The sequence below is a fragment of the Thunnus maccoyii genome, chromosome 3 (assembly GCF_910596095.1).
Source record: "Thunnus maccoyii chromosome 3, fThuMac1.1, whole genome shotgun sequence".
Lineage (NCBI taxonomy): Eukaryota > Metazoa > Chordata > Actinopteri > Scombriformes > Scombridae > Thunnus > Thunnus maccoyii.
In genome coordinates, this window is record NC_056535.1 from 29250116 (window position 1) to 29305797 (window position 55682).

The 55682-nt window shown below is 40.0% G+C and overlaps 1 protein-coding gene across 3 annotated transcripts; it reads right to left on the minus strand.

Moving 5' to 3' along the window:
• Positions 1 to 21685: 21685 nt before the first annotated feature.
• ccdc71 (coiled-coil domain containing 71) lies at positions 21686 to 48265 on the minus strand. 3 transcript variants are annotated; one of them, XM_042406410.1, is made up of 3 exons: positions 47947 to 48265; positions 37167 to 37262; positions 21686 to 25583 (listed from the first exon to the last, which is right to left on the minus strand). In XM_042406410.1, the coding sequence occupies exons 2-3, from the start codon at positions 37232 to 37234 to the stop codon at positions 24497 to 24499; spliced, it is 1155 nt and encodes a 384-aa protein (XP_042262344.1). In that variant the 5' UTR covers positions 37235 to 37262; positions 47947 to 48265; the 3' UTR covers positions 21686 to 24496. The 3 variants fall into 3 exon arrangements, with proteins under 3 accessions (XP_042262344.1, XP_042262345.1, XP_042262346.1); XM_042406411.1 differs by lacking the exon at positions 37167 to 37262 and having other exon boundaries at positions 47947 to 48262; XM_042406412.1 differs by lacking the exons at positions 37167 to 37262; positions 47947 to 48265 and adding an exon at positions 30987 to 31161.
• Between the last annotated feature and the right edge of the window lie 7417 nt (positions 48266 to 55682).

The following is a 55682-nucleotide window of genomic DNA, read 5'->3' on the forward strand; positions in this document are numbered from 1 at the left end:
TCACGTGAAAACAAAGGATCCACAATGAACCAACGTCAGTTTACAGTAACTCACCTCAAGATGTATGCACAATCATGCAAACATACATACAGAGATGCATGTGTGCATTTGTGTGTGGTAGAAAAAAAAAGCCCCTAAACAAGTTTTGACCTGCAAATCTACAATTCTGATAATAATTGATAATCAGTTCAGACTGATATTACAGAACAATCACAGTTCAGCATATCAGAAATTTAAATTCTGGATTAATTGAGTAAAAAGGACAGTGAAAAGTTCTACTCTTGTGTTCCTGTGTTAAAGGAATAGTTTGATATTTTGAGAAATATACTCATTCACTTTCTGGCAGAGAGTTAGATGAGAAGATTAATACCACACTCCAGTCTCTCCACTAATTACAGCCAGCAGCTGGTCAGCTTAGTTTAGCACACAGACTGGAAACAGGGAGAAACAGCTAGCCTGGCTCTTTTCAAGAGTAACAAAGCCATCTACCAGCATATATATGTATTAAGCTCACTAATTAACATGTTACTTATTTATTCAATCCATACAAAATCTGAAGTGGAAAACTGGCAATTTGCCATTTTAGAGGGTTTTGTGCTGAACTGTTTCTTGGTACAGTATAACGGCATGCCAGCAAAAGACCGACCAGGTACTGTCAAAGACTGAGCAGTCTAATGAACTTAATGATGATGCAAGAGCAAAAGTCAGGAAATCATCAAAGTCATCAGGCTTCATCCACTGAAGACCATGAATGCCTGTGGTGAATTTCATGGCAATCTATTCAGTAGTTGTTGAGATATTCTCTATTGTGGACCCATTGACATAAGTATCCCTAGATGCATGCTGCCAATGTGGCTAATAATCAACAGATTAGTGGATACTATAGGTAATTATTAGTTTCATTGTAAGGACTTGCGGTGGTGTTGAAGTTCATCACACTCCTGTGCAGGACAGAATGAGCTGAAAGCGTTTTCCAGGCTCAGTGTTTTTCTTAATGAAACTGAAACATCATGATCAGTTTAGTGACTGTTACATCTATTAAAGCTGAAGACTTATCAGATCTAGCTGCTGCTTCAATTAAAAAAAATCAAAGTGATTGTCCTTTGTTGGCTTTTCCTTCCTTCCTTTGCTGCAATTTATTTTCTTCGATGGTTTGTTTAAAACCAAAGAAATCTGCTTCATTCTTCACTCTGGTTTCATTTGATGTGTCTGTCTCTTATTGGCCTCTACATCTGTTTCTTTTCCCACTTCTGTTTCTCCTCATAGCTGTCTAAACAGAAGAAATGTGTTTTGTTTACACAGCCAGCAGGTTTTTTTGCACTCAGGTTTTCTGTGTGAAAGCAGCCATGTTGTTTATGGTGGAAGGAGCCGGTTTGTTTCTTCTCCTTCTTCTCTTTGGCTCCTCTGTTCACATTTTCAGGCAGAAGAGGAGATCGTTGTTATTCTGCTGCGTCTACCGCTGGCTTGCACTGAAAAACCCCAAATGCTTCCTCTCTCTGTAGACCTTCACTTTAAATAGCTTTCCTTCTCTGCTGCTGACATTCAAGACGCAAAAAAACCAAGCCTGACCTCCTCCCTCTGCTGTCTGTGTGGCTGTCAGACAGTTTATAGGTTTGACAGTTCACCAGAAAGCAGTGCACACAAGGTACATAAAGCATTGTAATTATACACTCAAGTCATATATTGAGATTAGAATATCTGTGACGAGGTAACCTTTCCAAAATGGAGAGCATGCAGTTGTGGAGGTTACTGTTCCGGCTGTTTCTCTGCCTGCTGAGCTCCCTTCCCCCCACACAAAGAGCTGAGCTGCAGCGCTGGCTGCAGAGCAGAGCAGCTTGGAAATGGTTTTGCCTGAGAAGCAACGCTGTGGGGGGAAAAGAGGAGGGGGAGTGAAGACCGGAGACCCTGACCTCCATTGCTGCAAGCTGGCTGGCTGGCTGTTCGCCGCCACTGCAGACCTCATTTAAAACCGGTGTTGTTTGTTCACATCCGACCTGCTGTCTGATGAAACACATCCTGATCAGACCTGATGTTCAGCCGAGACAACGGTTTGTCCATGTTAAACAGCTGAAAGTGACAGCTGGTTTCTGCTGAGAGGAAACCGAGGAGCCCATTTCTAACTGAGCGTTAACACATGCAGATACAAAGAGTCAGTCTCTCTCGTCTCTGATGAGCCTGAAGCTTGCATTCATTCGTTTGCATTGATGTAATTTACATACTCATCTCTGATTGGGCATTTTTTTTCTCTTGTTGCCACCACAATGGCATATAACAAAGTAGCTTATTGTAGTGCTGGGGAATTCAAGTGTTATGTTGCTTTGGTATTTAGGGTCTGGACCTCTAAATACTTTTTGAATATTTTGAGTCTCCAAGTAGTAGGTGCTATGCATCTTTCAGGCCACTAGAGTACAAGACACATTAACAGGACATGCTAGCCTCATTATCCTCCCAAAATATTAGGCTGTTGGCTACAAAAAGCTGGGAACTTGTGAAATCAACAAGTCTTTTACTTTACATATTGTGAATTGTGTAGACGCTAAGTGTGTATTATTTTTTACAGTAAATAAACAAAAATCTACCAAATTGTATCTTGTATCATGGCAGTAGCACAAATAAGTATTTAAATCAAAACTACTAGCTACAGCTATGGAACCAGTACAATAATTTACCAACTATTGACACGGAACGGGATTTTGTGCCAGTAGTCCACAAGCTGTTGGTCCAGACTGGTTTTCTGTGCTGATAGTAGTTTGTTCTATTGGTATGGACTGGGTTTCTGGAATTTACTGCTGGACCTCTTGTAGACCACTAACCGGATATTTTTTACTGTCATGTTGGGTATTTTAGTGCCGTTAAACTGGACATTTGACTGTTTCAACCCAAACCATGATCTTTCCCTGACCCTGACCAAGTGGTTTTTGTACCTAAACGTAACCGTTTTAACCCAAACCATGGGAAGGATTGGCGTATCACCTGCAAGCAAAAACGTTCCTCCATTTTGAAACAATTTGAATTTGGTCATATGATCTTGCACAATCATCATCTTTTGAAGAGGGGCTGAAGAGGACTGAATGTTGACCACTCATTTTTTTTAAAAAAGGCATCCTAACTTATGGGTAAGTTTTATAATTTTTCAGGCTCCAGCAGAGTGCACAAAGCCTCAACTCCCTGGAGGCAAATTATAGGTGAGCCTCCGCCTTGGTGGAGCAGTATCAGATTTCCATAAACTCCCCGCTCTGAGAGAACAGATGCTCTGATGAACTGACTTCCACAGTTTGGAGAACTGTGACCATTCTGTCTGTAGATGTAGAGAGTTATCACTGTGCAACGAGACATGGTTTACTGGGGCTTAACACCCTGTTCCCAAGGAAACAAAGAACCTTTTGAGGAACTTTATTTGCCTTTCACCTGGTGGAACCAGGGACTAAATTTAATTCCTCTGCCATAGTTCCTAATGCAAAAACAGTTCCTATTTGGGGGAGAAGTACTTTGAGATGGTTCAGGAACTATTGGGCAGCATTTTCATGGCTGAATTGCTCTGATTGGTAAAACACAGACACTATGAGTGCTTTTACTTGCATATATTTACAGAGTAAACAAACACTGGGTGATAGAGTCAATATTATGATAAGAGGTAGGTTTGTGCCAATTGGCAGTCAGATTGTATATTGACAATTGAAGGGATGCTCAACGATTGTTTTTTCCTGCGCCGATATTAAGGCAATTTTAACTAACTTACTACAGTCTTATACTAGTATCATAGCTCCTTTAAGGAACAGCTCAGTGTGTAGGTTGTGTGCGTAGTGAGCATGCGGTCGAGAAAGAGAGTGTGTGTCATGGTGAGACTGGCTACTGGGGCAGAGAGTATGAAATTAGCTTTATAGTTGTGAACATAGCAGTGCAGTGTGTGTACAGTTTAGGCTATTTGTCAATGAATAAATGCTACAACTCCACAAGACCAAAGCCAAGTTCCTGTGTCTTGCTTACCACCTGCTGATTAAAGTGAAGGTGATTAGCCCTGAAGTTAGCAACAATGGGTTAGACGAACCTGACCAGGCTTAATTAATGTGGATTGACCTTTGAGGTGGACCAGCTATTCTCATTTTAGTAACAATCTCAGCTTCTCCTAAACAATGAATGGAGACAAGTCTAGCTGCCGAGTCTTTTCCGAGTTTTGCCCTAACCCACCCGGGTGATAACATCGGGTATTGCCAATCTCACAGGGTGACGATAGAACGATCTGACTATGGAGAACATCGCCCAACCCTAATAAGAGGTGGGAAATCTTGATTGAGTTTAAAACAATTATATGTAGCTAGTTTTCCTACAAGTCTTACTGGAATGACATAAGAGTGTGAATGTGGTAAGAGCAAGAGCAATCAAGAGGGTAGGATCAGCGATCAAGTGAAAAAAACAAATCCTGATTAACAGAAATGAGAAAACATGTAGTAAATACAAAGAACACAACAACAAACAGGAATGCACAAAAGGGGACTTCCCTTTTCCTGAGTTTAGTACCTGTGGCTTCAGAGTTCCTGCAAATATTTGGTCGAAAAGGGCTAGTATCTTTCCTGTGCTTTCCTGTTTGTCTTTTCACTGTCATGGCACAGGTAGCACCTGAGAAATTATTAGTTGTTACGTCTTTGCCACAGCATATACTGAGTGACATGGGTTGCCGATGCCTAAGAAAGAATGTGGGCCTTACTTGTATCCTACTCCGGTTACTTTGACTCGTCTCCTGAAGTGTTGCTTTCGTCGACTGGATGGTCGGCAGGGTCATTGTCGATAATGTCCACATATATAGTGACAATCTGATGTGTGTTTGTCTGAGTGTTTTAAAGTTAATTTTATGCTTTAGCACATTACCTCATTTAATCAATAAGCAAATAATGTTACATTTTGTTTCAACATTCTCTCAAGATCTTTATTTAACTCTTTTCTAGACCAGCTGGGAAGTTAATACCAACAAAAACCAGAGTTGTTTAAGGTACGTATGAATTAATATTATACAGGAGTTATAGCAGCCATGAGGTTTGTATTTGTCCAATCAGCAACACTCACTACATCCAAATCTGTCCCGATAGTTCTTTTGCCTTCAGAAAGTACTAACCCCAGAGCAAACCAGGAACTGAATTTAGACTTCTCCATTTCCTCCTGTCAAAACACATAAAGTTCTTGAGTTCCTTAAAAAGGTTACTAGGCTTCCTGGAAAAGTTCTTTTGTAGAAAAGAGTCAATATCCTCAAAGAAACTGCCAGAGAGCAAGGAGGACTGCTTTCAGCTCCATATGCCCAGTTGTCCAGTAACCTATTCAGCACAGGCCACATTTGCAGCAGGGCACAGGGGACCAAAGATCTGCTGACCTTCTAAGGTCAGCGTAAGTCCACAGTCCTGAAGTACAGAACAGTACCAACGAAGATCCTTCTAACTTGATGACTCAAGCTTTGTCTTCTGTTTGTTCAGGTGCATATGAACCACAACACAGTTCTTCTTAGCAGGCGTAGACACACAAACTATCCAGATAGTTCAGGATCCTGAGCCAGTGTCAGCTCATGCTAGCCAATACTGCATCCTTGAACAGGCACATCATAGAAACAGTTACTACAAACAAGACTGAAGACAGCCTGTTCTCCTGTGTGCACACGTTGGCTAACAAACATAGCAGGATCTTGCCTGAAGATTGAGCTGGAGGTTGTGCACAATTTGTAAATCTGAACCAAAACAAACATTTATTGTGAATAAAATATTTACTTGAAGGTCATTATTTTATATCTGTCAGACTGTACAATTTGTACAATTGTACAATTTCTAACTATGGCGACCCCTATTGGTAGTATCAAAAGAGGTAAATTCTGGCAGCATATGCAGGAAATTTTCTAGATGGGGGTGGAATTTGATTCATTTTATCAAATTCAAATCCAGTATCAAATTCAGATCTTTTCGTATCCTTTAGTAGGTAGATCTTTCAACGTTTGCAAGTAACAAAAGGCTAAAATAACAACTCAAAGATCTCTGATCAGCTTTTGTTGATTGAGAAGGCAGAAACAGTTTTCAGCGGCAGCCTAATTAATGTTTACAACCTGAAAATGATTTGAGCAGCATAATATGTGAATGTTAATTAAATGTATCTGACACATTCAACTAACAACTGTAGCCTACTGTGTTTCACAAGCTATACTGTATATCAGACTTTTTATTTAAGCCGTTACGGAATTAATAGTAATTAACTACAGCTTATTATTTCTGTTATTTTAAATACAGCGTTGGTCGGCTTTCAGTGAGAAGCCTGTTACCTTTGTTTTCTATTGCACTTTGCTAATAAAAAATATAATAATAATAATAATAATAATAATAATAAAGATAGAAGTTTGAGCTTAACCAATGCAGTTCTTTTGCTAACTGGGAACTAGACCCAAAATGGAACTGGCTAGTAGATACCATCCCTAGCTCTAGAAAGTCCTATAATTGGCTCCACCATATTATTATAGTTTTCCAGAATGTTCCGAGGAACAAACACAAGTTTGTGACTGCAGCTGGTCTGTGGTGAGAAAATCTGAACCGAGGTTGTCCAACAAACACTCCTGATAGCTCAAGACAAGTAAACACCACATGAGTCATTGAGGCCACAAGCTGAGGGAGTGACTCAAGACCCACGTGTCTGAAGCTGTTGCCAACTCTGTGAGGATCATCTATGGAGGTTCTGTGACCGGTGCCACCTGTAAGGAGCTCGGCTCCCAGACTGATGGTGATGGTTTCCTTGTTGGTGGAGCCTCCCTGAAGCCAGAGTTCATTGACATCATCAACGCCAAGGCAAAAAAAAAACCCCAGATAAACTGCGACAAGGCCATGTCCAGATCCGAGACCAACATTCAGCACTTTGTCCTCTTCCCCCTTTTTATTCAAAGTATTTGTGTGGTTGTGGTGTCATTACCTCCTTTTCCTTTATTATTTTGACATATTTCGTCATGAAATAAAGGGACAGGTTGACACATGCACTGTACTACACTGAAAAGCCCACTGAGATAGTCTGTGTGCATACTAACTTCCACACCAGGTGCGTAAGCAGTAAAGACTCATAATTACACCTTGAGGTGGATGACATGAGTCATTCAGGTCAGTAAACTCAGCGTCACACTCTAAATCGTCTGCAGGTGAATAATTACTGCATGTTTGTGTCGGGCAGTGAGCAGCAGCGGATGTTAAGAGTTTGGCTTGAATTTCTGCCATTTCAGTCCTGAGCCCAGTTCTTCAAATCTGGTTTAAGTAATTCAGGCTAACATGCTGTTATCAGGCTATAATAACACTGTGAATTCTCATCCAGCTAATTTGACTGACTTGTTATCCTGGATAATATCTTGAATAACAAAGGCAAAATGAGTAGAGAGTTGAAACCAATGACCAGCATTCATGATTGGCTGAGTGTTGATCATGTGATTGCTGTTAAACTAGGTAGAGCGGCTGAGTTGCTGATAACTCATGTAGGTTCATGACTGTGCACACTACTTTGTTATTATGAAAAATATTGATTATAGCCACTTTAAACCTTTCCACCTCTTTGGAAAACATTTGCAAAGAACAGTGTGTTGAAACTTGTTGAAATATAGTTCTCCAATTGTGGGATTTGAAACTGGACTATAGGACTTCCTGCTAGCATTACAGATTAGCTGTTTGCCTCCAAGCTGTAAACAAACACCGTCTGTTTTGGCAGTCAGCTAATAGCTGCTTGCTATTGTAGCTACAGTGCAACCAGCTGTTAACCCAGGCCCCCTTTAGCCTGCTGGTTTCAATAAATCTCTAAATACACCACTTCAGCGCTTTGAGGAGGCAATAGACTTCTGCATGGTCCTAAAACTGAGACCAGAACCTGGCCCATACCTGCGTCTTTAAGACCCAACTGGTTCTACCAAATCTGAGACCTTAACCTGAAGCTATAACTTTGCTTCATTTCATCCATTACTGACCATTAGCTTGCCAGGCTAATGCAAAACACTGGCTGCACTCTCCTCTCTCTTTTATTCTTTCCACTGGACATTTTGAATCTACTTGCAGCAGACGATACATGTGGACACAGACAATTGGCTCAGTCAGAGAAAGAGAAGTTTCTCAATACATTATATTTGAAAATAACGGCACCCAGAGTCAGGTAGCAGAACTCAGGGGCGAGGGTGTATTTAGCTCTGTTGTGTCTGAGAAGTTTCTACGGATGTTCTGACATATTTCCACTGTAACTGCCGTGAATCACAGATCAAAAACCAGCCAGCTGAGCATCTTGCTTTGCTCAACAAGTCGCCGCCCACTGAAATGTCCACCCCCACCCCCACCCCCCCTTTGGCTCTGAGGTCTCGTTCTCCACCTGCTCCACCTCCCACAGCAGACAGATGCTGTCAGCACACATGTCACTGAGCACTGAGGTAGAGCTCAGAGCTCGGGCACAACCTGTCCGGCTATGCCCCCCTGAATCACTACATTTTTCCGCCCTGACATGACACTCCAGCTCAAGGGTCAACAAAATACATTGACACAACGGGCATTGAGGTTGCATTGCTCATTTGTTTCCGTGGTAATGAGATTTCACATCAGCAGGATTTGTTATGAAACAGGGACTATGTTTACATGCACAAAACATTCAGTTTTTTGACCTTATAACAAAAATGACAATTTTCCTACTGAGCTGTTTACACGGCTAATGAAAATGAATATTCCACTAATATTCCTGTTTACATGCAGAGGGTTTTCAGAGTTTCCCTCTGCTCCAGTAGGAACGGGAATCACAAGATTTCCGCAGGCAGTGAAGTAAACCAGTGTGGTGAAAAACATTAGTGAGCTGCTGCCTGATATTTATAAGTGATACTGATATGACTGATATTATAAATTTATAGTTACAGGCACATCCAGTACCTAGGTTGTTTCATGATTACTACACTGCTGAGTCAAGTTGTCAGTCCATGGCTGCATGTCAGGATAATAACCAATCCCCTCCATCGCCGTCATGGAGATGGCGAGCTCTGTTTTTCTATCCCGCCCTGAACTCTCCTCTCATTCCTCTCCTCTGTCTGCCTTCCTGCTCCAGCATACGTCATTTTGCCTGTGCGGGGGTGCGTTACACAACCAGCCTGTCATGCATCTCTATCCCAGCCTTACAGACTGTTGGCTAGTTGGTGTGTTTGTAATACATAGAGTCGACCGTAAATAGGCAAGAGGCTGTGTGTCGCAAACTGCGGTAAAAACCCCAATTGAGACGCATATTCTGAATGTGCTGTATACATGTCCAAAGAATACTCCTAAAACCTGAATAATATCGGCATATCCCACGTCTTAATCGGAAAATGCTACATTCGGAATAAGGCCTAGTTCAAAATCCAAACAGTAAGTGCTGACCCGTATCAAATTCGGAATATTGTCATATTCGGAATAATTATTTTGAGTGAATGTAAATGTAGTCAAGTTGTTTGTATGACATTTAGACTGGTCACAGGAAGAAAAAGACAGACGAGTTACTCTGAAACAAACTTGTTAATGAATCAATGAATATCTCATGCATGGGTAGATACTCCTAGCGCTAAATGAGAAAATATCATTACTATTATTTTAAAATTTGGATCAGCCTTTTAATAACATTACACAAACAAGTTGCGCCATTTCAATAATCATATTTGTTACTTACAGACTTGATGGCTTAACAAGCATGAACTGGAAAACAAGAGTTGGAAGTTGTGAAAAAACTGCAATGAAAAAGTAGGCAGGAATATACGGTAGATTAATTTTACTAGGCACAAACGAACTGTCAGTATTTGGATTTCTTCATAGAGTGGCTGAAGTGGTGTTCATAGGGCTTTAGTTCAGTGTTGCCAGATTAATAATTATTATAATATTATTATACTATTATTAATAATTATCATATTTGTACAATAATTTTGCCCTCTGTACAATGTACAATCAATAATGCCAAAAGTCCCATAATGTATGATAATTTGATCATTTTGTGATACTTAGTATTAGTAATTGTAGTCATTTTAATTCATTTGCCAACACGATCAGGATAGTAAAATATGGATCCTAGATGTGTTTACGCATGTCTTTTCACGTGACGTCTTTCCAGCCAATCAGAATACCCCCTTCCATGCATCATACTACATCAGCAATTTTTTAACATTTTTTAAACAATGTGGCTAGATTTGTAGGCGGTGTCGAAGAGTTGTTCGTCTCAATAAACACGTGTTTTCTGAAAGTTACACATTTACGCCTATTTGCTCTCTTGGTTATGACTTACTTGTACAATAATTTTCCTCAAAATATGATAATTTCAAGCCTCTGGTAAGATACTTTAACATTTCCCATCTGGCAACACTGCTTTAGTTAGAGAGATACTCAGTATACAAAGAGTTTGGAGGGTGGTGTCTCTTTCAGCCCTTTCAAAACCATGCCTGATAGCTTTACCCTCAGTCTTTTAGCACATTATAATTTATGTATCCATTGCATATTTAAACCCCTTTTACATGATTCTCATTTTAAAACAGGTCAGCCAGGGAGTTCACCAACTCGCAGAGATAAATTAATTAGCTAAACTAGCTAGCTGGCTACAGAAGAACAATCATAACATTAGTAAACCAGAGGAGGACCATTAGGAATCAGATTTACACACATGTAACAGGTGACATTCACACTGAAAAGAATCAGTGCATGTATGTACATGATTTACAGCCCTCTCGTGTACTGTATAGTCTACAGACATATTAGCAGTTCTGTGAAACTGTACGTCACAGTGGTGCTTTGAGCTAAATGCTAACATCAGCATGCTAACAGGCTGATATTTAGCAGGTATACTGTTTACCATGGCTACTATCTTAGTTTACCATGCTAGAATTTGCAAATTAGCACTAAAGACAAAGTAAAGCTATGTTTTTGCAGGTATTTGTTCATAAAACAAACTATTGGATGAATTAAACTTTGACCTTATGGCCGTTCTGCATGAAAAGTTACAATTTATCCTGAGAGGCATATGGATCTCTAATCTCATGGTAATCCTTCCAACAGTTGTTGGGATATTTCATTCAAAACCAAAAATGTCAACCTCATGGTGGCTCTACAGGAAAAGTCAGGGGATCATCATAGTCAGCAGCACTCATCCTCTGGACACCATGAATGTACATTTTATGGCAATCCATCCAAGATATTTCAGTCTGGAGCAAAGTGGTGGACTGGCTGACCGACATGATGACGACGCTAGATGGAAATCAGGGGATCATCCAAGTAATTACAATTCAGCCTGAGGGGATGTTACATAAATGTTGTACGTAGTTGAGACATTTCATTCTGGATCAAAGTGGTGGACTAACTGATTGAATACAACACTATACAATACAAGACATAGTGAAATTTCAGGCTACACAGGACTGACCAGCAACGCAAAAAAGGCAGGTGTCAAAAGTTTAACATTTTTACTTTTGGCAGTAACTTCCCGAAAAACAGACAACAGAAAATAAATGCAGTGGTGGATTAGTAAGTTTGGTTTTTACCAGTGTTTTTACCACCATGTCTGTGGAGTAGAAGATCATTTCTAGGATTTCTCTTCCTTGCCTCCAAGATTGCAGATACACACAAAAACGAAGTTCAGTTTGGCACAAAGTCACAAATTGTTGGTGCGTTTCTTATTTACACAGTGTTTGCTGATGAGTGTCTTACTCACTAGCTCAAAGCAACAAACAAGAGGAAGCAGAGGTGATGTTGCGCAATTTGTTCACTTCCAGTGGGTCTTTACCAAGCCCCCAAGAACAACGCTGGGCTGTGAGGCAACATTCTAGGCCTTGCTCAATACAAAGTATGTCAAGTTCAAACTTGCACACCTGGATCAAGAATAGGCTTTTTAAGAAGAGGATTTATTACAGCTGCTTTAAAGGACTGTGGTACATAGCCTGTTAATAAAGACAGATTGATCATATTTAGTAAAGAAGTACTAACTAAGGGTAAAACTTCCTTCAGCAGCTTAGTTGGGATAGAGCCTTGTTGTTCTATCCAGTAAAAACATGAAGCTTCACTTAACATTCAGACGACCTAATGTGGCAGTTACAATTATTAGATTTCATCTGTGAGACCAAAATTTATCATCCAAAGGGACTTATATCATATACCAAAATGCTACGGAAACATTAGAACCAGTGGTGAATTACAAAGGGATTGCAGAGATCAGTTCAGATCATTTCCGATCATCAATCAATTTCAATCCATCAATTTTTATTTGTATAGCGCCAAATCACAACAAAAGTCATCTTAGGGCACTTTTCACATAGAGCATGTCAAGATCGTACTCTTTAATTTACAGAGACCCAACAATTCCTCCATGAGCAAGCACTTGGCAACAGCGGTAAGGAAAAACTCCCCTTTAATGGGCAGAAACCTCAAGCAGAACCCGGCTCTTGGTGGGCGGCCATCTGCTTTGACCGGTTGGGTTAAGAGAGAGAAAGAAAGAGGGAAAGGGGGAGGAGGGGGCGGGGACAACAATCATAACAATAACAATAAGTATAGGTAGCAATAGCCAGGGAAGGATGCCAACAGGACTGCAAAGGACCGCGAAGGCTTGGCCTGCATCCCAGGATTTCCTGCGAGATGAGTAAGAACAAAAAACCCCGGGGAAGAAGCAAAGTTAGTGACATGCATTGATGTTACATGAATGGATACAGATGGAGAGGAGGGGGAGGAGAGAGGAGCTCAGTGTATCATGGGAAGTTCCCCAGCAGTCTAGGCCTATAGCAGCATAACTAAGGGCTGATCCAAGGTGAGCCTGGTCGGCCCTAACTATAAGCTTTATCAAAAAGGAAAGTTTTAAGCCTACTCTTAAACATAGAGAGGGTGTCTGCACCCTGGACCGAATCTCAGGAGTCGGGCTGCCAGCGGCAGAGATGACTGGCTGGTCTCACCCAGCCAGCGGCTCCCCATATCTCCAAAAACATCAGTGCAAATTTCCAAATAGGCACTATTTGGATGAACTGACCACATATTGGGAATCTAAATGGTTATTTTCTCGCCTGAAAAAATATTAAAACTTAATAAAGTGACATATTAACAGATCCTAGACTGAAAATTTCAACAGCTTTTAGCCTGGATCGAAATCTCTGCCATCACTGCCAGTTGGTGTGAAATGCATTTTGTGATACTTGGCTAACCCAAGTCCACACAGTCAGCTCCTGATGTATCCTCGATAAAATGGGCGTAGCAAGAACACCATTTGACTGTACTTGGCTAGCTGTGGATTTTGAGCTTAATGAATTCAAAACGCTTCATCGCTGAAGTTGCAAACATTAGCCATAGTTGCTGAATTTACTCAGGTTACCCAGAAATTAAAAGCAAACTGATTCACTGTGTTGATGTCTGTAAGATCAGTTTACTCAACATTGTAATCTTTAGCTTCTGCTTGCCTTTAGCAGTACATGTTACCTAATTTTAAGCTTGGTGATTGGTTGTTTGCTGCTGAAATGCACCTTTGGAGTCGTAGTTAACTTCTACCCCAAATTTTTATGTACACATTCTTGTACTTTTGATTTTTCACTAAAGAACCAGATATTTCCTGATATGGTTGTTCATCTTTTGTACTGATGATCTAACCGGGAGAGTTTCATATTGATCCAAGCTGTAGAAGTGTTCAAACTGTGTCATGTAACGTTATCTGTGGGAAAAATGAATAGGATCTTTACTTCCAGAACCAGGGCGTCTGAATTAACTCCTGAATTAGCACTTTGCAACTCTATTGCAGGATCACATGATCCACACTGGCCAAAAAAGACCTCTTCCAACACACAATCATTATCTCTGCCAGGCATAAGCCTGGAGGGGATCACGTGTTTGGTCGTGTGTTTGTGTCTGTGTGTATCTGTCCACAGCTAATCTCACGTACTACTGGACCCATCAGCCCAACATTTTTTGTACACATTTATGCCTGTATGCTCAAGGACCTCTCGTTGTTGCGGTGACTCACAATTTTTGAAAACCTATTTTATAACGCCATTGACTACTCTGTTTTATACCACCATTGACTGCTGACTCCTCTTAACTGGCCGGTAGGGGCCACAAGTGACAACAGTCAACAACTGCTTCAGTTTGGAATTTTGTTTCCTCTAGGGACAACCAATCATGCCTTTTTGCCAAGTTAGATCAATCGGTGCCAAATTTCGGTACCGTGAGAGCCGGTTTCAGCAGTCCTCGCATTTTTACAATATAGCCATTGCTAGACTAAAAACAAGGCTCACCTAATCTGTTGCAGGTCACATTTTGGCCTTTGTCGTGGCTCAAAAACTGACATCCATAGAAAAGTTTGGTCTCATCTTGAACTGGAGCATCTACAGATTAATTCCAAACCCAATATGTTATGATTCACTAAAGTTAGGAACAATATAAGAAGAATATATCACTGTTTTTGTCACCTACGCTGCCATTTTGACTGTATTCACCTGGCGTTGATCTGCACTCTACTGAATGCTCTCTTCTAGTTACAAATGGAGCAGCTGTGAAATGGAGAATACATTTTTCTGAGTGGCAGCCCAAGCTGACTTTGTCTTATCAGAATTTGATCCATTAGTGCTAGTGCTTATGCTCTGTGGGCCCTAAAAGCCTTAAACAAATTCAGCTTATGCATCCAGTGAACACTTACCTTGGATTAAATGGGGCACCATTTTGGAATGCAGTATCCAGTTTTTTAAATAGTTATATTTTAATATGTTCATGAATGTTAATTGTAACATTTTGGTGGCCTAAAAAAAGCCTTGTTCAGCATTTGGTTGTACAAAAACACCCTCTAAGGAGTCAGATGTTCAGTTTTATTGGTAAGTACATTTTGTTTTAGTGGTTTTAAGTTTGTTTCTTGCTAGCAAAAATTAGCATTAGCATTATCACAGTTAACCATCGACTGTAAATGTACCGTGCTAACCAAGCTAACAGCTAGTGGCTAGCATTAGGGTCTGCTCCACCCTCTCGTCCAAATATGGTCATTTCTGGCTCCAAAATCCAAGATGACAACGGTCAAAATGGCAAACTTGAGGTTCAACAGTTATATCGAATACAGCTTGGCCTAGAGTCAAAATTCTTTCATCATTTTAATCTCCAAATAGTTCTAATTAGTGGTGTAACGGATCGTAGTTGATCCATGATCATATGGATCGCCCCCCACGATTCGGCACACATGTGAACAGCAGATTAATTGCAAAATTTAATGTCTCATTTAAGAAAAAGTAAACAAACTGCTGTGAGTACAAGTCACAGCATGTCGCTCACAGGGATTTTGAAGAGCAACGATCAAACCAGCATCTAACGGGTCCGAAGTGACATTTGCAGGTACGTTTACCTGCTGTTTAATGTGCTGCAGCTGAGCAGCTAATTAGCTACGTAGCTGCTAACTGATGTTAGCGGTGCACTTTTCCTCAGTGAATGTTAGTTTTGTGGCTCATTCAACAAGCTGCAGGACAAGACGTGTGTTCATGTTTCTAAGTTATCATCAAGTTTTGATGATGTGAACACAGGCTGTTTCATTCACTATTGTGTTTAAAAGAGGAAGATATCATGTTTCATATAAGACTATGAGCAAAAGTTCCTTGCTGTAAGTGTGTTACAGAATAAATGGAAAACAAAGTTTCATTTGCCCCCCCCCCCCTTTTTTTTTTTTGCTGATCCTAAAAATGATCCGATCCGTGACTCAAATCCGTGGTACGATCCGCACCGTGAGTTTTGTGATCCGTTGCACCCCTAGCTCTAATGGTTTTTTGTTCTAAAAATGTCAAATTGTGAAACTTTTTCTCAATTTTCTCAAAATCCTATTTTTAAGAACCCATCAGAAAATGTTGGGGCTATCATCTCGAAACTTTGGCAGGATCATCTATGGACTTCGCTGATCTAAAGTTATCAAGGAAATTTCGATATGTCAATCCATTTTGAAATTATACATTTTTAGACCTGTGACTTTAAGTTCAATTTTACATAAATGCTCATAAATTAAAATTGGCTTAAGCAATTGTAACCAAACTTGGTGCATGTGGTTGGATGCTAGGTCCAAGGTTTGCTACACAGTATATATAGTATATAGTATTAGGATATTCTGCCACAACGGGGCGGCACAACTGCGAAAAGTTTATATCTCGTAATCGGCCACATGGATTTGTACAAAATTCGGTTCACATGATCTAGGATCATGACGAAGTCGATGCATAAAATTTGGTAATGATTGATTAAAGTGGGGGTGGCTTATTACAACAAATCTAAATTTCTAGACATTTCACACTCAAAATTTAAAAAATCAAAATAAATCACTCATAATCACTGAATTTTTTCAGCATTCCACTGAATTGTGATATCCTCACTGCAACCTATGGTCAGTTCAGAAGCCCGTCACCCTATATTTTTCAAAATATGCAAAATCAATTAACATCTACATCTCCACAAGTCTTCACCCAATTGCTACTAAAACTCTTTTGGACATTCTTTGGATACTAGATGTCACATATTTCAAATGGTGTTCAGATCGGTCAAACGGTCAGTCCATAGTGATACAAAGTGTCATACTGTAATTTGAACTGAAAGCACAACATTTTCTATCTCTCTATACAAAGCAAGGAATCTCATCTCTGTTTGTCTGTATGTATGTATGTAAGTTTGTCCTTCGCATATCTCGACAACTGTTCATCAGATCTACTTCATACCTGGCAGGTGGATTGCTGAGGAAACGAGGAAGTGCAATGTGGATGTGTGAAGTTGTTTGGATGCGAAAAATATAAAAATACCTCATAAATAACGTTGATTTGCTTCTTCTGCCCATAAAGTCACAGAACGTCAATATGGACAACGCCACTGTGCTGTTGCAACCCACACTGTGGTCGGAGGTGGAATTACACTCGTAGTGAAGAACTACCATAGAAAATGAATTGAAAAAGTTTAGAGAGTTAAGCTCTATTCCTGTTCCTCAAACGCGGGAACTTCAAGACATAGTGCAGGATGTCTCAAGCACGTTTTGAACAGGCACTACAGTTCATCTTATCAACTTCCACTCATCTCAAAATTGTAGTCTCCAGATATTCTGCGTGTGAGGCATTTAGGGAGCATCGGTAAATTGTAGCGTCTATTAATAGCCTGCATGTGAGGCATTTATGGAACATGGGTATATTATAGCATCTACTGATAGCCTGCGTGTGAGGCATTTAGGGAACATCGGTAAATTGTAGTGTCTAACGATAGTCTGCATAAGAGGCGTTTAGGGGACTGAGAAATCATTCCATTCTTAACAGGCACATTTTGAACACATTTCACCAAAATATCTGACAATACACCGAGAGAAGCAGGTTGACGCGTGATTTTTTTTCAGAATTGTATCCCCAACAGTTACACTATTGTTGTTTTGTGAGGTCCCTCTCTCTGCCTTTTGCTTGTTAGGTTGGTTTGGTTTCCTGGCTCAGGAACTGGTGGGTGGGAGAGAGCGTTGGGAAACTACCTACACCTGGGTACTTGTGGCTTCCTTGTTAACTTCTTTCTCTTGTCTTCCTCCCAGGCCTCTACCAGCCAGATGGGTTAGGGTTTTGTGTTTTGTTTGCATGCATCACACACACTTCATTCATCCAAGTTATTCACTCTCATTGACTTCAATGCAGTACTTCATTGTATGAAGAACTAAGTTAATGTTTAGTGTCAACTGCTGTCAGAGACAACTGTGCTGTCCTGATGGTATAGTGATCTAAACACATGCCCTGTAACTGTAAGGTCACTGTGTTGAATCCAGTCTGGCAAAAAGCAAACTTCATTAAACATCAGAAAAGTTTTCTTTGTTGATAACAGTCATGTGATTAGTCTTTCAGCTATTTATCTGTAAATCTGTAATTTTGGTGAATATTTGAACTTCAGCTGCCTGAAAGTCCCATCAACTTCCATTGTACCACACTTTGAGGTTGTGAAAAGAAAAGATGGCAGATTCACCAGCAAAGCCGATGGTCCAGGGGTTAAGCTACTGATTATGATTCAAAGGTTCAGGGTTCAAGTCACTGGGTATGCAAGTGTTACTTAACAACAATATAGCAAGTCATGCATGTGATGTACAACCCTCATTTACACCAATGCTGAGATTACACATGGAAAAACAAAACAAACAACAACAACAAAGAAACATACATAGTCAGCAAAATCTGTTAAAACAGTTACAGACAGGCAGTGAATTATTAATTATATTCCTAGAGGTATGAGAGTATTCAGTTTTAGGTCACATTACAAGAGATTCCATGAGTTTGCTGCATCAACACTAAAAGCTTCTTTCCAAGTTCAGTCCTGGCACGAGGTACCTGAAGAGCCTGACAGTCACTGGAGCGGGTTAGAAGTGGGCCGGAGTTCCAGTGCAACAGAGATGTGATGTATGATGGCAACTTTCCAGGCAGGGCTTTATATAGATATACAGATAAGAGTGATTATTGCATCTCTCAGTCAGAGAGGGCCAGCCGACCTTATCATAAAAGATACAGTGGTGAGTATTGTAACCATCACCAGTAATAAATCTCAGGACTGAGTGGTAAACTGAGTCTAAAGGCCTGTGTGGAGGCTGCAGCATTTCTGTAAATTACATCCCCATAATCTAAGACTCATAAAATAGTTCTCTACCTACAGATATGGGGGAAGTTGGATTTATTCCTGTACAGTATTGTCAACAAGGTTCTTGATATGGTGATTGAATGTGAATTTGTCGTTGAGCCAGATGCCATGGTATTTATATTCTGTAACCCTTTCGATGTTTGAACCATTGATAGAGACATACAGATTGCTGTAGTCTGAGTTTTTGGATCTTGAAAAAAACATACATTTTGTTTTATTTTCAGTAAGTATCAGTGTGAGATTAATGAAGGAATGTTGCAGTTTCTCGATGGCTAATAATGACACTCATTGACCTCAAGGTGATACTGTAATAATCAAGTATATGTTTTCGCAATTATCTTAAAAATGGCTTGGCATTTCATCATTTTAGTCTCTGAAGTCATCTGCATCTGGTCTTCTGCTCTAAAAATGTCTAAATAAATTTTGCAATCTGCTTGGATCTCGATTATTGACGCTTGCGGCTATATTTCTAGATCGGTTTTCTGTCCGTTGATTGGCTAATGAATTAATTTAATGGTTGTTTGCCCATAAAGCTATATTTGGTAATTATACAGCATATGGCAAATACGACAAAAGGATAAGAACATTCTAGGATATAGGACTTTCTGCACAGACTTCATTATAAAATACCAGAAATACAAGACATAAAATACCAGTCAACAGGTGACTTGCCTGGCAGAACTGAGGGAATAAAGAGCTTTGGTGGTCTCTGTCTGTTTGTGGACAGCGGCAACAACACAACAACCCCACTGTGCGTGCAAACAGGAAATGTACATTTGATACAGATAACCTCCATGAAAGTTACAACTGCACCTCACGTAGCGTTAAATATACACTGTCACGGCAGCTGTTAATCCAGGAGCAAGCAATAAGAGGACACAGACTACTCACAGTGTGAAGATGAAGGTCATTTTCTTCTTTCTTCGTGGAGACAAAGTGATCAACACGCAGGTGATTAATGTCCTACTGCACGTTATATTTCATTTTTAACTCCTCATCTCGTCCCTTCATTGCTACTAGCTTGTTGCGAGCTAAGTGATCTTTAGCTCAGGGTTGTTTGATTTTAATGTCATTTAATATTAACTGTTTAAAATGTGTTTGGTGTGACCGCACTTGCTTCACATTTTTAATCAACTTCACCTGGCTGACCTTCAGCTTTGACATGAAGTATGGACTCGTTTAACTGACATTTAACACATATTGCAAACCAAAGGGGCTGTTGAAGTTGCTTCGGTGGTATTTTCAGACTACAAAATTCTGTTTCAGAGTTGCCTTTTAAGGATCTTCGACATAGATTTAGTCTAATGGACATTAGTTTTACTTATTTTATCTTTATTTCTGAGAAATTACATTCTCTCTTGTCAGTTTGGAATGGATGGCTCTAAATCAATAACTACAATACCCGTGATTCTCTGCCGCTGTTGCTATGGAGATGCTAGTCAGAGGCGCGAATTTTAAGAACTTCAGAGCGCTTTGTGGTTGCAGGTATTAACAAAACATGGCGGGACAGTTACTATGCTCATCCAAATCCGAGAGTGAACTGATTTAAACTGCTGAATGTTTCATCAGGTTTCTACTACACGTCATCTTTAGTTTCAGCTATTTGAAGCAGAATTTGAAGCTCTGTGACTGGACGTGTCTTACCGAAATGCACCTTGGGAGTGGTAGTTGATTATAAATTTAATTAGAGTTTTTCATTTACTGTACTGATGTTCCTGTTCAACTAGGAGTTTCATGTTCAGCCAAGCAGTCACCAAACCACTGGTGGACGAAGTGCTGAGATCTTTTAAAAGTAGCGATACTGCTTTATAAAAGTAAAAGTCCTGCATTCAAAATCTTGTAAAAGTAGAGAAGTATTACTTGCAAAATTTCCTTAAATTATCTAAAGGAAAAGTATTCATTATGCAAACTGTCCACAGTGTTATTTTTTATTAAATATAAACAGATATACAGTGACTGTAAAAAGTATTCACCCCTTTTGGAATTTTTCATGTTTTATTGTTTTACAACACTGAATCAAAGAAGATTTAATGTGACTTTTCTGACAATGATTTACAGAAAAAGAGCAAATAATGTTAATCCCAATATAAAATATAATATATATAAAAAAAATATAAAATCAAGCCTCTGGTTTACATTTCAAATTTTGATCTGAAAAGTAACTATAACTGTGCTGGAGTAAAGAGTACAATATTTCCCTCTGAAATGTAGTGGAGTTTAAGTGTAAAGTAGTATAAAATGAAAGTACTCAAGTACCTCAAAATTGTACTGAAATACAGTATTTAAGATGTACTGTGTTACCTTCCACCACTGCACCTAAAACTGTCAATGAGAAAATAAACCAGACGGTTGCTACAGGAGCCCAGATTGATTGAAAGTTCATCAGTTTGGAAATACACCTGCTTGTTTTCTTTCAGAGAGTGAGATGAGACAATTGCTTTTAATCTCATGCCTAAATTTTAAGTATGAAGCCAGAGTTAAAAGTGGTTAACCTAGCTTAGTATAAGGACTTGATGCAGGGAGAAACAGCTGACCTGGCTCTGTCCAAAGTTCAGAAATACACCTACAGACATCTCTAAAGCTCCCTAATAAGCATGTTGTATATTGTTTAATCAGTGCACAAACAGTGCAAAGTGTAAAAACAACACTTATTATATTTAATCTAGTAACACAAGAGAACAAGACAAGCAGCAAATCCTCAAAACTGAGAAGCTGGAGTCAATTAACATTTGGCATTTTTGTGAGAAAAAAAAGAAAAGAAAAAAGACTATCAAAAAAGTAGATTCATTGAAGCTCTTCCACCAAAAATCTTCTCATCTCACTCTTGGGAAAGAAAGGGATTAAGTGTATTTATCCAAAACGTTAAACTATTCATTCAAAATACAGCTGACGGTCGACTACAGATGCTCAACCACAGATCAACGACCCTCAGCTTTTGGCTCGGTTAAATCAAGAATCTAAGAATATACAGTCTGATCCAAAGGCAACTTTCTCCACATTAGAGATCATCGATACTGCATCTGCTGAAGTGAATCAACATGTTCTGGAAAATGTCAGTCAAGGAAAAAAACTATACAGGCTTAATTTTCAGATCAGTTTTATTGAACAAAAAAAAGTTTTCAAAGTTTTCATGTAGGAAATACAATATTATTATACAAGTGTTGCACAAACAAGACTAACAGAAGATCTAGAAAAGGGAATTGTCGGTGGGCATGAACATGACTGCGTACGGACAAATAGGAAAAGGGTGCAAGGAAACTGAGAGACTCTTCCTGAATGTAAAATTCACTACAACAGACGTGGAAATCTGTAGATCTGACCACTAAACACTGATGTGGTCTCCGTTTGAACAGGAAAACACATGACTCATTTGAAAATAGTGCATGGATTTCAAAATCGACAGTGACAGACTCCACAGCATTTAAACATGAAATGGATGTTTAGAAATCTCGTTTTATTTCTTTTATTTTAATTATGGTTTTTGATACTTCATTCAGAAACAAAAGATCATCCTCGTTTTCTGACCTGGTGATGTTTTAGCTCTGTTATACCTGCATCTTAAGATCTGGCAGTTTGTAAGTCAGTGGTTCTGATATTTGGGTTATTTTGGGAGACGGGGACTCTATAAAAAAGAGTAGAAATTATGTTTCCTTAAATTAAGATCTGCTCACTGGCTTTTTCCAGAGCTTTCATTGTTTCTTGATGCTGTAAAAGCTCTGGAAAAAGCTAGTAAGTAGCCTATGAGTTAAGATTCTTTTGTCAAAGAACTGTTTTGGAGTTCAAGAATAAACTTTCTTGCTCAATAACAATGTAGTTATCTCATGGAATGTGCTTTTGTCCAAATGTCTCAACCATTTTTTTTTATTGGGTGGGGTACACAGGAGTGTCTCACAGATGAAAACATGAAAATGGATTCAGGTGGTTCCTCCACCACAGTATTAACCTTTGGAAAGCACACGAGGCGGTTTGGCATGCTCAACCCAACCTGCAGGGGCAGCAGCACTTTCAGTCCCTAAGAATAACTCACAGGAAGTCACTGCTCTTAAATACTCAAAATATCCAATCTGAAATAGAAGAAAAAACGTGACCACATTCTTGTGCCAGTCGTTTAATTCAGCACCAACATTGCAAAGTTAGCACCTGTAGCAAAAACCAGTGTGGGTTCAAAGAGATTCAAACCAAATTTTAGAGATTATTTAAAATATGTTCTACAAGAAATAATATTAATGACTTTCATGTTCAGGAACAGTCAGCAACGAAGCACTGTCACACCCTCAAAGTGCATTTTGTTTTAGTTTTAAGCTGAGCCACAAGTTTGATCACAGCTGAAGAATTCAAGAAACTATTAAGTAGATTTTTTTTGGGCGACTCTCACCATCAAATCAACAGAGCAGACCACAAATGAGTTCTGATGCCACACAAAACTTTTTCTGATGCCACTGTTTTCAAATGTAATGCGGCAGGATACAGAAAAGCTTGCAGCTCAAGTTAACACATGTCACCACAAACATTTTTAAATAAGCCAAACAAATGTCTTACATCAGGACTCCAGCAGCTGGTGGTCATTTCACACCTGGAGTGCACATCTGGTGTTTCATATCTGGTAAAAAAAAACAAAAAAAAAAACATTTCCAACTTATGGAGGTGGACGAGGGCCACATCACAGAATGGAAGAATATTTTGTAAAAGAGAATAAACTCAAAAATAACAGTAAGAAATTTGTAAAAACAGAACTGAGATAGTTTAAGAAAACCTTCGAGATTGATCTCAGAGTTCTCAATGTTTCCCATAATTAAAATTTAAATATTAATCTCAGAGGTCAAACTTGTTTAAACAAGGCCAGATTTGTCTTCTGTATTAGCTGTTTTCTGGTTCACTCAATGTAAGACATCAAATATTTCCAACAGTCAAAAATACTCTATGATCAGTCTGTTGTCTCCATGTGTGGATAAACTAAACCAAAGGAACACTTTGTGAAGGACTGTAGTTCAAACATCATCAGCCAGGTATCAATCTGTGTGTGTGTGTGTGTGTGTGTGTGTGTGTGTGTGGGCCGCGGGTTCGATTTCCCTGCTGTACTCGCTCCCAGAGCCTTGCTGATTTCCAGTGGAAACAACAAAAATACAAAAAAGGAAGACAAACTAAACTTTTTTTTTTCTATTTTTCCTCAGTTTGTTTAGTTTATTTGTTTTGCTGGAAACAACCAACCACCATTTCTGCTCATCTGAAGACTTTGAAAACCCACACTGCTCATTCTCCAGTTCATCTGGGCATCCAATGAGATCATGTTGTCCCACCGCTAACTTCATTTTCTTTTTCTTTCCAGTGGGCCTCGGAGGTAACAGTGCTGATTTTAAGCGCTTCAAGTAAAAAATACTTAAAATTTTTAACAAGATGGCGCTACACTTCAAATGAGTTTTGACTGAGTTTGAATGAGTTTCTCTTCCCAGCACCTCCCAAAGACAGCAGAGTAGAGCTGCTTGCTACAATATGGTGGAACTTTGACACTGTTGTTGAGGGGCAGAAAATTTAACTTTAACAGTGGAAACTTTGCTCCAAAATTCATCAGCAACACCAGCTAGCAGCCAGTCAACTCAAAGCAGAATGATGGTTGGTTGACGTGTTTTGTGGTGTAAACTAATGCTGACAGGCTGACGGTCATTTCCCAGCCTGCTAGGAAAAGCATCACCTAACTTCAAATGCCTTTCAATTCAGAGTGGCCCCCGTCAGGAACCAGAACTTTCACGGGCCGACTACCTGCTCTACCCCCAACAACCAGCAGGGAACACAAAAACCCATGTAAAAAGTCTTCTATGAACACTGGTAGCCAGGTAGAGTAAAACACTAACATCTGCTCAAGGAAAGGATGTGTCTGTGTTGTGGGAGAACTGTCACTTATTCTGGTATCTGAAGTCTCTCAGCACGTGATTGAGAGGTTGGATCTGGATCACTGGGGACAGGTTGACCTGTAGGATCTTCTGCGCTTTCCTGCAGGCCTCATCCACTGAGCGAGAGTCATCCACCTTTACCACTTTCCATCTAAAACTGTTCTTGTCCTTCCAGCCGTTTCTCTGCCAGGTTGGATTGTTCAGTTCCTTGGGGCTCGGACCATCCCGATGGAGGCCGTTGCTCCTCCAGCCGTTGCTGGTCAGCTCTGTGTGAGTCTGAGGGAACGCCCGGCCATTAGCGTAGAAAACCGGTGCAGAATCTCCGATGAGGGCGCCGTCCAATCGGACGGGGCATGACAGGCTCTTCTGGCTGAACAAGGCCACAGCTTTGGTGGGCGCCCCGCCACCATTCTGGGAAGGCTGCAAAGGTATTCCTGAAAGTGTTGGAGGGTGCTGTTTCTGTGAAAAGACAGCAGAGGGCGCCTCACAAGACAAGTCCCAGGTAGTGTGTATCTGGAGTCTTGCCGTGTGGCAGCCAGACAGGCCTTCGATATTGGTCAGTCTGAGGCACGGCTGCACCTGCAGCTCTTGCGGCATCTCTACATTCCTGCTGGGTGTCCTGCTGCAGACGATTGCGTGATGGTCCACCAGCAGCTCTGGAGGGCGAACGCCTTGAATCCTGGGGTTGCTCCTTTCAGAGGTGTTCCAGGACGGGTGAACTTCTCTCTTCTTGGGCACGGGCCTCCTTCCCCTCCTCTTGGCGGTGGGTCTGATGTTCCTGCTGGGTGGCTTCAGCATGTCCTCAGTCAGGGGTTGGTTTGTGGAGGAGCGGTAGCGGTACACGTCCTTGCTGCGTAGCACGGTGGGCTGGTGGCCCTCCTCACTCAGCTCCTGCAGGAAGGTGACCAGCTCCTCAGTGCTCGACAGGTCGCGGGACATTGGGCTGAGGATCTTCACAGCATCCAGGAGGACGTTGTGCCCCGCTGAGGAGATCCTCGACCAAGAGTGAACCGCCCTCTGCTCCTCATTGGCAAATACCAATGGCCGGCCGACCATGGGACCTCGCACCGTGTCAGCCATGTTTCTAGTCCTGCCGGGAAAAAAAGAAAGGTTTTGGTTAAACAGAATCACAGAAAGAACTAATACCAATAAAAGAGGGATCATTACTGCCTCATAAATACACTGTTTTAAATCCTTTTACATCAAAATTTGCAACCTTACATTGTTACAACAACTATTTTTAGTCCCCGTTTGCTTTTTTTATAGTCATTCTGTGACAAAGTGTGGTAGGATGAGAGTATTGATGGTAGTATTTGCAAGTCGGATCTCACTGTGGTGTATTTTCCTGAGAATCAGACAACAAGAACATTAGTATCTCCAAAAAAAAAAAGATACTAACTGTTGTACCTACATTCTTAAATTAAATTCAATAAACACACAATTAGCAGCTTATTTAAAATTAAAAGTAAAAGCTTAATTTATCTTACGACTGAGCAGCAAAGCTGATCCAGAAATAATGATATCTAAAAAGAATCATGTTGAATTATTGCCAGCAATCTTCGCCTATGAGGTCATTAGTGGCAGATTGCCAAATTTAGGGAAAAACTGTAACTAAAGGTTAATTAAAAAAATTTTGAAAATGAGGAGGTGTCGTAATAAATCTCTGGACCTCAGTTTGAAGAAGTTTCTGTATATGTCCCAAATCAGCTCAAGACAAACTTCTTTAGTGTTCAAAAAATCATCAAGAGTCAAAGCTCAGAGCAGCAAAATGTTCTTTAATGCCGGCGATAAAGGAGAACAGTTGGAAGTGCACACAAGGTTCACCAAAAACACTCTGAGTCGTAAGGGCCAGTTTGGCTTGCATAGGTGCCTCTTGTCCGACCCCTCCGTACTGGCCGATTACACAATTAGAAAATTCTTTAAATCAGCTGTTGAAGGCCTGAAATCCCAAGATAGGTTTTTAGGTAGGCCTGGACATGTCTGGGCATGTTTTGTTTATCCAGACATGTCCAGATACGTCTCCTTTTATTTTTTAAAGGCTGTTTAGGTTTATTTTACACTATTATTTCCATATCCTTCCTTTTGGCTTTAATTTATTTAAAGTTTATTTATTTAAAGTTATTCTTGCCTTTTTTCACCCCTATTTCTTAATTCTCTCTTGACGTTATTTTTAAAAAATAGTGACAAACACACTTAGAATTTCATCAAGTGCACTGAGTGTGATTATCTTCAGCATATTACGTGCCCTTACATTAATCACAAGATTTTGTGAGGTGTTATAATGACTGGTGTAATGCTTCATAATAATAACAATTCAACATACTTATGCTTAAAGCTTATCATATTAATAATCATCATTTTGCATTGCATTTTGTTTCCTTCAGCACATCACAAGTCTTTAAAATTAAACCACAGAGGAACCCTAGAAAATAGATAAAATAGGCTCCACAAAAGGAGTTCAACAGGGTATATAACATGGAGCTTTCAGATTTGATTTGCTGTATCTTACTAAATGTGCAGTAAGTCTATTATTATATTGAACTCTACCTGTTTCTGTGTATTTCTTGGCTGTTTGAGTTAATTTTCTGATTTTTTGGGTATTTTAACTGTTTTTCAGAAATAATATGTTGTGGAGGATCTGAAGACTCATTGGCCCATCTGAAGGATTTTTTCCACGACGGAGGGTTGCAACGAACAATTATTGCTATTATCAATTAATCTTTGGATTATTTTCTCGGTTAATAGATTCATAATTTTGTCTATAAAGTCTCAGAGAATAGTGAAAAATCCCTGTTATTTCATTCTTAAGAGCCCATGGTGACATCTTCAAAGGTTTTGTTTAATGATCATTTTTATGATCATTTCAGTTGATTCTGGGTGCTGTGACCTTCTGACCCCTGACCTCCTTAACTACTTGTTAAATGTATCAACGATCCAGAAACTGAAGCATGATCTGCCGTTCACTGCGAGATGATGTTATTGATCAAGAGTCAGACGCCTAATTGTAAAATGTTAACGTGTACTGCTGCGGCTGTAAACGCACAGGCTGGAGATTTTTAATAGGTAGATCAATGCTCAGGGGAGAAACTGGTTTACTGTCAGAAGCAGTGTAACCAGACACCTCAGCCAGTACCACAGCAAATATAAAGAGGCAGTAAGGCTCCACATCTGCTGAGAATGACCCCAGCTGGCTCGTTATGCTGAGCTGACGAGCAGAAGCCAACGTGACCTTCTCTCAGTTCAGCACGGGCTCCACACCTTCATACAATTCATCTAAAATGAGCCTTGTTAGCTGCCATGGCAACCAGGACCAGTGGGACAGGACAGACTACGCCCTGGGATCCCCTTCCATATTAAAAAAAAGAAAAAAAAGGAGGAGAACTTTATCGTTTTTATCCACAGCACCAAAAACAAATATACATAACAATTTATCAGAACAAACATGAAAGGAAATATTTTAAAGATTAGATTTATTTTTAGATGATCCATAGTTCTCCTCCAAATAACGTTTTAATCTAGTTTTCGTCTCACTTTTACCATTTAAGTGCTCCTAATATGTTGCCCCAGTCATGCATATTAAATGGATGGTTAAAATAACAGGAACATGTTTCAATATAAAACGCTCCAGTGCACCAACACCACCCTCTACGACCTCAATAATAAAAATAAAGTAGAATTATCACCTTTCTGACAATGTCAACATAAACTGAAAATGTATAAGCTTCATAAAAGTAGAATTTATGACAGAGCTGTTGTACTAGATTAGATTGCACAGGTGTTCCTAGTAAAGTGCTCGGTGAGTGTATGTCTGACTTCTCAGACAACAACACTGTTTTCATTATCCAATCCCTCTGCGGTCCTACTGAAAGGACAGTTTGACTTCAACTGTTTGGACTGTTGCATGTTTAACAAACAAGCATTGGATTTATAAAGGCTTCATGTTTTGGTGAGCCAGAGACAATTTTTCACCCTGGTGGACAATAAAGATATATTCTATTCTATTTATTTTATATCTGGAATATCTTACAAATTGTTTTGTTGATGATACTTTTTTTTTATACCAGTTTTATAAAATCCATTTTCACAAAAGAAAATTATATTACAGTACAAATTTTCATTTATTTATTCATCAATTTTTCAGCTCATTGGCATTTTTACACACTCAAAGCAGTTTCATAACATAAAAAACCCATTTACTACAATCCCTTTCATACTGTTCACGCCATCAAGCTAACGTTAGCACGACAAACAGTTCAACCCATGATGTCGGCTAATAGAGGCTGGATGCAGCACCCAGCAAACATGTGACTGTAATGACATTCAAACTCACCAAGCAGTTGCTAGTTTTAACGTTGGTTAGTTTTAAAGAGAAAGTGTGTTGAGTGTCTCTGTACAGCTAGTTAACATTAGCATAAATGGTTTTATCACTTTGCTTTATGACACTTGTTTTGTGTAGTATATTTTCTTTTGCTAGTCGGCAGCTCAAAACATAGCAAGTGGAGGCAGCAACAGCGTCTACAGAGGCTTCATCAGTAACAGAGGGTTGGACCAAAACATGTAAACTGTGGGTAAGACAAGACAAAGCTTTATTAGAATATCGAAGATAATGATACTGCCTATCGTTTGACATCAAGAAATGGTGGTTCGGTGACTGGCCAATGGCCACTAACGTAGCGAAGCAGTCTCTGTGTGACCATAACAACACAGGAGTCCACAGCTAACGTTAGCTAACATCAGCCAAGCCTCACAAGACACTGTTGTCAGCTGTTCGCCGGCCGCCGAACTTCCACTATTTCGATGTCAAACGACAGACAATATCATCATCTTCAATATTTTAATACAACTTTGTCTTGTCTTACCTGCAGGTTATGTATTTTGGTCCAAGCTCCTGTTAATGATGAAATCGCTGTAGATGCTGCTGCTGCCTCCATTTGGTACCAAATGACATGAATTGTTTTGGTACTTGATAGTATCTAAGCAATTCGGTTGATGCCATAAAAGTATTGAAGTTCGGTACCCAGCCCTAAATGTATGTATCATTTCTAATATAAGAATCCAAAGCTTCTATTGCTATTGTAGTCAGCAGTGGGGAGAGAGGACAGCCTGTCTTGTTCCTCTAAAGAGAGAGAAAAAGTCTGATGCTGAATCATTAGTTATGACTGCAGCTTTTGGGGTTCTGTATATGGCTCTATTCCAGCCAAGACAGTCATAGCCAAGACTGAATTTATTTAACACTGGGAGAAGATAATTCCAGCAAACTGTCAAATCATTCTTCCTTTAAAATATGAAAACTTCCCATCAAGATTTTCTTAAGTCTAAGGGGACGCCTTCAAAATCCTTGTTTTGTCCGTACAGTCCAAAACCCGAAGAACATTCAAAATTCCACTGACTATCCAATAAGACAAAGAAATACAGCAAATCCTCACATTTGAGAAGCTGGAACCAGAGAATCTTTGGCATCCTGGTTTGAAAAATAAAATAATTGCGGGGAATTATGCTTCTCAGGAGATACACAAACGTCTGGGAACCTACGTCAAGAAGGCTGTATTATGGGCGACTGAAGGTCGCAGAGGCACCGACTCGCACACCTTCATGTCAACAACATGTCGTGTGAGCCTGTGCATCAATCAAGTTGATTGGTTGATTCAGTTCCCCTCTGCAACACACATCAATGAGTCACACAGTGTACCGGGTGACATGTTCCTTCATTACCATGAACACACACACACACACAAACACTGTAGTTTATTTTGACTCACACCCACATGCACCAAGCTATTTTTCATGGCTGTAGCTAGGTGGCTAATCCTGCCAACAAAGCTCTGATTGGATGACTGTTTCTCCAACCAGGGAAACATCCGTCAATAAGCATAACAGCAGCCCAATCTGAGACGCTGAACAAGTGAACGAAAAAATGAAGCTAGATTTGACAAGAGCCCCAATGATTAGTCAATTAATTGCCAACTAATCAGTCAATAGTCAGAAAATGAATTGCAGACTTTTTGATAGTGGTTTCATTTTTCAAGCTAAGATGCCAAGAAAATCACTGTTTTCAGTTTCTTAAATGCAAGTAATTTCTGTTTTTACTCAACATTTCTAACAGTCAGTTGGATATCTTAAGGTTCTGGACTGTTAATCTAACAAAACAGGCAAATTGAAGACATCACCATGATCTCTAAGAAATTGAGAATGGCATTTTTTCACTATTTTTTTTAAACATTTCATGGACCAAACAATTAAATCGATAAAATTATCAATTGTTTGGTTGATTGGCAGAACTTGTCACATTAAGACATGTTTGTTTTCAGATATTTACGCCAAAGGATTAACAGAGTTCAAGGAAACTAATCACTCATAAAACTGGAAAGACATCAACAGCCTTGTGAAGCAGGAAAATGAGGAAAACCTACAATCTGGGTGAAATGTCCCATTAGAATACCAGCAAACCTGGAGATGCTAATTAGCTGCCTGCTAGAAAAGCAAAAGTCCTCACCTTCATGATCGCAGCATCAGTCTGGTGGCTGTTGGTAATTTTCCACCCCAGACGTGATATAATATTACAAGCCATGTTCTGTTTACTTTTCATCAAAACTGCAGACAAGGAATGAGACGGTTTCTCTATCAGGTAACAAACTGCTCTGTTTAAACCCCCCCCCAACAAAATATGAGTAATTCATCATTTATTCATTTTACAGTCTAAAATGGTGCAGAACACAAAGCAGTGCAAGGAGATCTGTGGCTACTCTGCAGCTGAACATGCACACTATCAGGCCCGTTGATCAGAAGCAGCAACACTGAGAGTTAACTGCTGCCAGACAGACAGCAGGTTCGCATCAGTTCATCTGAAAACTGCAGAGTTCTCTCATTCAGATCCTGTCTGCACCTGGTTTATACATGTGATCTGTATCCGGATAATGGCGTCTGATCACGAGTCTTTGCATTTACATCTGATATTAATAAGTGTTCTCGTTATCGCCGTTCTGCCCACATAGTGATCGGATCTCAAAATGCAAATCTGGTAGGCCGAGCTGGTGGACTTGTCAGCAGTGATAATGTCATTAACAAAAAACAGTGACAAAAAAATATTAGTTGACCTCTTTTCTACGGTGGAAACCAGACAAACACTAAATAAAAACAAAAAAATATGACAAAATGTATTACCTTTTTCATCAATTAAATAAAAACTAAACAATAACGTGAAGGAATGGGTGAATGGATACGTGAATTTTCATATGGAAGGTAGAAAGTAATGATTTATGGACTAAACTTGTCTGCAATCCCACTGAAAATTAAACAAGAAGCAACAACAAAACAGCTGGGACAAGACAGGAATTTCTAAAAAGATAAAAGTAATATTGTCAAAGACTGTGAATGTAACCTTTGTTATTTTCAGTCAGCTGTCTTTTGTGGTGCCATCAATAGGAATGAGTGCAGTCAACCATCTCAAGCTTCCTCCAAATGTTAGCTAAAAAATTGCTGTGTTGATGTTATCGTTTTTGCAGCTCTTTTCAAGCTAAACCAGACAGACAGATCAGTATTTCAGTGAACAAGTTAGTGAATCCAGCTTCTGAATGAACACAGGTGGTAGCTGAGTTAATGCCAAGTGAGTGAGTAAGAAGGCCAGAGAGGGAGCGGCTCTGTTCAGACAGCAGATTGACATGAGCGCTCTGTATGTGAGAGCCATTACAGTCTGGTACAGGTAAACGGCGCCTTTTCCACCAACGCTACGATAGACCATGTAACCATGGTAACTGTTAACACCAAAGATGGCAACAGCTGTAGTCTCAGCATGCTTAGAAGACAAACATTAAAAATGCACCAATGACATTAAAATCTCCTAATTTTTAAAGGCTAGAACTAACAAAAATCACTCAAATATGAGCATCTCAATTTATACTGTATGCAGCGCCCTCAAAAAGTTGACAGTGGAACGAAGAAAGTGTCCTATGGCATGTATACTCCTTTCTGCTAACAGTCCCACAATGCAATGCACCACATTTTATAAACATGAAAAGCACTGTTGTGTGCCTCTGCAGCTGTAAACAATGACTAGGGATGAAAATTTTGAGCAATTTCCTTAATTGATAGTCGGCTACATTAACAATCAATAGCCTGTTAATCATTAAGAATTTATGAAACACAGTGAACACTTTTCCATAATAAAACCATTTATCCACTGACGTGGCTTATATTCACTGCAAAATCTGGTAAATTTAGGATTTAAACGACAGATTCAGTAAACACCAAGTTATTTGAATTATAAATTAAACAACACAAAATAATGCCTTGAATTCAAATTTGCAGAGCTCCAACTCCCATCTGTCATTATTCAACGACTGGCCCAACAAAACCCAACACAGCAAACAGCTGCACCACTTCACCAGCTTCAGTAGAGGACACAAATTAGATCAGACTGAACGTGTTGGACATATTTAACAATTGTGCTGTAGCCTTCAAGAGTAGATAAACATTTAAATAAACATGAATAAACAAAACAGCTTACCCCAATCTATCCACAACAGACTTTAGTCTTACTGGTTTCATATAATATGCATACCTGATCTACATGATGGGGGTGATGTGTGTTGTTGACTGGCTAACGTTACTCCAGCTGCTGGAAACAGCTGCTCGGATGGAACAGATGTCACAGAGATGCGCAAATACTGTCGCACCAAATTTATCAACTGCCACAATTAAAATGCATTATACTCAAATGCTCAGAGGAGTGTCACTTATACAGCGCATCACCTTTGCGTAGATTTTCTTTAAAATGTATAAACATGAACCTGAAACCCTGAACATACAGCGCTGCTCTCTGCTCTCACCCTGCATTAGCCGAGCAGCTGCTCACTGCCTCTGTTCAAGTCTGTAGTATTGGCCCCAGATAGCTAGCTACACCAGACAGCCGCCAGACAACAATGCAACTTTATGCTGCAGTCAGTGTTCATCAACACGACTGACACAGTGAGCAGAGCGAGGCATACCGCGACTTGGACAACAGGGAGGTGCATTCATTTGACAATTTGTGCGGCTCTTACAGGCGGTCAGTTGTAACTCAATCTCAAACAGTAAGAGACACCACCTAGTGGCACAACCATGTACAACAGCAAATCTAAAGTACATTTACTGACGTTACACTGCACGTCTCTCGTCTTCTGCATTGTCGGTTAATACATTTTTAACCGATTGAATTATTAATGGCAATTAATGAATAATGGATTAATCGTTGACATCCCTAATGATTAGGGATGTAACGGTACACAAAATTAACGGTTCAGTATGTACCTCGGTTTTGGGGTCACGGTTCGGTGCGATTTCAGTACAGCAGGAAAAAAAGAAAGGTAGGTAAGAATATTTTGGTCCTTTTTCTTGAAAAATGTAAACATCCTACAATGGCTCATTGGCCAAAACTATTACTGAAACAGTTGAGTTGCTGCAGTGGAAACTATTACTGACACAGTTGAGTTGCTGCAGTGTAAACTACTGAAACAGTTGAGTTGCTGCAGTGTAAACTATTACTGACACAGTTGAGTGCTACAGTGGAAAAGGAAAACAAGCTCTCTGTTTCTTGCACCTGCTGACAGCTGTTTTATGCTGATTTATGGTCTATCTGTACATAAAGTAGTTCAAACTAGCTCCACCTCCATGAGCTACAACAGTAACATGCTGCTTACACACTGATGCAGTATTAATAATCTAATGATGTCATATATAGTAATATATCAGTCACAGCGACCAAACCACTACTTTTACTGCAATACTTTTTAGCTACATTTTTCTCTCTCAGAACTGGTTCTTACAACGTGCTGTCTGCCCACGACAGAAATCAACTGTGTTTGTTGTTCTGATCAGCTTCACTCAAAGCCGACCGTCACAGAGAGAGGAACGCCGTACTGTTTCACTACGGCGATAACGGAGCATATTTTAGTAATAGTGTTGAACTCGGTCAGTGTTATGGGTCGCTCGTTTGTCATTCTGACGCCAGTTTAACCAGGGTAACCAGGCTACCTTGGCTAAGCCAGCTAGCATACATCCATGAGGATCTTTACCACAGCTAAGTGGTGCGTAGCCAAAAGTTCCAGATGAAACTCACGCTCTAGCATCATTGTTCCGCATGTTGGAGTAAGTGAATTTTTAAACTGTTTTGACAAGCAATTGTTTGGGTCACGAATACTCTTCGTACTACCACATGCACTGAAACGTCACATCCGTACCGTAATGGCTCATGATGGATACATGTACTGTTACACCCCTACTAATGATGACGCAAAATTGTAATGACTAGTAAGCGTCCAAACCATACACTATATTAAGATGGACGACACGTCTCCACTTCCTACCACTATGCAAAAGTGAAGCAATGTAGGTAAAGGTAAACCAGCCAGAACCAGTCGGTAACTAGCTAGCTACAACTGGTAGTGTATCACAAATGAAAACATAAATTTGCATCTTCCAAAAGAAACTGCTGCGTTCACTCTGCCATATTTGACTGATGTTTGAGGGCGGCTGTCAATCATGACACCACACCCCCTTTTTATATCCTAAAATAACTAATTCTCTTTGAAAATTCAAATAGATCTAAAATCAAAACCATAACAGCTAGAGCTTTCATTTTTTTTCAGCTGAAAGCTAAGGCTCTCATCTTTTACGCAATCACGTTGTACGCTTGTGTCGGAAGATGATGACGCCATTATATCACGTTACATGCGGGTAATAAAACCGGGTAAAACGTAATGACGACACGGGGTGGCGTGTTGGAGCGGAGTGGGGCAGAGCAGAGAAGCAGGTCGAAGTCAGAGAGATTTGGAGAAAGTTGAGAGATTCAGATTCAGATATTGAGAGAGTAAGTGTATTTTTGGAGCATATACGTGTCTTTTTTTTGTCGTGATGACGAAGAAAAGAAGGCTTTGGGGGTTTTGTTCGCGGGTGGTGACCAAACAGAAGAGGCGCTTTCTTCTGATCCGGACTCCTTCAGTGAGGATGGGTTCAAAGGGTTAAGAACAAACTTATCAGCGTGGTACGAACTACCTAGAATGATAGAAAAAATCTTTGGAAAAAATTTGACGTGCACTTTAATTTTTTAGTTTGGCCCATGTCCCATCCGCTAACATGAAGGGGACGGGACTTATGACCTATACTGCAACCAGCCACCAGGGGGCGATCAAGATATTCTGGCTTCACTTTTGGGGAGCTTTCCTGTTATCAATCTTTAAATACAGTCTATGGTCCAAACTCTCAACATAAAGCTCATCATTAGGTCATCTATTGAGTGTCTGTTATATAGGAGCAGTGTATGAGTGGATGAAGGAGAGATTTCAGACAGAGGCCTGGTTTTTGACAGGCAATTTGAGATAGCAGGAAGAGGCAGAGTCAGGTGACCTTTTACGGTGCTTTCAGACAGCGAGTGGTTTCAGTCACAGCTGCTGCCAGGCAACATCACGTTGCATGTATTTTGAATCAGTTAAGTCAGAATTGGAAAAAAACTCTCAATTCTGAGAAATCTGATCTTATCATTTTCTCCTAAAATTTATGAATAACTTTCCTCAAATTTCTTGCATACCTAGAACTTGATCCTCATCTGCAAAATAGGTGCAAATATGAATTAATGGAATTATTTAAAAGGTTTAAGATACATTTTCTATTGCTAGTCAAAGTGAAAAAGAAGATAAAAGTCCAGAAAAAACATGAGAAAGAGAGGAAGAAGAGGAGATGAAAAAGCAGAGAATGGAGGACAGAAAAAGAAGGGAGAGAAAAAGAAGGATAGAGGGAGACGGAGAAGGTATTTGTTGTTGCAAAATCCAGACAGAGATCCACAGTGTGACTGCACACAAGTCGACTTCCCATGATTCACCATGACTGTACGCTGCTCACAGGGAGTCTCTACATTAGCAGTTTCCTCACTTGGAAGAGAGCGATAGAGGGATGAACAGAAGGGGGATGGGTGCAGGGTGAAGGCTGGTGGGGGTGTCGGGGGGTTCTTGATGGACAGCTCCATGACAGTCTGCCTGGATTCATTTCCGTGGCTGTGGAGATCATTATTGGTGTTGAACACTTTACGTGTTAACCAGACACAGTATCTACACATGTTGTGTAGCGAAAGCAGCATGTTCAGAGAGCAGCAGCTTCAGTCGTCCGTCTGTATCTACACCGTATGCGTTCTGGCACAGTGTTAAGTGTCGGTCACTCGCGTTTTGGCAACACTCAGAGCCCAACCACATTGTCACTGTAGTTACATGCGTGAAACGGAAGAAAACAGACTTGAAACGTAAAAATATGTTTTGGTTTGAGTAGAGTAAAGCGCAAGTAGATACATCTGTGTTAGCTGTATAGAAGCTATGGATGTCAGTATCGGTTAATTTTACTTTCAACAGAATGACAACAATTAACTGGTAACTAACCGGTTAATCGTTAATAAAAGTTGTAATGTTGTTTCCATTTGTGAGAGCTGTCCAGCAGTCAGTGGTCAGAGCTAGCTTGACTTTTAGCGCGTCCTTCTTCACCTCAAAGTGTTTTCAATTGTTCAGATGTTTCATATTATGCTCTATCGTTTATTTTGTTGTGACGCAAATCGCTCTCTTCACAGCAATATTTATCATTTGAAGTCTTTTGTGTGGATTACATTAATAAATTACTCTTCTTGGCTTGTTACTGGCAAAGCTTTTATTGCACTTACAGTAACATAACGTGTTTAGTTGTCGTCAACTGTCCATCGCTGTCTGTCTCTCCTCTGCTGCGCTGCATACACACGGAGGGCTCAGCCCCGCCCGCGCTGAGAAAGAGCAGAGAAGAGGAGAGAGACAGCGAGTCGGTGACTATAAATGACAGCAGAACGCAGTTCAGATGGTTTTTCTAGGGATGGCAGCAGTTTCGGTCTGTTAGTCCACCACTTTGATCCAGACAGAAACATCTCAACAACTATTGGACAGATTGCCATGAAATTTGGCAAAGACAATTACTTTGGTAATCCCCTGACATTTCATTTAGCACCACTATAGGTTCACAGTCTTGTTTTTTAGGGAAACAGCAACAGTTAATGGATTGCCATGATAGTTGGCACACACATTCTTGTCCCCCTCAGGATGAATTGTAATAAATCCAGTGATCCCCTAACTTTTCATCTAGTACCATCGTCAGGTCAAAGGGTCAAAATTTCTCTAATTCTTTGGATTATGACCGAATACCTGCAAAACTAATGACACTGCTTCAGACTGTGTTTAGTGCTAATTAGCAAATGTTAGCATGCTCACCTGTGAAACATTCAACACATTAGCATTGTTATTGTGAGCATGTTAGCTTGCTGCTGTTATTTTCTATATTTTTTGTTACAGTTTTAATTGACCAGAAGAACAACAGATTATTTACAGATTGTTGAGATCAAAAGCAACATTTGGTATGTTTAAACACAACATTTTATAAATATAAGAAATTTAAACCAGTGACAGAATTTCCATCCTGAATACATCACAAAATCAATCACCAAACTCCAAAAGAGAACGTACTTCATATCAATACCTCTGGGGGAAAAAAAACAGAGCGACAACTGTGCCGTACTGCATTGCCAAAATATTATTACAAGAAAACACACAAAAACAACACAATCTTAACACTTATCTATGTATCTGTTTATAGAGTAAAATATTACCATAACTAGACCACAGAATGAAACCAAATCAACAGCAATTCTCCCTTCTCAATAAAGGCAGTTTCGTTTCTCTATCAGGTTGCCATCATAGTGAAAATGCAGCTGCAGGGCAACAGCTGCGGCTGTGTGGTTACAGAGCAGTTTCAGAGCAAGCCGGCACAAACACTTGTGATTGGTTGCTTGACTAGTGAATAGGGAGCGCTTGATTTGATGCGCCAGAGCAGGCACTTAAGACACAATGGCATGACACGTTACCAGCCAAATACAGTCTTTGGAAATAAAAATTGACAATATTGAACAAGTAATCATGCAGCTCTATGTTCTATACATTTGTGTGTATATAGGCTAATATCTATGTGCATGTACATCTATGCACAAATAGTCAGTCAGTCCTTTTCTACTGCAAGACCAAAACCTTTTTCTGCTTAAAACTGGCTTGTATGTATCTGCTTGAACTGCTTGGACTTTGAAAGTCTGGTTGAGCTGAATTTTGTGGCCCCTTCCTAATTGTGACATAATATCCAAGACTCTGAGGTATATTTCATACTTTTTCATTCCCTCCCAGCTGTGGTAGCAGTAGCCACTCCAAGTATAAAAAGCAAAACAGTTGCTAATCATGGCCCCAGTTTCTGCCTCTCATATATAGCTGCTGGTGACATTAGCAAGCCTTCAGAAGTGCCTGCAGAGAGACGCCATTTCATATGAAAGATGATGTGTTTGGCAGTAAAGACAACACATGGGTCCAGGGACTGTACTGTATTCAGGGCTTAACAAGATATTTAGGGCTGAAAAACAGTAATGTTAATGTTAATGTCAAAGGGCTGCAATCAGTCTCCAAAATTAACTTTTTGACTCACCTGCTAAGATGACTGGTAGATGGGAAAATCCACCAGCGAAGCATTTTTTTTATTGGCCAAAATTATAAATTGCCATTTAGTGTCACATATCAGTATTTCCCCTATTTTCAGTCATATCACATATATTTGTATCAATGGGCTACTAATGACTTTCACTTGCACGCTGTGCGAGCACAATAACACCCTGCGTTATCGTGAAATTGTTTTGAGTCATCCTACTTCTCTTCATTCTTCAAAGGACATCTACGTGAAAATTACAAGAGTAGCGTAGCTCCGTTAAGGGAACAGGGTGAGTGAAAGTGTAAATGAGCGTGTGCAGTTGAGCAAATGACGGTGAATGCGAGCAGAGCAGAGGAAATGGTTAGCAGCAAGTTGTCAATGTGGCAGTAAATGTACAGTACAGGCTACAGTGTGTCGGTTAATAAATGCTGCAGCTCCTCAAGACCAAGAAAATACTCGTCTATCGAAGGGGGTTAGCCACAAAGTTAGCAACCACGCATCCACAAGCCTAACCTGCCCAGGCCCACACCACCATCGTGCTTTCCCTTATTCCATTCCCATACTCTGTACTTCTCCATTTCATCCAGAAAAAAATGATTTGTGATAAAATGATTATACAACTTGATAAGGTGCTATACCGATAATGTCTGAACAGGTAAAAATTTCCCACAAGAGTAAACATGCTCAAAGTAGAATTACTTAATTAATTCGCCTCAAACTGTCTCAAGTGCTCCTACGATTTCATGTTTAGACACGTGTGAAAAAACACATGGTGTGCATCTACACTGTACAGGGACAAACACGAGTAATTTCCTCCAAGCAATCATGCCAGATATTTCATTACATGACTATTTTGGTACAAACAGTTACCCGCCGGTGTGTCGAATAGCCTTCTGAGATTTACTCCCCGAACAGAAAATCTACCCGCATTTGGCGCTTGTATGGGTGTTAATTTCGGACCCTGGCTGGAATTGTGTAAAACAAGAAAAATGAGCTTTGGGATGGATTAGGGTGATGAGCCCCAACCATTACAACCATAATCTGTACATTAACAAATCTTTTTAAAAATAAAACTATATATCTGTGAGAATTTTTTTTAAATTATTGCATGCATACTTTCTTTTCTCCATTATTCCATCTCCAACAATTATGTTTTGGGCATTTCTGCCCAATTCTCAATCAACAACCAGTATTCCAATAGGACTTTTTATTTAGTACTAAGACTGTTAAGACTATTTATTAGCGTAAAATTAGTGTACAAAAAATTGTTGGATGTTACAAGACAGAGTGAACTAAGCAGCCGCACAGTTCTGCGTTCTCTCTTTCTCTGTTTAGCGTCTTCAGGTTAGGCTAACCCATTGTTGCTAACTTTGGTGCTAACCCCCTTCACTTTTCCAGCCGTTGGGGAAACAACAGACGAGACTTTTCTTGGTCTTGAGAAAAGAAGCTGCAGCATTTATTAACTGACACACTGTAGTCTGTACTGTATATTTGCTGCCAGATTGACAACTTACTGCTAACCTTTTCCTCTGCTCCGCTTACATTCACCGTCACTTTTCTGCCGCTTGCTCTCTAACTCAACCGCTCACTCACCCGCTATGCCACATTCACACACTGCCCTTTTCCTTAAAAGGAGCTACGCTACCAAGAGTCTCCCAGGCCACGACAAAGAGGTTAACTCACATTTTGGAACAGCACTGCACAGAGGCTACCAAACGCTATTGATTTCCAAATGAATGTTATTTTTGGCATTAAAATTTATTTATTTTTGGCCTGGTGCCCCGGCAGGCCTGTACTATTACACGGAAAACACACGAGTCCAGTTACACACAATAACGCAAGCATTTAAATTCCAACTAAATAATACAAATGAAAACAACCACAATACATAGCCTACAGAAATCACCTCTACCCAAATGACGTTGTGACCTAACGTGCTACGGTAAGTGTATTATCTCATTTCCAGTTGCCAGCGTTTCTGTGTTACCGGTAGCATTTCTCTGCTCTCAACCCTGTTAATTTTGCTATGTTCTTCATTACTGCAGCTAATTATCCACTGAACATTTTAATAAACACTTGTTCTGCTCAAGCACTCATTACTCTCTCCTTCTTTTAGCGACTTTCTCGCTAATCCCACAGTTGTTTACATGCTATTCAGATCTGCTAGTTACGTAAGCTTAGCAGCCAGTGATGGCTTCTCTCTCTCACTGTCCTGCTCTCTCTCGCTTGGTGTGTCTTATATTCAGCTATTCCTCTGCCTCGTTTTATTGATTAATGTGTGAGTGTGTTGTTTAAAGTACCGGAGTAACAGTGAAATACAATCCAGCGAGTTTGATTGGAGCAAAAGATTATTGCGTTTAAAGTTTATCAGAAAAATACTGCACAGAGGTTTGTAATATTCACAGACTGCATTTCACAACTCTGGAAAGTTATGAGAGTTAAATGAAGAACCATACCACCAATAACAGAAGCCGCACTGGCCCTTCTCGAAAAATGACAGTACGCACAATTCGCTACTTACGCAGCCTTGCATTGAAAAAACAGATGGGCAAGTGCTTCTGACTTGGCACAAGGATTATCTGTGGAGAACATCGCATGAAGTCAACCTCTACAGGTGACGTCCAAGAAGAAAACCACTGCTCACAAAAACTGCAAAACTGATCTTTGTCAGAGAACATGAGAAGAAGCCTGATGAATATTGGCGGCACATTCTTTGGTCAGATGAATCCAAAATAAATTTGTTTGGATCTGATGGGCTACAGCATGTCTGGCATGGACCTGGCCAGGACACTGATGACCTGGCACTATGAATGCAAGTTCACTCTCAGTCTCAAGGAATTTGGCAGGACAGGAACTTTCCAACATGACAATGATCCCAAACACACTGCAAAAAAAAAAAAATCACACAAAAGTTTTTAAAAAAAGAAAAGAGTGAAAACTATAACCTGGCCAAGTATGTCCCCTGTCCTGAATCCAATAGAACACCTTTAGAGTATTTTAAAGTGGAAAGTAGAGCAACAAAACCCCTCCAGCAAAGAGCAGCTGAAAAGAATCATCTATGAAGAACAGCAGAACATCTCTCCATAGATCTGTGAAAGACTGGTATCATCCCTGTCCAAGAGGATCGAATCTGTCATCAAAAATACCAAATATTGAAAAATAAAACATTGGAGTCTCACTAGTGAAGGGCGTACTAACTTTTGTTGCAGCTCGTTCACATAGTGTAGCAGCTAATTGCATTTTTGCAGGAAAATCTTTTTTGCAGAAAAAAGTGGAAAGAGGCACGAAAATTGGCACAAATTCTCCTTGGGGACTGTCCTGTTGATAAAGCCCATTAACCATGCAAAAATCAAGATGGCTGCCAATCTTCCAAGATAGCCACCATTTCCAGCCCAGAAACACTATTTTGAGGGCAACTTCGTGTAGAATTTTCCAATATGAATGACCTTGCTATCAAACCATACCTTTTTGACCACAGAGAGGCTAAGAAGCTTCCTTCTACCATATTGCAGCCATTGAAAAAAATAATCTGCTTACCAAGCTCTGGGCTGCTAAGATGCAAGGTGTAGGTGATAGAAGCTTTAGGGCTGCATTGCAATCCATCTGCAGAAGATTTATATACCTATAGCATATTCTAATTGTCTGCTATAGCGCACTGTTCAACAAGATGGCCAATGCAGTTCCAGTGCCAGCTACATGGCATAATGACTGGAGGAAATGTTGCCTCCATCAAAAGGAGACAAAGGAAGCAAATCACCACCAATACATTATCCGAGTAAACATAACGGCTATACCATGATTGCCACCAATGTTCCTCTCAATGAACTTCCAATTTTTCTTGACCAATTACTCACACCAGCCCAGTCAAACTGACACATTATGAGAAAGGTAGAACCAGATTTCAAGAGGTTCTTGAAGGGAATGGAAGGTGAAGACATATCCCGCCTTCTACGAGCTGATCAAGAAAAAAACAAATTGACTTTTCTCTGCCAGGAACGAGTCTCTGCTGACTCTTCTAAAGAGAAAGCATGAAGACAGACTGCAACTCTTCTCTAAGCTGTTCATCTCATGTCAGAACAGAGAATGTGATCTCAATGAACTTTTTGCAATGCGAAGCCTGCTGCCGTGAGCAATGGTGGAAAGCTCCATACCTATCAGAAATCTCAGCTTGTGCTATTCTTGAGACCCTTGTTAAGATCCCAGATATGGAACCAGAGTCTGAGTCCATCATAATTGATGTTTCAGCATTGGTCAACAATCTGTCACCACAAACTTCAAAGACTATGCAGATTTGATGTTCTGCCCACCATCAGTGTTTCCCAAAGGAGACTTTGATGGATGGATCTTTGACCCTCTTGGGAGGTCCGGGGGCATGCAGCCCAGAAGAAAATTTTGTACATTTTAAAGATAAATGCATCAATCTGGTGCACTTTAAGGGCAAAAAATAAAGAGGCTTGGTCTATGAAGAACTTTGTGCTACAGTAAACAATTTAATCATAATCACATTGGCTGTAAGATATGTATGGTGATGACACGACAAATATAAACCAAACGATTATAACTATTTGACATTAGTTATAATTGACATTGACATTGTGTTCTGTTCACTACTTGTTTCTGCTGAAAACATGGACAAAATATTAGTGCTCAAGGACTAATCAATTAGTTGACTGAGAGAAAATTAATCAGTAACTATTTTGAGAAGTCTTTTTGTTAAGGAAAAACTACAAAATTTGCTGGTTGCAGCTTCTCAAAGGATGATTTTAAGCTTTTTTGTGTCATGATAGTAAACTGAATATATTTGGATTTGGACAAAATGTGACATTTGAAGACATCACATTAATTTTAACTAACCATTTTCTGACATTGTATTGTGTTAATTGTTTCTGCTTGTTTCACAGGAGAACAAAACATTAGTCAATGTAGGTTAAATGTTTTGTGCCACTGTGCTCAGAGATATCAGATGAGCTAAAATTTAAAAAGGACTGTCTTATTGCATTTACCGAAACTTCCAGGTGACACTGAACATGCTATCAGCTCAGAGGTGGTGAAGCCTGTCAGTCACTCCGGATGCCCGGGCAGTGGCTGGTATGAGTGGCCGAAGAACCAACGACCCCAGGCAGCGGCAGAGGAGGCCAGAAGGAAAAAACATGCTCACCAAGCTAGCTAGCTTGCTAACCCTAACCCTCAGTTTTAGACTCTCTCACTCTCCATTTCTTCAAAGGTCAACACTGTCAAGACAATTTGCAAACGTTACTGGTAAACAGCACTAAGGGTGGGACCAAAAACAAAATTGCAACATATCGCGATATTTCCACTTGTGATACGTTAAAGATACACTGGCGCCAAGTATCGAGACCGCTCAGAATTGATTCAGCTACTTTGACTTACCACTACCCTCCGCCTCCTTATGGAGGCGCTGAACAGACTGTTGAGGGTCAGATGAACAGCAATTGCAGGTGACAACTAAGAAGAAATGCAAGCAAAATCACCAGCGATGAGTAGCTGTTATCAGACTCACCGTGTCTGTGCTGGAAACACAGAGAGTCTGCTGGAGCTTTGTCACTAGAAGCACATTCATAGCCCTTTGTAAAAGTTTCTGTGTGTTAACTGTTGTTGTAGCTGAGCAAGCAGCTCTACTACAAGGCTCACCGATGTGTGTGTCTCTGTGTGTGTGTCTCTAGGGGAGTGTTAGTACATAGCTGTAGCCCTGTTGTTTATCATGTTAACTGTAACCTTGTAAACATATCTGGTAAAGCTCAAAATATAGCACAGTTAATTATTGGTGGCCCAATAGTCCCTGGCACTAAAAGTGGTTTGAGATGCTTGAAAACTCATGAATATTGGCACACATGTTGGAACTGGTGAAAATTGCATAGTTTTGTAGTGACTGGGCTCAGCATAGCCAGCAGGCTCCATGGCGCTCCTTAACGCAGGGCCATGCTGGGATAAAGTTGCTTTGAAATTCATCAAAATTCAGGGGGATAATTGCTCTCATAATTCTCTTTTTTTTTTTTAAATTTCACCCATCAGGAAGTCAGCCATTTTGGATTTCCATTTTGGATTTTGTGTGTCAATTTTCATTATATGACCACGTTTGAGGCTTTCACAATGCAAAAAAAAAACAACTCATGAAGCTTTGCACCCATGTTTGAACTAGTAAATATTTCGATTTGATATTGCAATTGGGCTTGGGCGTGGCACCTAAAAGTCAAACCCTCCACCTTTAAATTTGACGTAGATGTACAAAATTTAGTATGCACATGTAACATCTCCAGACTTTAAAAAAAGCCTCTTGGAGCCATACCCTAAGTCCAACAGAAAGTCAGCCATTTTGAATTTACTGTGCAATTTTTTTCGTGAATTGAAGCCATTGACAGGTTTGTACTTTAACAACTCCTCCTAAAGAATTAATCCGAGCGACTTCAAATATTGTAGGTGACATCTAAAGACCTTTGCCCTACTTGGTATGGTGTGGCGGTCAATTTTGCCCAAAACATGAAACAGAAAGTTGGTTAACACCACTTTACATTGTCCAATCTGCCCCAAATTTCTTCAGTCTAGGGCTGTAGTCTGCTGGTCGACCGGTTGATTAGTTGGTCGATATACTCTCGTCCGACTAAATTGTCATTGGTCGATCATCAGAAGTAGTAAGTTGTCAGTCTGGCAGTAAATGTACAGTACAGACTACAGTGTGTCAGTTTATAAATGCTAAAAAGTCACATCTGTTGTTTCCCCAAATGCTGGAAAAGTAAAGGGGGTTAGCTCCAAAGTTAGCAACAATGGGTTAGCCTAACCTGAAGACACAAAACAGAGAAATACAGAGCAGAGCAATGTGTGGCTCCCGAGTTAACCCCCCCCCCCCCCCCGAGACTAATCGATTAGTTGAAGATTATGTATTATTTTAGTCGACCAAGATTTTCCTTGGTTGACTACAGCCCTACTTCAGTCAAGGCCTGAACACATCTACATGTCAATATTGAGTCATAGTCATAGCGCCACCTACTGACAACATTAAGTCAGCCTTATGAGACAAACATCATCTGATTTACATGAAATTTACATGATGTGGTCTACATATTATATACAGCAACATGACGTATGGTTAGTGGTTTGGCCTGGCGGGGTGTGTGTGTGTGTGTGTGTGTGTGTGTGTGTGTGTGCGTTCAGACGTGACTTTTCTTTGTCTTGACAAGCTGCAGTATTTATTAACTGACAGACTGTACTGTCTGTACTGTACATTTACTGTCAGATTAACAACTTAATAACTAAGGACAACTAACGTTAAAAGTAAAGATAGGCTTTGATGTCTGCTTCCCGGCTCATTTTAAAAAAGACGAGAGAGAGAGAGCACCAGCAAGAGAGAGAGAGAGAGAGAGAGCAGCAGTGGTTGAGCGAGCTAGAGAGTGAATGAAGAGAGGGAGCGAGAGTAGCGAGAAAGCCGGTGAGTCAGTTCAATAAAACGTTATTTTCTGATTGTTTCACAGCGGTTACATTCTGGAGGACAAATAAACATGCCCACATCCCCACACACACCTCTGCTTGACCCTACGGCTGACCGCTGCACCGCCTGATTTAGTCTGAATACGGCCTTACTGCTAACCTTTTTCTCTGCTCCGCTCGCATTCAACGTCATTTTTCTGACACTCGCTGTCTCACTTAACCACTCACTTGCTTACGCTCTGCCCTATTCCTTAAAAGGAGTTACGCTACCAGGAGTTTCCCCAGCAACGAGTCAGACGCTGTCTCACGTTTCAAAACAGCGCTGCTCAGAGACTCCCAAACGCTATTGATTTCCGAATGTATACAAGATTTCCAATGTCATCTCCAGCGCCATGTACTGCACACATGAAATAACATTTTACCCATTCACACAGTGTCCAATAATCCTGAAAATTCAGAGCCATTTCAACTGACCTCCAGTAGCGATACCACGGCTGCCACTCCCACCAACATGTGAAAGGTGCGAGAGCCCATTCATCACTGCTTGCAGCTTTAATTACAAGTTACTTTACAGATGAAAATTTGACACAATGGACAATTTAATGAGCTTTCAAAATACAACATATTGCTAAAGATTAAACCAGTGGTTTTCAACCATTTTGGCGTTTGGCATTTTACAAAAAGCAGTGTGTAGTCGGGGTCACATTTCAGATGTCTATGAGTTGTTGACAAGTCAACCAAATAATGATCTTTCCTTAAAAAACTTCTCTGACGGTTTCATTTGTGATAAATGTTCTAAAAACAAACAACCAAACAAAAAACAACACTTCGAGAACCAGCAGTCCCTCCAACTTCGCAACTCTATCATCGTGGCGATTCAAATTACGAATTAAATTCACCAATATACCATTTAACTGTTCCCACGCACCCTTTAGCTGTGCTTCAAAATTACAGATAAAGACAAAACTAACAAAACAGGTCAATTGATATGTTTACTCACTTGGTAGAACAATGAAACCGACAATGGGATTGCTACATTTCAAAAAAAAATATCAGAAATGCTAACAAACTGACTAGCCTATGAGGGTTGACCTACAAAACGTGCGCAACCCTACGTCGCTCTGTTGCTCTCTATCGCCCCCTGTCCGGACGCGCCGGTAAGACTCCATTGAATTTCCAGAACATTGCTATTCAGCTCCTTTAAACTGCAGCCAAACACACATTCACGTAATCAACAAGAAGAAGCTCATTTACAACTTTCAGTGGTTTGGCGAAACACGACGCCATTTTTCACACAGACTTGTGAAGTGCCAGCGACCAGCTCTGCTCGCCAAACACTATCCCAGCAGTCTTTCCTCTGTCTGGGCAGCTAACAGTTGTTTAGGCACCCTTATCCGCTCCGGTCAGCCCGGCCCTCAGCTCGCCGGACATTACCCGACGTGTCTGCTGAGTCGGAAATATGACGGATACTGACGCGAACTGAAGTGCTCAACAAAAAGAAGCGGGATTACCTTTTAACGGTGCTGTCTCGGCATCCTCCGGTTGTCGCTGTGTCGACGCTCTACGGTAAAATGGCTGCAACAACAGCGGTGTGGATGGCAGCCCAGAGAAGAGAGGCGGAGGCTGCCGGGGAGAGAGGAGAGGGGGCGGGCTCTGTTAGCCCCGCCGTGCGGTGGGGGTGGGGAGTAGACACAAGTGACTGAAAAAATAATCTCTGGTTTGATTGAGAAAAACAATTTCCGAAATAAAAAAATCCACAATAAATAACAGTAGCTCGGAAATCTATGATGTATTTCATTACAAAACAATTACTTGTGAAGCAAACAATGGCTCTACAAACCTAGAAACATGACACCAAGCGTGACTTGTGACGTTATGGCAGGGCTGGGCGGGGCTTATGTCTATTTTCGTATTTGTAGTTGAAACTGTTAGCATGAGCGAGCAACCAACCAATCTGGACGCAGAGTAGTTAATATATGTGTGTATAGCTAACTTTTTTAAATTATTGGTGATTGTTTTTTCTGCAGTACAAGAAGTATAAACAAACAATTTTCACCCAGATTTTATAGCAAGGTCTAATTGGCAATGGTGGAAAGTAACTAAGTACATTTACTCAAGTATTGTACTTAAGTACAATTTTGAGGTACTTGTACTTCAGTTGAGTATTTCCATTTAGTGCTACTTTATACGTTCACTCCACTACGTTTCAGACAAAAATGTACTTTCTACTCCGCTATATTTATTTGACAGCTTTAGTTACATTTCAAATGAAGATTTGACACAATGTATAATATAACAAGCTTTTAAAATACAACACATTGTTAAAGATTAAACCAGTGGTTTCCAACCTTTTTGGCTTTTGACATCTTACAAAAAGCAGTGAGTAGTCAGGGTCACGTTTCCGATGTCTACGAGTTGTTAACAGCTTTACCAAATAGTGATTTTCTCCTCTAAACTTCTCACATGGTTTCATTTTAATAAATAATAAATGTTCAAATGAGCCAATATTTGATGAAATATTAGAAAGAAAGATTAGAGAAAAATTCCCAAAACTGAAAACAGATTTCTGTATCAGAACTTTGTTTTTTCTTCTTTCCTCTCCCATTAATGATCTCACGACCTCTCAGATTATTCTGATGACCCTTTGAAGGGGCCCGACCCCTTGATTGGGAACCACTGGACTAGCTTACTGTATATAAAGTAGTTCAAACTAGCTCCACCTCCAGCAGCTACAACAGTAATATGCTGCTTACACACATCAATAATAATGATGTCATATATAATAATATATCAGTCAGAGGGACCAAACCACTACTTTTACTGCAATACTTTAACTAAATTTTGATGCTAATACTTATGTTCTTTTATTGAGTGGGATTTTTCATGCAGGACTTCGCTGTATTGGTACTTTTACTTAGGTAGTGAGTAAAAGTAAGTAAAAGATCTGAGTACTTCCACCACTGCTCAGTTGGGTCGTAGGTTCAGGTTCAGGTTACCCTGAACTAAAATTAACAAATAATTTTTAGGGGATGAAAAATGATGTATTTCATATGATCACAAGAATTTGGTATGCAAACATTGCTTCCATCGACAAAATTAAATGAATAAGGAATTACAGATGGTATTTTAAAAAATGTCTGTCTTCTTACTAATCGTGTTTGTGTGTGTGTGGGAACAGAATGCTGTTCAAGTCCAGGGCACTGAAGAAGGTGTAAACGAATTGCTTTTAGCATTTTATTTGAATTACTGGGGATGTTAGGGTTACTAAGGATTTATGCCTGTTGTAAAAGCATGTTTTCATCAGTCTGCTACCATGGTTTGGCAAACAGTAATGTCAGTGTCGGATGACATTTTACCTGATTTAACCCTGTCTGTACCTCCATTCCCACTAACCATGCATAATTATTCGGTTAGCAATTTGGATTCTGAAAGCTAGGGTTTTTCATCTTGCAACTTTGTCTTCAGATGAAAGTGCAAACAAACTGAGAAAGAGACAGACAGAGCCTCCATATGGAAAACCTGGTCGCTGGGTAGGCGATAGGAAAAAGTGTGGATGGTCTCTGTCTTCACGTCAGCTCTCATCAATGGGCTCCATTGTTTGTTTAGTGCTTATCCTCCTGCTATTCACAGATCATTTGTTGAGACTTGGTTCTTGTTTCAATCAGTTTTCTTTGTTTTGCATGGAATAAAAATCGTTATGACATACTGTAGACATTTTGGTTCTTTTCAAGGTCATATTAGTCAGCAGATGGAGAGGTTTTCTTTTGGGTATTGTCCCTGTAATCCTTATCATTAGGGCCCAAGCACTGGTGCGAAGGCCCTATTGTATTTTGAGGAAAACTTTGCACATGCATCAGAAGTGGCAGAAATTGATATCTGATATGGATTGGGCATAGCAAGTTGGCTCAATAGCGCCCTCTCACAATTCTCAAAGTCAAAGCCCCCACCTTTAAATTTTATGTAGATGAATGAAATTTGGTAGGCAGATGTAAAATCTCCAGAATTACAAAAAAGTCTCTTGGAGCCATACCCTAAACCCAACAGGAAGTCAGCCATTTCAAATTTACTGTGCAATTTACAGGTGTTGTACTTTAACAAACTCCTCCTAAAGAATTAACTTTAGTGACTTCAAATTTGGTCGATGACATATGAAGACTTTTACAATGCTAAATTGAGAAGCTTTTGAGTTTTCATGGAACACTGTTGCTGTGGCAACGTAGTGAATTTCAATGTTTCACCGTAAAATACAAAATTGTTGTAACTCTAATGTACATTGTCCAATCTGCCCCAAATTTCTCATGCCTAACAAGAGTCCCAACCTGAACACATATACATGTTAATATTGAGTCATAGTCATAGCTCCACCTACTGGCAACAGGAAGTTACAGGTGCTGTATTTTTACAACCTCTGCCCGGCAGGTTAACCAGATCCACCTCAAATTTGGTCAGAAAATACTTGAGACATTACTATATTGTGAAGCTTGTGAGTTTTCATTGAATGCCGTTGCCATGGCAACGTGGTGAATTTCAATGTTGCGATATGAAAAAAGAAACTGTTGCAACTCAACTCAACATTGTCAGATCTTTCCCAAATTTCACATTTGATAAGAGTCACAGTCTGAGGACATGTACAGGCCGATACTGAATCACAGTCAGAGCGCCGCCTACTGGCAACAGGAAGATATAGACCCTTTACTTTGACAAACTACTCCTAGCAGGTTAATCAGATCCACCTAAAATGTGGTCAGCTAAGTTGTAAGACCTTGATGATGCTAAATAGTGAAGCTTTTGAGTTTTCATCAAATGCTGTTGCCATGGCAACATATTGTTCGCCATGAAACAGGAAGCTGTTTTTGAGGTGCTAGGGGCGCTCAAAAACTCATGAAACATGGTGCACACATCAGAACCTGTAAACATTGCAAGAATATACAACAATCGTGTTCATGCATGTTTAGCAGGCTCCATAGCGCCCCCTAACGCATGGCAGGCCGTGGTCAGGATAAAGTTGCTCTGATATTCACGAAATTTGGCACGCATGTTGCTCTCATCATTTTGGACATATTGGCTTTCATTAGCTACACCCAACGACAAGTCAGCCATTTTTAATTTTGTACCTTTTTCCTGTATTTTATGTGAACCTTTTCGAAATCCTAGAGGGTTTATCGGATTTGTTTGAAATTTGGTTGGTATAAACCTCAGACTAAAGTGACGCTAAATTGCAAAGGAATAGTCGATACCTCGAACAATGATGTCATAGGTCATGTGACAACACACCATTTTCGGCATGGAACTTTACGAAACTCCTCTTAGAGGATCCAACAGATCCATCTCAAACTTGGTCAGCAAAATCTCAAGACCTTCATGATGCCGAATTCCAAAGCTTTTGAGTTTTCATGCAACGCCGTTGCTGTAGAGACGCGGAAAATTTGCATGGTTCGCCATGAAAGAGGAAGCTGTCGTAACTTCACTTCACATTGTCCAATTTGCCCCAAATTTCACACGCTGGATAAGAGTCTAGGCCTGAAGACAGTTACATGCCCATATTGAGTCATAGTCATAGTGCCACCTACTGACAACAGGAAGTCAGCTTTATGTAACAAACATCATTCGATTTACATGGAATTTACTTGGTGTGGTCTACACATTATATACAAGACAAAGAGGGTGTAGAGCATGCACATCCACAAATCACACTAAAGGCAAAAATCAGAAAAAAGATCTCCACACTCTACTAGTAGCTCCCAGCAATTTTAATTGAGCAACATTTCGATCTATCAGAGATCTTCTACATGATATACAGCAACATGATGTATAATTAGTGGATGTTCTCTAGCGCCACATAGTGGACACAGGAAGTGATATTTTACTCCTTTGTGCAACGTCCGATAATCATGACAATTCATAAGGGGGAGAACTGCAAGGCATATCAGAGTATTAAACAGGGAGCTAAGATAACTATCATTGTGATTAAACTCTGATTGAGTGTTTTACTAACTTAATTACTGTGATTTCTATAATGAATGTAATCAAGAATGTTTTTTTCACTGAGAATCCATGAGATAAATACTGCTGTTGATTCTTTTAGCAAGGATTTACATTTTAAATCAATGTTTTTCATCCTGCAACGTGTCAGTTAGTCAAGCTGTATTAATTAAAGATTGAAGAACAGAGTTTTATATGATTCATTTTGTGCAATGTTTCCAAATGATTCAGGTAGTAGCTCAATTAATCACTGATGCTGAATGTTTCCTCAAGGTTTAGAGCATGATTATAAATTATAATGTCATTAAAGTTTAAGTGATGTTTGGCCTTGTGTGGACCTGTGAGCTACAGTATGACCCCTTTGCTGATCTTTGCCTCTTGGTATTGTTCATAAGTACAGAGCCACAGTTAGGCTTATTATTGGATGGCTATCCCAGGTTATATTGGGTAGCTGTGGCTTGTCTTATGACAAACGAGGGGTTGAGGAGCACATTCAAGGTCTCCTAGCACCAGGCTTTGTTGAAAAAGTATTTGTCAGAAGAGATGTCACCCTGACCCAGTTGTCTGTGCTGCTTTTCTCTATATTAATAAAGAAGTGCTTGTGTCAGCCAGCCTGAGACCAGTTTGTGTGTTCATTGATCATCCATAAGTATTAATTCATCAATTAGAAATTACTCTTCAGTGATTAAAGCCATTCCTGTTACACTGATAAATGTGACAAAAGAGGCAATAAAATATGTGTCCACTATACCTAGAACTTGCATGTTGTAAATTGACAATATTCATTTACTGGATGTCAAATGCAAATTATCAAGATTGCCAATCAGAAAGGAATATTTTCCTAACTTCAGTTAAAAGAAATATTTCATTACAAGATTATGATAAAAGTAACGCCAAAATTTGGGGTTTTTTGACCTTGTCAAACTAGGGAGGATAAAGAAATCTGTGTGATGCCAAAAGAGAAAAAAAAAAGAGTTGCAGTAATTAAGGGAGGGTATGGTTGACATTTTCCAGGTCAGAGACACAGAGAATTGATCTGAGTTTGGAGACAGTGCATGTCACCATCTGCTCCTCAGCCCCCTCTCTGTAGCAACACACTCTCATCCTCAGCTCTCTGCTTTGCTTCTCCCTGTCATTCTCCTCTAGTCCACCAGAGACCCTCAGCCTTTTTTCCCTGTTATATTAAGACTAGACTGTGTTGGAGAAGGTTGATTTGAGTTGTATCTTTAAAAGACTATCTGGCATGATTTAGTTGCCTTTGTTAGTTAGTCTGTCTTTGTTTTCATTCCGGTCTGTACTCACACAGCTAATACTCAGTCTCAGCTATTAAGAGGATTTTGGTTTTCTGTTTATTATGGATAATAGCGGTTGTAGTGTTGCTTATGTATTTGAGTTGTATTCATGTGCGTTCTGTGGCGGTTTTATGTATGTTGGTTTATTATCAAGAAGATTGTATTACTGGGTTTTTGGTTTTCTGTTGCTGTTTTTCCTCCTGTGTTCCTGTGCTCCTCCCCAGTCTGCTTTCCCCTCTGCCCTTCTACACACCTGTCCTGTATCAGACTCATCGGCCCTGTCCTGGTCCTTCTCTGTTTCCTCAGCCAACTGGCTCCCTGTCTGCTCTCCTGTTTCATCACTTCACTCCCATTGTAGAATAATTTTCTTGTGTAAATAGTCATGACTGTGATTCATCACAGGGACAGTATGTAAGGTAGTTAATCATTAAGAACCATTGAAAGGTTAATGTCCGTGACATTTGATTATTAAAGACCACAGACCCTCAATTTTATTTTTATTTTTAGGGAAGTTCTAGACACCATTATATCTAAAAAAGAATCATATTTGAATCATTGCCAACAGGTCAAGGCCACAAATTATGTAATTTTGGGAAGAGCTTACGGGAAGACTTGGTGGGAAATTCCGGAATTTGGTTAAGAGAGGAGGAGCCCTAGAAAATCAGATAAGATAGGCTCCACATGAGGAGGAGTTGAATGAGGTATATAAGACAGTGCTTTTTGTCTTACATTCAGGTTCTTGCTCCATGGACCAAGCCTTGGTGTACCTGTATTGCACTTGATACACAGTAAATCTCATTACATCGAACTCTGCCAGTGTCAGTGTATTTCTTTGAGTTTGGGATCATCTTGATTTTTGGAACAAAAATGTTGTGGGAGACCTGAAGATTCATTGGTCCATCTGAAGGACTTTTCCACAACACCCTCACCTGAGCTTCTACGCCCATCTCCTCAACTGCACCTCATCTCATTGTTATTCTGTTGGTATTTTAGTTAGTCCTGTGTTTCAGGTCGGTCTTGTTGGATCCTTTGTTCTGTTCTGTTTTGCCTGCCTGTGCTTCTGTATCCTGTTTATGAGTCTTGAATAAAGATTTATTTTTTAAGTTCCTGTTGCCTGCAGCGTCCTGCATTTGGGTTCATCTCCTGCTACTCTTCCTGACAGTGCAGAGCTGACTTAAACTTGATTTAATGGCCTGATTTATTTTAAAAAACTCCAATGCTGAATTGAACATGAATTTGTGAATATGATATTACAGAGGAGCATAATGTGCCCAGATAAGGAGAAAGCTGTTAGGTTAATTGCTGTGATTCAAATAATATGACTTCAGATTTATTCTCATTGAGCTGGAGAAAGTTTGCAGCCATCCAGGATTTTATGTCCTGAAGACAGTTATTGAAGTCTGTTAGTTTGTTGTAGTTATTAGGTTCTAGGTAGCACTAATGTGAAAAGAAAGGTTGTGTTTTTTGATAATGTGACATAAAGGGAGCACTGAGATTGAGAAAAGCATTGAACCAAGTATAGAGCCTTGGGGAGCTCCACAGGAAATGGAGGCTGGGGATGAAGATGAGTTGACAGTTGAAACAATTAAGGATTCGTTTGATAAATGTGAGGAAAATGGTATGTATTTCCCCTTGACCAACACTTTAGTCCCAAAATTATCTTGAAAATAATGACCGCATTTGCCACATCCATGCTGTGGACATTCATGATTCATAGTAAATGAATCAAATTATTTTGGTAACCCACAGAACTTTAAAGCAAATTCCCTGAGCCCAATGCAATGACCTTTTTGTCTTCAAAGACACCCAAAGGACAAAATTTACATGCCTCAAAAGGGTATGAACCTCATTGCTAGCAGATAGGTCTTGTTAGCATTTTTGTGACTTCAATGTAACATCTTGTAATGACCATGTAGCTTTTAATGTCTAAACAGCAAATATCCATACTGTAGCAGCCATAGAAGCAAACATAA

Excerpts from the sequence above, each read along its gene's own strand:
- ccdc71 (XM_042406410.1), bottom strand. The coding sequence starts at position 37,234 with ATGCAGCGCAGCAGAGGAGAGACAGACAGCGATGGACAGTTGACGACA. Across the intron at positions 25,584-37,166 it reads ACTAAACACGTTATGTTACT|GACTAGAAACATGGCTGACA; the intron begins GTAAGTGCAATA and ends TTTTCCCGGCAG.